Source organism: Uloborus diversus, unplaced genomic scaffold, assembly GCF_026930045.1.
Source record: "Uloborus diversus isolate 005 unplaced genomic scaffold, Udiv.v.3.1 scaffold_845, whole genome shotgun sequence".
Taxonomy (NCBI): domain Eukaryota; kingdom Metazoa; phylum Arthropoda; class Arachnida; order Araneae; family Uloboridae; genus Uloborus; species Uloborus diversus.
The window spans coordinates 23424-88113 of NW_026559061.1; the positions used below are offsets into that span (position 1 = coordinate 23424).

The 64690-nt window shown below is 35.1% G+C and overlaps 1 protein-coding gene across 1 annotated transcript; it reads right to left on the reverse strand.

Annotated features, from left to right (window-relative positions):
- Nucleotides 1–6938: 6938 nt before the first annotated feature.
- Nucleotides 6939–60607, reverse strand: LOC129233968 (ATP-dependent DNA helicase Q4-like). The gene is made up of 13 exons (XM_054867879.1): nucleotides 60597–60607; nucleotides 55825–56050; nucleotides 51245–51427; nucleotides 49009–49177; nucleotides 46800–46889; nucleotides 46527–46702; nucleotides 18768–18899; nucleotides 17811–17913; nucleotides 15868–15998; nucleotides 14728–14884; nucleotides 12309–12489; nucleotides 8549–8702; nucleotides 6939–7276 (listed from the first exon to the last, which is right to left on the reverse strand). The coding sequence occupies exons 1-13, from the start codon at nucleotides 60605–60607 to the stop codon at nucleotides 7052–7054; spliced, it is 1938 nt and encodes a 645-aa protein (XP_054723854.1). The 3' UTR covers nucleotides 6939–7051.
- Between the last annotated feature and the right edge of the window lie 4083 nt (nucleotides 60608–64690).

Below are 64690 nucleotides of genomic sequence, written 5' to 3' on the forward strand. Positions count from 1 at the left end.
AAGTGGAAAAAAATATTACGGCTTTTTCTCTTTTTGTTGACGTACGAACACATTGTTACATCGTCAGTGATACCGAATTAGGAACTTCGTATCTCTCAATATGTAGACAATAATATTTCAATTGGAATATATTACCTGTCTTTTTTTTTTGAGTATACCTACGAATGTCAGATGGCATGACAGTAAAGGTTGAGCAAATGATAGTGAGGATAAAAATTACAGATAATATTTTTCGGTGCATCAGGCCTATGTGTATATGGTATGAATTTCGTCGCGGGTCGTAAGTTTTATTTATTATAGTCGTAGTATTTTATTTATTTATACCATCACTGGTATAAATAAATAAAATACTACGAATTCACAATGAAATACCAAAGTGTGAAATCTAATACATTCAGTATTACGAAAAAACTAGAGAAACACATTTTTTTTCTAACAGACAACTTAGCGTGAAACGTAAGCATAAAACGCTAGAAAACAATAAGCCAATTCGTTTTTTGGTAGAAACAGGACACACAAACTTCCCCAGATGAGGGTGGAAAAAAATGTTTTAATTAAATAGAAGAGGTGTTAGAAAAAAATTATTTTTCTGCTCTAAATCTTCGAAATCGGAAATGGGTAGGTACCCGGTTATTGAAAGGAAGGGAAAAGTTTGGTCATTGACGCTAGGGTTAACGAACTTTTACAGGTTTCCAAAAAAAATTTTCGAAGAAAAGAAAAAATATGCGTCTTCAAAAGTCTTTAAAAAATCCACCTTAAAAATTTGAGCCAAAATCAAAAATGGTGTATATTAGAACACCCATTTCTAACCGTTTCTTATAAAAACTGGCTCTTAAATTGATGACGAAAAGCTGAGCTTGGAATGATTTTGTTCATGAAGTAGATGTAATTTTTAGCATACTTTTCCATAAAAACAAAATTACGTGCAAAAAATAAAACAATAAAATTATATTAACTTATATAATTCATTTATATTTTAATATCATATTTTAGACTTGTATTTTCATTTGGGCAATCCTTGGGTTGCCCAAATGAAAAGTGGACAAGTGCAATAACATCAGAATGAATGATTCAATTAGAGCGTCAGTGCACAAGTTTATAAAGGGTGGTATGAGGTATGCATCTCGAATGCCGTTCAGCAGTTAAACCTGTTTGCAGTAGGGGAAATTGTACAAAAGGAAAGTCGTGCTATCCATGGATGCGGATCAGAAAGCGTGGTAGTACCGTTAAGGGCGGCAAACGACATCAGATCTGCTGAGACCGAGCCAAGCAAACATCGCAATCACCATTGATTCCATCGTCTTCGTTAATGAAATTATCCGAGCTAATCCAGAGATTAAGAGACCCGTGAAATCAATGACAAAGGAATGGTTTACACTATCATCCACAAAGATCATCCCAGGAAACCCATACGTCCCTAAACAAATTTTCTGTTGGGAAGTTTTGGAGCACCCCCGTATAGTCCAGACCAGTGATGTTCCCATCAAATTTTCTGAGGGTATACTCCCAGTAATCCATTACTCACAATATGTGTATACAATCATAAACATAATGTGTCGTAATATGAAAATGTTTAAAGCTTGAGCTCTAAAAAATTTTGAGAGTATATAGAGTATATCTTAATATATAAAAATCTTCTGTGCGGACGTTTGTCACCATAAGGCTTTTAAACGGCTGAACCGATTCTGATCAAATTTTTTGTGTGTAATTAAGTTGTGGTAAGCATGGTTTTGAAGCGCGATGGATCAAATCGGAAACGTTTTTGCTAATTCATTAATTAATTTAAACATTGGATGGTTATATCTCCCAAATGATTAATATTTATTTTAACTTATTGTTGAGCGAGAATTGAAATAAATATTTAACCCGTTGCCAAAGGACAATAAGAAAGCCAGCTCTGCTTTTTGTAATGAAATTTCCTACTGTGATATGTCAATTGAGAACAAATTAAACGTAGAGAGAGAGAAGCCTTTTCATTTCTTGGAAGCAACGATTTTAGGTCCCGAGATATATTTCAAAGTAAAGTACTGCAAGGTTCACGCAAAACGTGTGTTCTGTCGTCGTAGTTGAACCATGTGACCGTTTCTCTCTCTCGGTGCTTTAGATTTTCCTAACTAAATGATCAGAAAGTACAGTAGCAACATTTGTTTCTCGGCTCAAATCCATCTGAGTTTTGGCACCAATGTCAAGAATACTTTAAGCATTATCAAACTAATCAGTACATTATTAAAGGAAAAGATGATGGAATTTAAAGACGAAACAAATTTTATTTTCGTCCAGATAAATTACAACAGGGTAGTTCTGTACGCAAAAGATCCTTTCGATTGTTTTATTCTTTTTCATATGGGGGATGTTGCAGCGGGATTTTCCGTTTGTTCTAGATGGGTAGTTAGTTTTTTAGACTCAATATCTGAGGACGCTTTTTATCCTTTGAGTATGGCTGAAGGAACAAGCCATCAAGTATGGGGGGAAAAAATAGTTAATAAAACAACTGCTCAGTGGGAATTAGATAAATCAAGTTGTAATTAAATATACTCACTCTGACACCAAGCAGCTTGAAACATTTTCTTTTTACTTATTTTTTTCAACAAAACGGTTCAAACACTTGATAGTTTATCGAAATTTTTTAACTTTTCAATTTACAAATTTTGAACAGAACGACGTCTGTCGGGTCCTCTAGTACCCTATATATACATATGGGAACACCACTAGTCCGGACATGTCAATTTGTGACTTCCCCATCTTTGGGCCACTTAATGGGCTGTTCACATATCAGCCGTCCGTCATGTCCACCTCGATATTTTCCACCCAAAACAGATTTTCTTCACTGGTTGCCATGGCAGCAAGCCATCTTGGACTGGACCAGTTTCAATAAGAAGAACCTTGATATCTGATGGCCGTTAAAAGTAGGACAGCATTTCATTGGTTTCCGCCAAGTGCGCTTTTCTCTCTGGTGGGTGAATTCAGTCATGTGATTGATGTACGCCTACCATATGTGCTCTGTTTTCGTCGGCAGTCCGTCAGGTCAAAAACAGGATGGACCAATGACAAGTGAACATCCCTTAAGAGAGCATTACAGGGGAAACGTTTCCATTCGGACAATGAAGTGAAGGAAGCCGTGCAGGACTTCCTCAGGAATCAGCCCCAATTTTTCTGCAGCAAAGGCATCAACCTGTGCTTCAACGCCCATGACAATTTCTTTTAATTTACATTAAAAGTATTATTTTTATTCAACTTGTCCACTTTTCGTTTTAATAAATGGAACAAGCACAAATATTGTTCCAGTTCATTTACCAATCTTGGGGACTTGGAGAACATGCATGAAATCTATTCTTACAAATTAACTCAATAGAAAAATGCAATGTTCCCAAGCAGAAACTGTCACATTAAGTTTTAATTAGTAATTGAAAAAGGAACTATGTTCCATGGTCTGTTAGCACTTACACAAAAAATGTTGCCTCTAGGTGGCGCTATTACACAAAACATTTGTAATCTAAAAATTAAAAAAAAAAACGTTTTTCAACCGTAATTTTACTGTTTTACTTTGTTACTGTTATACAGGGTGTTTCAAAAAAAAAAAAAAAGATCTAATTTCAAAAAATTATAACAATTCAGATTTTAATCCGTTTCATTAAAGAAAGGTATCATTAGAATGGGGAAATTCTTGAGTTTCACAGGGTTGCCAACAGTTAGCGCTAACTCTCTTTCTTCGGCCGCCATTTCGGTGTTAGTGAAAATGGCCACTGCACGACAAAAATCGTATTGTGTTCTACACTTCACAAAGTGCAAGTCCATAACAACTGTTCAGTGCGATTTTTGTCGAGAACATCCTGTTGAACCTCCTGCCTCGAAGAGCATGAGAAGATGGTCTAAACAATTCAAAGACACGGGTTGTTTGTGTAAGCAGTGAAAGCAGTCGATGCAGACATGCTTGCAAAGGTTTGGGACGAATTTGACTACTGTGTAGACAAATGCCATGTATCTAAAGGTGGACAGATTGAGCACTTTTAATTTTTTAGATAAAAAATCTTGATTATTATCCATGTAGTATACAATTTATCGGAAGTGTCTATTTTCAATAGTTCATAATATACGCATTTCAAATCGGGTCATTCTTTTTGAAACATCCTGTATAATCCAGTGGTGAGTAACCTTTTTTCACCTGTGGGCCACAACTCACATTAATAGGAATCTTGCGAGCCAGAATAAATATAACATTTATTTGTATGATTTAAAATTTTCTAGATAGCATGGAAAAACAAGGGAAAGGAAAGACAATTACAAACTAAAATTGCTGTCATCATTACTACATGCTTACTTTATTGCAAATGTAATTCAGAAATCAATTTATGACAACTTGGCTTCAAAAACACTGAAAGAAGAAGATTAGTAGTTTTGGAAAGTTTTAGAATACATTTTTCGTTTTGTAACACTGAATACAACAACGGACCACATGGGTCAGCTTCAAGGGCCACATTTGATTCGCAGGCTGTAGGTTGAGCACCACTAGTTCAATCAATGCTCCCAGTTCACCAGAACATTGAATGAGTTGTAAATGCGAGTAGTATTGAAATACAACGGAGCACTATTCCCATCGCCTCAGATAATGTATAAAAACTAGTCTCTTTGGCATGCCCTGAAAACGTGGTGTTCATCGAAAAGATGTACATGCAAGTCGTGAAATTGTTCATCATGTGCATGATTTTGCTCTAATGACGGAGCTGTGTAAACTCACAGAAAGAAAATAACTCTATACATAAAAACAGGCCAGATGAATTCAGTGATTCTGACGATGATACTTTAGAATGAAGTGTTTGCTTCTTAAAAAAAACTATTTTTTGATGTACATACATAATGTTTTTAACACACATGTATAATATTTTAAATGTACATTAATAATATTTTTTATGTATGTAAAATTTGTGTCTCTTACTTGTAATTTTCACTCCTTTTCATGCATCTCTAATGGTCTAAAAATTTTATGTTACAGTACTTTTTGGGAACATTGTGTTTTATTCATCTGTAGACAGTCAGGACTCAGAAAAATATCACTTTTTGTAGTCCCGAAATTGGCATATAAAAACCTTGTTTCTAAGCATCTTTTATGCTATCGTCCCACAGCCTATTTGGGCAACCCTTATAGCTAAAAAAATTTAAAATATTTTGAGATGGAGAAATGTAAGTATTTGTCTCGCTCCCTCCCTCCCAATAACTTGAGAGGCAATTTACACCAACCTTTGCACTTTACATATATTTTTTTTTGTAACATTCCTTTAAATGTATTTTACAAGCTTTAAAAATGTTGTAAAAATTGCAACGACTAGTTACAATAGCAACAGCAAACCAGGTGAATATGGACATTTAAAAAAAAATCTTACATGATTTATTAATATAAGCACTTCCAAAAGTTAAGCCCAAACCAGTGCATACATCACTCACTTCTGCAGCAAATTTCAGCTTCTCTCAGATGAAGTTAAAACTCTAACTAAAAATAAAGGCGAATCATAGAAGTGGGAACAAAGTGGTGTCGCACATTGGCAAGCTTTTTATGACAATTCAGTGATATATCGCTGAATCAGAAGACAAAAATGAGGAGCCACGCATTACATGAGTAGTGAGTACATGCAGCCGTATTTTTCCTTTCTTTTGAATTTTGTTCATAAAAAAAATAAGTTGTTAACATCAATACAGTTGACCTATTTATAAAGAAGTGAAAGGAACCAAATCAAAATTTCCCAAAAGCAGTAATTACGTTATAAAAAATTAAATGATATACAGTAAAATGGTGAAGGAGAATTGAAACTATGTAACGTTATAGCCAGAAATCTGCTATATACAACCTCTCTATAAACGAGCACGAGTATAGGATAATGAACTTGTAAATTTATTCTTTACAGCAATAAGCACATCTGTTGTTGTCAGTATGTTGATGCACCTGACTTTTATAAGGTTCTTAAAAACCATTACGATAGACCCTCGTTTTACCTAGGGGTTACGTTCGCCGAAAATGCTGCATAAATTGAGACCTAATGCTAATGTTAAAATATGGGTTTGGTTCCGTAGATGACAAAATACTTCATTCTAGTGATGACTAATTGTATAATAAGTTTAATATGTACTTATATGGACTTTTATGCACAACACGCATAAAGAAAACATAAATTAATTTCGTGTCCTGTTTATAAAGAGGAACTGACTACGATAGTCTTTGGGCAGTCATTAAGAATTTTTCTCTGCAATTCTTTGCAGAGCATTAACGTATCCATAATCACTTGCGTCATTTCTATTATAGAATTATCCTTCACCAACAAATCAGAAAGATCATTTCTATTGTCTAGGAATAGCTCAAAATTTTCAATGTGAACATTTTTGGTCGTGCGTCACCAACGTCAGTATTCTTGTTGGTTTTGGCCTCCTTTGTCACTCTTAAAAGCTCTTCTTCCAGTGAGTTCTGAACTGTGTGAGTTTAATAACTTTACTTGTGGAAAGAGCTCTGAAACCAATCGCATAAAATGTCTCCAGTGGCCCAAGCTCGATTATTAACACGTCAAAATGCAGCTGATTACGCGTAATCTGCAATCTTTAGGAGTTTGAATTTTGAAAGAAGGGGGAAAAATTATCTGTTTGCATTGCCCCATCTGAGTAAAACTGAAACTCATCCGCGTAGAATCAAATAAAAGTCAAATCTTAAACCGCGTAAAATGAGGGTTTACTGCATTTAAGAATCTCAGCATGTTTTTTTCCCTTTGATTATTGTTCTATGTTAAAGCATTTTTTAAAAAAAATACTAGCATCTGAACAGTTTTAAATCAGCGAGTTGTAAAATTTTGCTTTTATAAATCAGATCTGTCAATGAACATCCGACTAGTTAAAATAACAGTTAAAATAAAAACATCTACCAAATTTAAAATTTAAGTTATTTATAAAATACACTGGATCATTTACAAAAACATCTATGTATGTTTGTACAATCAATGACAATTACAGTTGAACATTTTGTGAAGAATGGACATTTAAAATGACAGGAAATAAAAACTAAAAACAGTTTCCATTATCTATAGGTTTTAAGTTCTTCATTGGCAATTTTGTGCAAAATATTGAAGTCAATATGAAGAAAGCTCCTCCAGAATTTTCTTACTTTTCCCCAAATTTCAGATGGGTAACAAGGACTTGTAATTCCATGGAATATGCGAGCTATTGCTCGACCGGAGAATTCCTGGTCACGATGGGTGCAGATCAGGTCCCGTATTTGTGATCTAGCATACAACAACATGTCCTGCAGAATATACACAAATATAAGAAATTAAGAAGATGATTTTCTAGTTGAAAAGCAATTGCTACTCAAGCTGTAGTAAACTTAAAAATATTGAATTTGTTCCTTTTTTATAAACATATAGGGTAACGGCACCAGTAACAGACAAGGGTCCAGTAACAGACAGTCGTAAGTTTGGATTTAAATAATAAGAACTTTAGTCTGGTAAAACTGATGTTGCTGTGACCCATGAATATGGTGCAACCATCTAGTGTTAACAGAGTGAATTTTATGAGCTATTTGGTATTTACAAGGCAATGGTGGAAGGTTATGAACAGCCATCACAAGGTCTGCCACTGTTACATGTTCATATGAATTTAACAAGGTTTTAGATAGAAAAATAAAGAACTTTTGTACATTTTGAAGAGAAAAAGGGAATTTTGTTCATTACTCATCCTTTCTTCAACATATCTGTTGCAAAGTATCATCAGAATTTTCGCTGTTTGTTACTGGGGTCGGACCTTTTTTCGAAATTGAGCAAATAAAAATAGAATTAACTAATTCAGAGGGTCCAGAAGCAGCCAAATGTCAGATGAGATGTATGAGAGAAAAATAGTTTTAAAAGTCTAAATACATTAAAAGGTTCAGAGAACTGAGTTGACCTGAGAGTGATGTCTTAAGCATATCTGTTACTGGTCTTGTTACTCAGTGATGTCTTAAGCATATCTGTTACTGGTCTTGTTACTCAAACACAACAGGAAGCATTTGCATCCGAAAGAAAACTTTTTGTATTTTCTTGTTTATTTTTGTAACAGCAGAAATATTGCTGTTAGAAAACTAAAAACTTTTTGAAATTTATGAAAGTGTGCAAAATTTTAGCCATCGCCAGGTGATGAACCTGCCACCTGCGAGCAAAGCACGCAGAGGCAAAGTCCTCTAGTATTATAAGAAATTTTGTTCTGAAGGTTTAATTTAAACCACAAATAATACAGAAATAAAAAAAAAAAAACATTTTAACATATTTTGTTTTTAGTAATTTCATATTTAAAACCTGATAAATGCAATATTACATATAAAATTTTGGCCCTCATCAATCATAGGCCCGTAGACCCATGCCTTAATCAGGGTCTCTATACTAAAAAACCTGAATTTACACAAAGTTAACAAACAAGGCTCAAAGTTATCCCAAATGACTTTTATTTATTATGCATATTTCTTAATGAAAATTTTGACTCAAAAACCCAAAGACTTGAATGTACATAGAAATTTTTGAACAAGAGTGACAATTTTTTATACCTCTGTAGGCTCATTTTCTGTAAAAGTAGAATCTAACACATCATCAAGTGGTACTTCATCTCTTGTAAAATATGTGTTTACAGCTTCTTTAATTTTCTGACTTAGTTCTAAATTTGCTTCGTCGCAGCATGACCAATAATGAGCGCTGGAATACCTGCATGCAAAAATTGTTTGGATGTAAGAATATGACACAATGAATACAATGATAATTTTTAACTTTCTGAGAAGTATATTATGTTCAACTTATTTTTGTATTGCATTTAACTTTTGACTTGGTTTTGACTTTTCAATTTTTTTTTTTTTTTTTTTTTTGGCAATTTAACTAATTTATTACAGAAAGACCAATAGGCTAAGAAAACGTGCATCCCATTTTCCTGCACAGAAAAAAAACACATATTTCTAAAGTTCATGATCAAATAACAGTTTTTTCTCTTCTTGATTAATTTACTGAAACTGTTTATCTTCCCATGATAAGAATTCAACTTAAACTTAACTAAATTAGTAAATTGAAATTTTGCGGTTTTCAGCATTGTGTTTAGTAAAGAAAACACGCAACTCATGCCAGAGACGGCTTAAAAATTTTCCATGTGGTCTAGCAGAATATTTTCCCCATGGAAACCGATTTCAGTACAGATTAGGGATATTAAAATTTGACATTTTTAATAACTTATTCATTAATGGCTGGAAAAGAAATTTTTATACATTTTTGAAAAGAAAAAAGCAATAAAAGCAAGGAAGTTCTCATTTCTAAGGAGGGGCCTGAGCTCCCACTTGCCCCCTATATGGGCGCCCTTGGCGTCGATAAAAAGCACCTAATCGACCAGGAATAAAGCACTTAATAAGCAATTGGGCATAAACATTACTAATTAATTCTAAAACTAAAATGAATCGAGAAGATGACAAAATTTACATTGTATTCATAAAGTGTTTGAAAGCAATGTAGACGGATAATATTGTCACCACTGACTCATGCTTCCAAAAAAAAAAAAAAAAAGTCATGTTTGGGGTTTTACACCTATGCTAAGGATTATATTGACACCTAAAACTTCAAAAACGCAATTTGCAGGCCTGTTGCATTTCTCAGGAACAGCTAACTATTCTTTCATGTGGCAGTACAACTAGCAAATGCCATTACCATTTGAGAATTTTATCCCCAATTTCCCACAACATAGAGGCACCTGAGTTCTTTTAATGTAAATTGCACTAATAATTTAATTTAGCTAAGAGCATTAAAGCCATCTAGATACTCACAAAATATTTGCATGCCAAATAATCACATGACAAGGACAGTAAATCTTTAAGATTTAGACTTTAGCAGAATTTGAACTCGCAAACTTTGGCGTAAGAGGCCAATGCTTAACCACTATGCCACCTTGCTGACAAAAGTAAATAGATTAAAGAACAATGCTTTTCATGGTAGAGCCACACTGGAATATTGGACAATAATAACAGATAAAAGACAATAATACAACATTAATAAGCACAAATTTTATAAAAAACTACAGACACATGTTTCAGGGTAATAAAGAACCAATGCAAAAGAAGTGAGCTTATGGATTAAAAGACATTCGACAAAACTGCAGTTTCCTACAAATCTGTGGTTAACAACATTGTATTATTATCTTTTTTTATGCAGCACAAATGTATCTATAATTTTTTTAATAATGACAGAGTTAAAAGGATATTACATAGCAATTAGATGATAACTGAACAGAGAGACAAGACCCATTTCCTCCGTGTACAAATTTTTGCCAAAGCTACGAAGTCAGAGTCGAAGTTGGAGAGTCAGAGTCCGACTAATTGTCGGGCACGGAAGTCGGAGTCAGAGTCATGTGTCCCAAAACTCTCGGTGTCGGAGACGGGAGTTTGTCGTCAAGAGCTGTTTCCAACAAAATTTCTTTGAAGTAAATCAGCCTTCAAGTACGGAATCTACATTGACTTTCAGTTTCCCCATAGGTGCTTATGTTAAAGGATTTGAACTGTTCAAAATTAAACGGAAAATTGTTCAAATTAAAGAGATATTTTATACACATGTTTTTCATCAAAAACTTTTTCCTACAAAGTTTGTTTGAAGCAAATTCACCTCTAAGTTCAGAATTGCCTCCAATTTCCCCATAGGCGCCAATGTTAAATTTTTTTGAACTGTTCAAAATTGAACGAAAAATAGTTCAAATGAAAAAGTAAAATATAGGAATGAGGTGTCCTTGCTGAGCCCTTTTGAACAAAAAAAAATGTTTGAATCGGACTATTCATTCAAAAGTTATTAGGGGAAGGGAGGGGCAGACCGACAGACGTTTTCCCCATCTCAATACCCAACCTTCCCATTTTTAATTTTTCGATATTTATTTAATTATTTTTTGCATCTTTGACTTTTTTTTTTTGTTTATTTTCAAGATGCATTAAGCCTTCTTTCATGCTCTTTTCTTCTTTCTCTGACTTTTACTGGGAAATTAGGCTAAAAATGATCTCACCCTTTTTTATGGAGATTGAACTGTGTTTGGACAAGCACTATGCAGCAGGCAAATGGAAAAAGAATTTTACTTTTTCAAGCTTCTTATTAAAGAGACTATGAAAATTTTCGTGATTACCCTCTGGTGAAGAGATCCCAAGAATAAACAAAAGAATGGATGTAGAGTCATTTTCCCCTTTGAGAATGAACATATGACAGAACTCTCCCAATTTCAATAATACTGTAGATTAGTTAAATTGTTTTCTTAAATTTTATGAATCAACAGGTTATTTTGACTACACCAATGACATAGTGAAAATTTTCATAGTGGGAAAAGATTCACTTACAACCCGTAGATAGATACAGTAACCCCTTGTTATGTCGCTTATTTGGATATATTGCGCTTTTCCTTTGTCTCTCAAGAAATTATATTAAAAAATTTAGACATTGCAGAAAATCAAACATAATATTTCACACACAAAGTATTTTTTTATTTTCTAAAGCAATGAATAAAACTAGTATGTTTTTCATACATCAAATTTGTTGCAATTCAAGCTGAAACTTTCAATTGGTATCCCACCATAAAACATCAAATATTTTATTTTTTTAAATTTCAAAACAACAATTAAAGTAGTGAGAAGCAAAGGGATGTAAGTGACAAAATTAAAATGTTTCAGAAAACCAATACAAATGATACCAGAACCTCTCCCCTGCTTTGGGGCACGGGATAGAACTGGTAGCTCTGGTAGGTGCTGCTACATAGCATTGAACAGAACTTGAAAACATCCACTTACATCCCTTTGCTTCTCACTGCCTCAATTGATAAGCTATTTTTCTTATGTTCACATAAAGAAAATCGTTCTAATATGACAATTAAATAATCTTTTCATAGGAGTACATCTTATCAACTTGTACAATAGCTGAATCATCAATTTTTTTATGAGTTCGGTTATATCGCGGTTTTGATATATCGCGTTTTTTTGTTGTCTCTCGACAAGCGCGATATAATGAGGGGTTACTGTATATAATTAGTAGTGCTTTAAGGGGTGTTCCTAAGGCGTAAAAGGGTGAGGCGGAGAAAAGTGATTCAAGGGGTATGATTCCTTTTCTTCACCCCTTCACTACATCACTAGGCACCATTAAATTTCTGCTCATATAGCTAAATACTTTTATAATGGCTAGAAGGAAATGAATAAAAATTGTGTCAATTCAATGTAGCATATACATCACATATTAGCTGTTCAAAGTAGTACTACAGTAAAAAAAAAAAACCTTATTGAAACAAATTTAATAATTTCAGTTAAATTTTACTTTTGAAAAACTGAAAACAGAGAATTGAGATTTTCCAGTTCTTGCTTCTCTGATGTCATAACTTTCTTTTGCAGATAATCAAGAATAGAGTCAAGCTCATCTTCTGAGAGATTCCCAGGGGCAAGGACATGAAATGCAAGGTCAGAGAACTCCACCAGGACTCCAGTCTTACGTTTTTGTTCTAGAAAATAGACATTATATAGGTATATTTTAAGTCGTTTTCAGTAACTTTGGATCAATATTTTGCCTACCTAAAAACTGAAAAGGTTTAACGCTTTCAATAAAATGATCTCATAGAAAGAAAAAAAACAAGGTTTTAATTCTTTAAATTATTTTAAACCCAGAAATTTGAAAATAACAGGCAAAGAGAATGAAAATATTTGAAGCAAATTATCACATTCAGTGTTCTTGTCTGTTCCTAAAAACATTAATATAACATTAGTGAACAATAAACGTTACAAATAAGTTAGAAAAAAATAAAAATAATGGCTGCGCATGTATCACATAGACACACACACACATATATACAGTAAAACCTCAATAAGTAGTCAACCGGATAAGTGGTCACTCCGTTTAAGTCGTCCTTTTCCTTTGGTCCCGACAAGTTCTCATTCACAGTAATGTAATTTGATCATCCTTTACTGGTCACCAAATTTAATTTTACCCCGGTTAACTAGTCACTCAAAAACTTTCTTGGATCTTAGAAAATAGAGTTGGACTTAGTTGAAATGCTGTGTGTCAATTTTCCTTGAAATCTTGCTCCTCTCTTGTGGTTATTTGAAGCATACTTCTTCTTCTGACTCTGCCTAGTGTTGAGAATATGAATCAAACTCCACCTAGCAAGACAGACAAAATCTAATACTTGAAGAATGTTTGTCAGTATTTAACATCTGTTCAAGGTACAACAGACACAGAATTTAAAGCTTGAAGTAGGTTAGAAGAGAGTTACTTTCAGTAATTAACAACTTCATCAGTCAACATTGATGGATTGTTTTAATGCAATGTAAGTACATTAAAATAAGCTATTAGTAATATTATGTAATGTATAAGTAAGAGAAAATAAAACGTGGAAACTATAACGAGTTTTTAATTTCCTTTTTTATGCTTTTTTAAGTTTCCACTAATTTATAGACATTGATTTCATTGGCTATTGATTTTCTCACTGAATTCTGTAGCTATTCATGAAAGTATTTCAGTTATTTGTTAGGAGTTCTTTTTCCTCCCTGAATTTCTTACTCTACATAAGTAGTCACTCTGCATAAGTGGAAAAAAAAAAATTTGGTCCCTTGAGGGATGAACTAACAAGATTTTACAGTAGATCCTTGTTTTGCGCACGTTTATTTTACGTGGTTTCGATTACGTGCGGTTTAAGATTTGACACCTTTATTTTATTTTACGCGAATGAGTTTCAGTTTTATGCGAATGCAGCAATGCAAACAGATAAAATTTTTCCCTCTTGCAAAATCTAAACTCCTAATGGTTACAGATTACACGTAATAAACTGCATTTTGGCATGCTAATAATCAAGCTTGGGCCACTGGAGACAATTTATGCGATTGGTTCCAGGGTTCTTTCCAGAAGTTAAGTTATTAAACTCACACAGTTCAGAACTCACTGGAAGAAGAGCTTTTAGGAGTGACAAAGGAGGAGAAAAAGCAACGAGGATACCGACGTCGGTGACGCACAACCAAAAACTTTCACATTGAAAATTTTTAGCCATTCCTTGACAATAGAAATAATTTTTCTGATTTGTTATGGAAGGAAGATTCTATCATGGAATATGATCATGGATGCATTAATGCTCTGCAAACTAGTGAGAAAAATTCTTGACCGCCAAAAGATTATTGTAGCCAGCTCCTTTTCATAAACATTAAATTAGTTTGTGTTTTCTTTATGCAGGTTGTACATAGAAATCAATATAAGTACACATCAAACTTACTATACAATTATTCATCACTAGAATGAAGTGTTTTTTTTTATCTACAGAACCCAGCCCTATTTTAGCACAAATATTGTCTTAATTTACGCGGTTTTGATTTATGCGTCATTTCCGAGGAACAGAAACCCCTGTGTAAAACGAGGGTCTACTGTATATATAATTTAACTATAATAATTGAAGAAAGTAAAATTTTCATTCTTAGTTGCAATAATGTCATGTTTACGCATATTACAATAAAAGCCAGAAATTACAGAGCTTTGGCCTCAATAAACGACAATATGAACATTGTAATATATGGTGCTGAATAATTTTTCAAAAATGATTAAATTAGAATGCAAGGTAACGATTTTACTATGCCAATTAGTATGATCCTAATATCATGTTAACAGATGCAATATGAATTTCGAAACTGTGATTAGATGTGCATAACTATGAGAGACTCCAAAAGTTCTGAATACAGTACGAACAATAAAAACTAACCATTCCATGCTAAGCCCTTTAGTTCCCTTTTGACAGCTGAAGATTTGAGACCCATGAAAGATGCAACCTGGACTACTGGAAACTGGTAATGAGAAGTCTTCTCAAATTTTTTGCCTTGCCTTTCATCCAAAGCAATGGCTGTTGCCACTGAAGGACTCTAAATTGTAAAAAAAAAAGAGCAATTAAAATAGATTGTTATGTATGCAGGGTAGATGAACCATCACATTTAGTCTAAGACTGCATGTTTGGTGTTAGAATATCATAACAGTAGTGATGTTATTGAGAAAAATTCGTAATAAATCCCAGCAATGGACATATTTTATAAATAATACAATACATCAAATCATTGGGCATGTGAGTAAGCAAAAGGTCTCTATTGACTACGGCCTCTATCGCTACAAAAAGTGAGAAAATCGAACTTTCCAATTGGACTTTCTACGAGCCAGCCGAGGTAGCCATATGCCAGAAATGGCAAAGAATCATCTTTCGAATAAAGCAACATTCATGGCAATTAACAACATTTAACTGTGTTTTATTTGAACCTAAAGTTCTCTACCTCTAAAAAAAACTCTTTATAACATATTGCCTCCTGTGATGATGGCATGCAGCGGCACCCTGATGGGAGGTCACTGTGATCTTCCAAAAATTTCCTTATTCGGTAAATTTTGTCTGACGATTCGCAAATTTGGGAACATGATTGTAAAACTGCCATTTTTAAATGCCGAAATGTCACTTTTTATTAGATGTACTTGAGGTACTTATCTATGCATACACATATTTTATCATTTTGCAAATATTGGAGTTCTTCTTCTTCTTCGCTGGTGCTACAGCTTGTTGCAGGCCAAGACTGTCTCTTGAAGTCTTTCCCACCTAACATTATCCCCTACAATGGCCCTCCATTGGTATTGGAGTTACATTTGGCAAATATTGAGGATTTTTACCCTCCCAAAAATTTAAGTTTGGGGTGCACCGGACATGATAACTAATGCATTAATGATTTTTTTCATATTAATGTGCTGAAAAAATAAAATAAAAACCCTCTAGTATTGATTGATTTCTTGTAATTCAGACCTGAGAACAAGTTATTATTGTGTTTAAGTTAGATCAGTATAAATTCACATTGAAACAAAGTAAACATACTTTACATGCTATTGAATGCATCTGCTTTGGTCCGCCATAACATCTGATTGTGCAAGTTGAATAAGTATATGGTTGAATCTCAAGCCACTTGCCAGAATATAACTCCAAATAACAAAGCAGTGTCAATATATCTAGAGAAAAACATTAATAGTTATTTCATATGAAAAAGTATCTTTTTTTTTTCAATTTTAAACATAATTTTACTAATATTTTAAAACACAAAATTTATAGGATCAATCCCTGAAATTTAGACTGATCAGGAATATTTTAAAAGTAATTGCCTACCTGGCTATAACATACTAAAGAGTGCAGAATCATAATTTGAATATAGATGGCCTCTCTAGTATAAAGACAGCAATAATTTTAAAACATACTGATAGGGTGCACATTTTAAGTAGTGTGATGAAAACGTTCCCGTCCCTTGCATTTTAGGGAATAAAGTTCCTGATTCAATTTGTGAGTGTTCAATTAAAATAAACATTCAAGGTTTAACTCGCAATTCTAGGATGTTTAATTAAGGCAAATTTGTATCTATTTATCAACCTAAAAAGATTTTTTTTATTTTAACTTATATATTTATACATCATGTAATTAAATAAGATGCTGATTTTAAGCCTAATTTGTTTTTAACTTCATTATGTATTAAAGAAATGTAGTAAAAAAAAGGATAAAGATGTAGGTTAAGGACATCTCAAGAAGTGTTCAACTAGTTAGAAGTTATAAGTATTACTAGTAATAAGAAAAGTGCTACAAAAAATAAATATCAAATATTTAATATTAAAAGGAAATTTTTTTTTGAAAGACTATTTTAAAAAAATTGTGGTGGACTCAAAATTATAAACTTAAACTTTCTGCAGAAATATGAACTTTAACTTCTACCAAGAATACAAACTTTAATTTCCACTCAGCAATGTGGCACAAGAACAACCGCCATTGAATTGTCAGTCACGGTTCCTCTTGGCAGGTTTTGCTTGTTGGTCGTGCCTTTGGCGCTCATGCAGAACGACATGTTAATTTGTGATGTTCGTGGCTACAATTTAAGTGTTCTCAATGTTTTTAGCATTGTTCTTACTAAATTTAAATATTTTTTAGCGTTTTACATCAAGAATGTTTCGACATCTTTTAAGAAGTGTTCCTTGGCACAAAAGTGGTGTACTTACGCCACCATCAAAGTGGTAACTAAAGTGGCGACCCGGATGTGATATGAACACGCAACCTTTGGATATATATTTTTATAATTTTTATCTTGGCTACACTGCATTTTGTTTAACAGAAAAGGCCGAAATTTTTGTTTGTTCTTGCTTACTGAAAATCTGCAGACAGAGTAGTGTAGTAGTTATGCATTGGTCTCATACGCAAAAAGACACATGTTCAATCCTGGCTCCAGTCGGTGGATACTCAAGATTCAGAAAATCGACAGTGTCCATGTCATATGATTATGTGGCACGTAAAACACACCTTGAGTACTCGTCTGGCTTAGGGTGCTCCTGGCAAAATTATATTCCTAGTCCAGTTTTGCATCCAATAGAGCCCAGGTGCCTCCATCTGGTGGGGTCTCTAACGCAGCCCCATTAGAAAAACTGAAAATATTTGGTATGCCTCTGTACATAAGTAGAGACTGTTTTGTTTCTGCACACATAGCTTCAGTTTGATGCCATCTTTTACATCATTTTCATCTTTTGCAGCATACAGTAGATAAAAGGTATATTTCTAATAAATGCTTCCAAGCACATAATTTTATTTTCATCTGGTTTACTTTAGAATTTTCAGTTTAACTGAGCCAACTTGTTGCTATAGTGAACTATCAAGAATGCCACAGTTCCAAAAAACTGGCGAGTGCAGTGAGCAAGGGATGGAGCCCTCTTGTTATACAATTTAATATTCAACAAAATTATGTACTTTCTTTCTGAGTAGGAAAAATGATAACTAAAGCTATTTCTTACTTTCTTCTTTCATGTCAAGTTCTTGTACAGTATCACTAATTGAAAATGCAACTTCATGCTTTGGACATTCAACAGAACACTTTGCCTGATTTTCTACATTTTCCTAGATGAAAAAAAAAGATAAAATTATAAGTACTTTCAACTTGTTATGAAGTATTATTAAACTGAAATAAACCCAAATATCCGTTTTCAAACCGCATTATGCATTTCATAGCATATTGAAAAGCTGAACTCTAAACTGTAGATAGTCAAGAGTCGGGTAACAGGATTTTTTTTAGCAGTCTGTGATGCAGATCAAAAGTTAAAAAGTCTGCAAAGTAATTGTCATTAGATTAATCGAAAAATTTGAATTGGCATCAAGAAATTCTTTAAAATAGGAAGCTAATGCAAGTACATACTACCAGTGGCTTACATAAAGAAAAATATAGATTTATTTTAGCTGAAATTTAAGATTTTTTTCCTTTAAAACTTTGAAGCTTTTTACTTCTTCCAACTAAAAATAATCTGCAGACTTTGTCAAGAATCTGTGAGGCAGGTCATAGCGTTGCGCTGTTTCTGCTACCAGGTTCAAGAGATAGAAATGTTTTTGATTTCCATTTTCAACATTGATTATAATACTCTATGCAAAATACTATTAACTTCATTTGCTGATAAAAAATTACAGAAAAGAAGCTGAATATAAATACAGTCAAATTTCAATAGACCAGATGTGTAGAAAACAAGCAAAAAACCCCTCCGAGTTTTTCAAAAACTCAAATAAGAAAACATTAAAATTTAAAGCTTATTTAATGACATAAAATACACAATAGTTAGAAGAGAAATATAAATGGATAAAACTTTAAAAGAAAATGTTCAAAATAAACAAAGACAATTTAAGTGTTAAAAAATTATAATCGGAAAAATACATATGCAACATTAAAAACATTTGAATTGTCAAAGTCTTCAAAAGAAACTTACTACTTTTGACGAGTCATCACTCAATTTTGAGCATTTACAAGGCTGAAAAACTCTTTGCAGCAGTTTTCTCAGTGCATGGCGATCAGTTCCATTGGCATAAATGTGCCTCCTTAATTCGTACAGATCTTTACACTAAGAAAGATAAATTAATTTACGTAATGCATTAAAACTTTATTTAATTCATTAATAAGTTGGTTTCTTTCTTACTAAAGCGATTTTTCTATTTTCTACATTTTAAAATTCATCTTAGTTTATCTTCATATTTAATTCAATTTATTAAAATGTTGATAATTGTCGCGATCAAGGTTAGCCTTGAACTTTTATTTTTTGAACTTTTCCTTCCGCCCACCGCTTTTCTGATTTGAAGTGAACTGATTGAGATAAAAAATAAATAGAATCGTTTAGAACAACGAAAATGATTTTTTTTAATACAGTCCGATTTGCAAAGCTTGTTCTTTGAATTTGTAAATATTGTTAATATATTGAATTTTTTTCATTTGATAGTACTGTGATTTTTTTTTAGTCAATTTTAGTAACTCTCCATGAAGTCAAAAGATGCAAACGCTCGAAAGAATCGGAAAATGGTAAGATTTTTACCTGAAATTTAAACTTAAGATACCGATTATTACATTTTTTGGCACCCCCGGGTGGGCGTTTGCAACTATATTGAATTAAGTTAAAAACTAATAGTATTTGATCAAGATAGTTTTTTCTTAATATAAATGATGGAGAGTTTGAAGAAATTACGCACTCCATTACGAAGTGGTTTTTCGAGAATCGCCAACCAACTGGAAGAGTACTTAAAAGCTACAGATTGTAGTCATGATGAAATAGAAGTCTTAATTAACCAGTTGAGTGAGAAATGGTGTGCACTTGATATGAAAGAAAAAGAAATTCATGAAATATTAGCTAATGATTCTGATTGTACTCAAGAGGATTGTGATGTTGAATACAATGTGTATGAGTCGTACAAAGAAAAATTCATACAACTTAGAACGAAAGCTGATAAAATGCTGCGCAGTACTAATAATGAAATTTCAACTGTTGTGACTGAAACGGAGTTAAATAAACGCCGATTTAAGTTACCGCGAGTCGAGTTGAAAAAATTTAATGGGGATATTAAGGAGTGGCTCGGTTTTTGGGGTCAGTTCAGAAAAATTCATGAAGACGTAAATATAGCACCTGAAGATAAATTTATTTATTTAACTCAAGCTACTGTAGAAGGCTCCCGTGCCAGGGAACTCGTTGATTCGTTTCCCCCATCTGTGGAAAATTACGAACAAGGAATTGAATGCTTAACTGCCAGATTTGGTAGGGAAGACTTGCTCATTGAAGTTTATACAAGAGAATTATTGAGTCTAGTGCTGACGAATTCAATGGGTCAAAAGAAGATGCACCTGGCCAAGTTATATGATAAAATAGAATCACATATCCGAGCATTAAATTCCCTGGGTGTTACTTCCGACAAATATGCTTCGATTTTGTATCCATTAGTTGAAAGTTGTTTACCAGAAGATATTATTAGAATATGGGAAAGAAGCATGACTTTAAAAAATGAAAATACTAAGGAATTATATAAATTGACCTCTCTAATGAATTTTTTGAAAACAGAGGTTGAAGGGGAAGAAAGAATTTCCTTAGCAAAAGAAAGTTTCAGCTTCGATTCGAAGCAAATGAAGAAACATTTCTCACCACCTCGCCCGAGTAGAGGGGAAGAAGAGAAGATTCCAACTGCAGTCGGACTTTTTGGTTCCACAAATTCGAACACGTGTGTATTTTGTGAGAAGAAAAATCATGAATCATCTGCTTGCCGATATGTGCTGAAAATGAATTTAGATGATAGAAAGAAGATATTAATGAAAAAGGGCTGTTGTTTTTACTGCCTTAAAGTGGGTCATAGAACTTGAACGTGTAAAGTAAGAATTAATTGTGAGCGATGTAATGGAAAACATGCAACTATAATGTGCAACGAAAATAAACACCAAGAGCGCGATAAATTGAAAACAGACGTGCTGAAAGAGAATGACAGTCAAAATGCTATGAATGACACAGTGCTAAGCAACCGCACTTGTAGTCCGAACATTCTGTTACAAACTTTGTACGTCAGATTACGAGGCAACAAGGGAGGGAAAATCGTGAGATGTCTTATTGATTCTGGCTCCCAACGGTCATATCCGAGTAAACGAGTCGCTGAAGAAATGCAATATGATCATCTTAAAGAAGAGAAAGTTATACATAATTTGTTTGGTGGTAAAGAACACATAGAAAAACATTACCGACACAGAGTATTAGTCAGCAGTATTAACAAAGAATATCACTGCAATTTTGAGGTACTTGACCAAGAAAAAATATGTTCTAAAATACCAACTTTGAAGTTAGATCCATGTGTGCGTAAGAATTGAATAAAAGAAATATAATTTTTACAGATCAATTGATTCCAAAAGAAACAGAATCCGAAGACATAGACCTGTTAATTGGAGCCAATGTATCCGGTAAACTTCTCAATGGAAGAGTCATAGTTCTGCCGTGTGGACTCGTAGCTCTCGGAACTCATCTTGGATGGACCTTGATGGGGAAGATGCCAATTGATGATCCTGATAACAATTCTACGATGGTAGTAACAAATTTATTTATGAAAGATTTTACCAGTCCAGAAATGTGAAACTTAGATGCAATAGGTATTACTGGTCCGATCGCTAAAAAAGACATGGAAGAAAAGGAAATAAAAAATGGCTCTGAATCTAAAAAAGGTGAAAAGACCACTAATGAAGATCCGGTGGAAGTAGATGCAGTGCAATCAAATGAAGTGAATGCTTTAGAAGAAAGTGCAAAACCTGTTACTCCTGCTGAAGAATTGATGGATACTAAAACAGAAACAGATGTGAAAGAAGAAAATATAGATGAGAAAGAAGGAAGTATAGATGAGGAAGAAGATAAAGAAAATGATACGCTTTCTAAAGAGGAAATAGTTTAATCTGTTGAGCAACAAAAGGATGCCAGTGTTGAGCATTTAGATGAAAATTTACCCATCTCTGATCCCGAGCATTTAGATGAAAATTTATCCATCTCTGATCCGAAGCATTTAGATGAAAATTTACCCATCTCTGATCCTGAGCAAGAAGGCCGAGCTAACTAGTTGCTTTCTTCTGATCTAGAAGACTTTCAAGAAGCAAAAAGGGTTGAGAATCCAGACGACCTTCTTTCCAGGAGCCACCCAGCTAAACAGCTGCTGAAAGTGAAATGGTGGGAGAACCCGATTCGGTTAAAAAAGAATGAAGACGAATGGCCACAATTTGATTTAGTTTTCAATGATGAAGAAATTCCTCGAGAAAAGCGAAGGAGTGCTGTGATAAATACCCAAGTCAATGTGGAAAGCGAAGATATGTTTCACAGATACTCAAATTATCCGAGACTCATTAGAATCATTGGATGGATTTATAGGTTCGACTTGAATTCAAAGTCTAAAAATTCTAAACAAAAAGGAAATCTAAGTGTACAGGAGATGAAAAATGCGGAAAAAAGTTTACTAAAGATGGTACAACAAGAATCATTTCCAGAAGGAATCTATGAACAACGAATGAGACAACTTAATCCCGTGATTGATAAAAATGGTCTCCTGAGAGTAGAAACAAGAATTTTTAGAAGGAAAGATAACAAGAATTTTCGATTGCCAATAATTTTGCCATCGCAACACAGAATCGTAAACATGCTCATAGAAAGTAAACATCAAGAACTTAGACATGCTGGAGTTCAGGCGCTGATGAATCATCTCAGAGAAAACTATTGGATTCTCCAGAACCGGAAAACGGTTAGAAAAGCTATCTCGACATGTGTACGATGCAAACGATTCACTGTGACCCATTCAGAACCAGTGGCGGATCACCGCATAGGCCCATGAGGCGATAGCTGGGGCCTCAAGCAAAGCAGGGGGCCTCGGAGCCGCCAAGTGTCACATCCTCAAAATTATGGTTTTCCATGATAAATCCTCAAAACTCATGGAAATTGATAGATAATCATGGATTTTAGGCGCGGGATAATTGCTCATTGCTCCCAATAGAGATAGGGCCCCCTGAGTCTTAAGGGGCCCCAGGCTTCAGGTGCCTTTGTTTAGATTTCCCCAGGAGTTTGGATTTTCCTCATTCTTCCCAGAATTTTAGTACAAAATAGTATGTTTTTAAATACTCCACAAAACTATTTAGTACTTTCCGATAAAATGCAGTTAGTCTTGCTAGAATAATTTTTACCGTTCCAAGCAGTTTTTTTGGCTGAGTACTCCGTACACTCAGTCACTTACTACTCGGCTGAATAAAGAATATTCATCTTGTTTTTTAAAAAAAAAATATTGATCACGAAGATATTTACTTTAATTGGAATAGCCAAGGACAGGCCCCCGCAGTGCGGGGGGGGGGGGGGGGGGCACCTCCGTAAAGGGCCCAAAGGCCCATGAAATTGAAGGAAAAATTAAAAAAAAAAAACTAGCACTAAGGCTTATTAACATTACAAATATACACTGCTGACCTCTAGAGAAGGGCCTTACAGATTTTGATGCAGGGGTGGGGGCTAAAATTTATGGATCAGGGCCTGGCCAAGGACGTGTCTAGAGGGGGTTAGACCCCCCTCCCCCAAACAAACGATAACCAGTCGTCATTTGTCGCAGCATTATATCAGTCCTCAAAATATTCCAGTCGTCATTTGTGAGATTATGCCCGAGTCGGTGTTTTTAAGGCAAGTAAGATGTAACTCGACCTCTTCGAATGGTCACTTTTCTTGACGGACAATTATATTGCCCTTCCATATCGAGAAGGGAGCCTAAGGGAGCAGACAGATCTGTGGGGGGTCCAGATCGAAGCCATCGGCACAATGGCACACAGATGTGTTTTCTTTCTTTACTTTTTGCAAAGTTTCCCGCTTTCCCACCAGTAACCAACCCGTAACAAGATAGCTTTATGGCGTATTTAGTTAAATAAGTAATTTGGAAACGGCGGGAATTTTTTCTTTTTCTTTTTTTGGAGGAAGAACGAAGAACGTTCGTCATTCGCTGTTTTGATTCACTCGTGGTCATGAACGTGCTTTTGCTCTGTCTTCAATCAACGACAAGACCATTCTTTTTGAAATAAGTTTAATAATATGTTTTAACAACTTTAATTTTTAGAATTATGCTGCTATCATGGTGTTAAATGATGATATGGTGTTTTGAATATAATAGGTTTAATGGTACAAAGGTATAGCTTTTGGGGAAAAAAATATACTGTTCATTCTTCTTTAAATTATATTTCCATTACAGAGAAAAGGAACATCTGTTAATTCATTGCAAAAACGCTTTATAAAATTACTATAAAAATTTTAAATGCCTCTGCTGCGAAAGTAGTTGATTTTGAGTGTTCTCCTTCTTTCACTGGTGCCATTTGTTTGTAATATATTTTACAATTTCTACTTCATAAAGATTGTTTTTTTCATTAAAGACAAAAGTTTTATATATAAACTGTAGTTGGGGCAAACCTAGCCTGACAGCGTCGTAATGCAATAATTAAGAATTACTGCGTAACTTTCACAATGCTGCCAGGTTAGGTTTTCCCCAACTATAGAAGTGTTTCCGTTTTATTTTCAGGAGTGTACATATGCCATATTCTACGCAGGTAAAGAGCGTGTTTTAATGCTTCGAAAAAAAATAATGGTAATGATTTTAAGAAAAATTAAAAAAAAAAGCATAGGCTTTAAGGTTTACTTGAAAACTTCTGCAGAATAAGGATTTTCGAATTTTGAATTTCAGAAGAAAATAAATAATTCCAAGAAAATCTTCTTCATCAGCACAACAGCCTGGTGCAGGCCAAGGCTTTCTCCGTCTGCTTCCTCCAGGCTCCAAAAATTGACCGAAGGATCTTTCTTTCAAAAAAGAGAAGTCTGTTTTCCTCTGTTTTATTAATTGCCCATGTCTCACTACCTTATAAAATGATCGGTCTTATGAGGGTTTTCTATAGGTTTATTTTTGTATTAATGGAAAGGAGCTTAGAATTTAATTGGCTCTTTAAGCCATAGTAGCATCTATTTGCCATCAAAATTCGATTTCCAATTTCAACTTTAAACTCATTATTACTGGTAATAAGCGTACCCAAGTATTTAAACTGGGTGACTCCTTCAAAAGTATAGTTTCCAATATTAAATTCCAGGAAAATACTGTCAAAAAATCTGGATACTCAGAAATTCTGATGTTTCTTTTATATTTTTTTCATTCTGTAAACGTACTACGAAAGAAATTCATCATCCAACTGAAGTCAAAAAATAAATAAATAAATAAATAAATAAATAAATAAATAAATAAATGAATAAAATAAATAAATTAAAGGAACGAAAATAAAAGGGCTTCATTGATGACTTATTAAATGACTCTCGAAAAATTACTGGCCCTAATGTTACAAAATATGGACTTAAAAATCACCTTTTTAAGACTTAAATTTCAGGAAACATTCGAACAAAGTTCCCCGAACTGCCTTCCTTTAATATTATAAGAAAATCAAGTTTTTTAAACTACACTGGTGCCATTTGTTTGTAATATATTTTACAATTTCTACTTCATAAAGATTGATTTACTCATTAAAGGCAAAAGTTTTATAAACTGTAGTTGGGGCAAACCTAGCCTGACAGCGTCGCAATGCTATAATTAAGAATTAGACCTGCGTAACTTTCACAATACTGCCAGGTTAGGTTTTCCCCAACTATAGAAGTGTTTCAGTTTAATTTTCAGGAGTGTACATATGCCATATTCTACACAGGCAAAGAGCGTGTTTTAATGCTTTGAAAAAAAAAAATGATGGTAATGATTAAAAAATTTTCTTTAAAAACATAGGCTTTTAGATTTACTTGAAAACTTCTGAAGAATAAGGATTTTCGAATTTTGAATTTCAGAAGAAAATAAACAATTCCAGGAAAATACTGTTAAAAAATCTGGATACTCAGGAATTCTGATTTCTTCATTCTGTAAACGTACTACAAAAGAAATTCATCATCCAAATGAAGTCGAAAAATAAATAAATAAATAAAGGAACGAAAATAAAAGAGTTTCAGTGATGACTTATTAAATGACCCTCGAAAAATGTACTGATTACAAAATATGGTCTTAAGAATCGCCTTTTTAATACTTAAAATTTCAGGAAATATTCGAGCAAGGGTCCCCGAACTGACTTCCTTTAATATTATAAAAAAATCAAGTTTTTTAAACTACACTTAGAAAAAACTTAAGTGGAATAACCCCTGAGTAAAAGAAAAAAAATTGCTGAAGCTTAGGACCATAATTTTTGAACAAATTTTCACGGAAGAGATTCGGCACCTCTTTCTTGAAAAATTGTTTATCATGTAAAGTTTGTCTACAATTGCGTTTTTGAAATTTCAATTTCGAAAATTGGGAAGGGGGGGGAGAGAGAAATTGATTTCGATGTATTTTTAAAAAAGATTGATCGGGGCTCCATCCCTTACCCTAACGTTGATAAATATGGCCTATAATTGCGTTTGTAAGGCTTCAATTTCTACTACTTTCTGCTGAGACACCTGCACCGTTTTGTCCCCAAACATCAGCAAAGAAAGTTTAAAATTACGTTTTTAAAACTTCAATTTCAAAATTTTTCCGGGGCAGAACCCCCGGACCCCCCTTCACTTCTCAGATCACAGGTTTCCTCTTTTTTTTTTGTTAAGTGCCCCGCCCTTCTAAGACTTTTTTCTGGTTGCGCCACTAAATTACACTTGCATTGGAAAACTGAGTAAAGCTGGGATTTTGCTAAATGACAGAAATGGGGGCTCGGTGGAAATCTCCTCTTGCACTAAGTTACGAAAAAATATAGTTATTTTTTTGTCAGAAATTTCGTTTTTCCCTTTTAAAGAAGAATGTAACTGCGCCCCCACCTCTTCCAAAACTTGTTTTTTTTATCCAATATATATATATATATATATATATATTGTGTCAATAGAGGGCCTCTGGATCAGGCTGCGCCTGGGGCCTCACAATCCCATGATCCGCCACTGTTCAGAACCGAAATGCCCGCCTTTACCTGAGGATCGAGTTAGAGATGCAACAATATTCGAAATCACAGGAACAGATCTTGCTGGACCGTTATACTTGAGAGACGGAACGAAAGCCAGGATAGTTCTCTACACTTGTGCTGTGTATCGTGCGGTGCATATAGAACTGATAACCTCTTTAACAGCAGAAGCCTTTTTCCAAGCGTTAAGAAGATTTATTGCTAGACGAGGAAGGCCAGAAATGTTATATTCCGATAATGGAGGCAACTTCGTTAAAGCTCACAATGAATTAAGCAAACTAGATTGGGGAAAGATCAAATCACAGTCTTCGCTGAAGAAAATAACCTGGAGGTTCATACCACCTTCAGCCCCTTGGTGGGGCGGATGGTGGGAGCGTTTAATAGGTACGATAAAGCAAATTCTGCGTCGAGTTTTTGATCAAGCTTCACTGACTTACGAAGAGCTGAACACAGTAATGTGTGATATCGAAAGCCTGATAAACTCAAGACCTTTAACGTACTTGTCAGAAGATGTAAATGATTTGGTTGCACTGTCTCCTTCCATGTTCCTTCAAGAAGCCAGAGAATGCGGCGTACCTGATATCGATATAGTAGATGTCACCTACTTGCGAAAAAGATATTCATATCTACAACGAGTACGTGAAGACCTACGAAAGAGATTTCGGCAAGAATACCTTGGACAACTGAAACATGCAAGAAAATGTCCAAAGGAAGCTAAGCTTCCTTCTGTAGGCGAAATTGTTCTCATAGGATCAGACAACCTAAAACGGTTGCAATGGCCACCTGGACGAATTTTTGAAGTCCTACCAGGCAAGGATGGCATTGCCAGAGTTGTCCACATAAAAACTAAGTCCGGAATCGTCACACGTCCTGTGCAACGTGTTAACAGTTTAGAAATAACAGAAAACGATGAAGGTACACTTTTGAGAGATAAAGCCACTACTCGAAAGAACCAGGAACCAGTGGTAACGCGAAGTGGACGAATAGTAAAAGAACCCAAGAGACTAGGCTCCACAGCAGATTGAGTTCTTCATAGGTGGAGAGCTCAAGGTAGGAGGATGTCGCGATCAAGGTTAGCCTTGAACTTTTATTTTTTTAACTTTTCCTTCCGCCCACCGCTTTTCTGATTTGAAGTGAACTGACTGAGATAAAAAATAAATAGAATCGTTAGAACAACGAAAATGATTTTTTTTAAATACAGTCCGATTTTCAAAGCTTGTTCTTTGAATTTGTAAATATTGTTAATATATTGAATTTTTTTCGTTTGATAGTACTGTGATTTTTTTAATCAATTTTAGTAACTCTCCATGAAGTCAAAAGATGCAAACGCCCGAAAGAATCGGAAAATGGTAAGATTTTTACCTGAAATTTAAACTTAAGATACCGATTATTACAGATAATAACAGTAAGAGTATTGATTTTTACAAAGACAAATGTGACGACCAGCAACAGGCTCTGGGCCCAGCTAGGCTGGTCCTAGTCAGTTTATTAGCCCCCAATGAAGATCAATGGCCCTCTTAAAGCTATCCACCCCCTTGCTCGTGACTGCCTCTTCCGATAAGCTGTTCCAAGTGCCCACAACACTACTACTGTGTGACCACGGATTGTATGGAAAGACAAATATCAGTTTTACAGCCGAAAATGGACAAATCTATTATTTTTAGCGATGTCAGCTTTTGCAGAAGCAAAGTCTCATTCAAATAAGCGGAATATACGCATCAAATTTTTACTTTTCTCCCTCATTCAGATTGATTCGTCTCATCTGAATGTTTGAAAATTCCATACAATCTGTGGTTGGACAGTAATGTAGTAGTTTTTCCTAATTTCCTGATTAGCCTGAGATTTGAATAGCTTAAAACAATGACTCCTCATTCTGCTTTCTGTGCAAATATTTAACCCATTAACATCTTTTATTTTGATAAATTTAAACAACTGAATAATGCCCCGTCAGATTTTCCTTTGATCCAGGTTATACACATTTATTGATGTATGTGTTTGATCAAGTCAAATCAATATCACTAGGCCTGTCTTTTCAAAATTATCAAGGGGAGCAAAATGTACAACTCTATACATATAAAAGGAAAAAAAAATGCATACTCAAATGTTTATTAACTTCATGTTTCTAAAATTCAGGTAGGCGCATTGATCCCGATCACCCAAATGACGTAAGCCTGCTTGTACACGAAGCAAAAGCTAATAGCAAGTGTAGCTATTACTAATTACATCTTGATCAAGAAAGGGAAAGTAATTTAGTGAATAGAATTTACCAAGTTCACTATGATATTTGATTTGCACAGTTGAACAAAGTGGAATTTGCACATGAGGGGAAGTTGCATTACTTAATGTGTTTATATAATAAAATATGACCTAGTTTCCACTAGTTATGAAAATATTGTTTCATACCTTAAAAAATTTTCGTATGAATTAACATTTGATTTTAACACAGGAACAATTTGGTAAAAGCCACATGACTCAAAAACAAAACAAAGATTGTCTCGACATCAGTGTTCACCAGGGGCGTGCACAAGAAGGAGGGGGGGGGCACCTGTTGGCCTGGGCCCAAGATTTTTAAAATGAGGAGTGAAATATATGTGGGACGCTGGGGTAAACGATATGGAGGGGGGGGGGACATAAAAGTCATTTGTGGCAGGCCCCAAAACTTCTGTGCAAGCTACTGGTGTTCACCATTACTTTTCATGCCTTGCAGTAAGAATGGATTACTTTCGCTTTGGTTGTCTTCTTAAAGCTTCATGGTATTGATGCATATAGTGTTTATTGGCAATTAGTAATTAGCTGTGGTAAGAAATGCCTTTCCTGTCCAAGTTTATCAAATAACCTAAATGTTTACCCAGCATGAGGTAAGAAACCTTCTTGGAAAAATTCCCAAGAAGCAGAAAGTTATGGTACATAAAAGTAAACATGAAAATCTAATAATTTTGGGTTGCAAGAGCAATTTGAAGATTATTTTCTTGAAACAATTCTGAGGCTCTGTGGGAGGACCCATGGAGACACTCTCAAGGCTTGTTGCATTTTGAGAGATTTACAAAAACACAAAAGTATAATTTTTCAGTAATTCATGTAGAACAAGAATCTTTCAGAAGCCATGTTACACTGAATTTTCCTATGAATTATGAGTAATTTGTCCAACACCTAAAAATGTTCCCTTTCTCCTAACATTGGACAACTTTTGAGGTCTTTGCTCATAATAAAAATAAAATAATAATAATAAACCTTAAATGAACAACAATTGTTTTCAGTCAAACCTTGATAACTACAACCTCCTTTATCTCAAAGCCCTTGCATCTCTCTCCCCTGAATTGTACATAAAAATTCTTACGTATTTTGTATAATTATCTTGAAATTCATGTTTTAAATCCTTGAGATGTCAAAATTTTCCACAGTAGCAACAGTGGTGTGTCTGATGGTAAGCTGACTTAGTGGCCATGTGGGGCCCCGCGATGGGCCCTGAATATCTAAAACAAGAGTACATTATGGTTGTAGATATTACTACTGTTTGACCATCGATTACATGGAAAGGCTAATATCCGGATTCATAGGCAGAAATGGAGGTATCTATTAGTTTATAGGGGTGTTGGTTGGTTTGTTACAGAAGTGCACTTTTGCCTCTTATATCTTATTTAGCCTTAGTTTTGCAAAAATGAAAATTTGCTTTCAGCAACATTTTTTTAATCCAAACTATATTCGATCTATATTCTCACGGCAAAAATTAATTGATTTATTTATTCACAACAAAGTTTTGAACTTACCATTTTGCTTTTACACTCCTGAACGAAATGAAAATATTTTCTTTTCTTTTTGTTGTTTCCATGGTAACTATTTTATTTTAGAGAATGCAATAAATGAATAAGGCACTAGTGACATTATAAAACGCGTGCATCAAAAAATCCCATCGTTATTTTCCCTTCTCCCCTGCCAGATTCATTCAGATGGAATAGTCTTTACTTGGCAGATTGTCAAACTACATACAATCCGCGGTCAAACAGTAACTGTAACTAAACAAACGAGTTTATTTTGCAGCCGGGGACTGATATACCAGTTGGCTCACGAGGCTTGGTTAAGGGCTCAAATTTGTTTCACCAATATTTTGAAACATCGACAATAAAAAATTAATTGATGATTTTGCTACAAGTGAAACATGATGAAAATTTACATAAGGTACTTAAATAAAAATTATTATGTACCAACATGGCTTTTAATTTTTGTTTATACTTTATTTTTTATTATATTAGAACTTCTATTTTTTATATAAGTTTGGAGGGGGGGGGGTAAAATTTTTACCGCTTACGGTCCCCATTTCACTTTATCCGCTTCTGAGTACCAAGTTTTAACTGTTGTTGTTCCATGGTAATTTTTGTAGTAGAGCCAGTTCCAGAGACGTCTGCTCATAATTTTTCACCCCCTCTTTCCTGGAAAGTCATTGCCTCAGAGCAACACTAAGACATTTAATCTCAGGAACAACACTAAGATATCCTACTGTTTATTTGAGGCGACCAAATATAGGAGACTAAAGGAAGATAACAGGGAAATGTAGGTATCAGAGGGGTGTTTTAGCATTTTTTAGCTCAATGTTTTCCCAAGAGGTTAGCTTTGGGTTTTTCTTTAGAACAGGACCCACTTAGAGGACAGGGAGTCGAGTTTTCGTAGCTGAGCAGTTTTTAAACGAGAGCAGAGAAACATGTTCCTTATTATTTTTAACCCCTGACACACAAAGGAAGGGAGTTATAAGTTTGACGTGTCTGTGTGTGTGTGTCTGTGTATCTGTCTCTGGCACTCTAGTGCCTAAATGGATGGACTGATTTTGAAAAAAAAAATTTTGTTTGAAAGGAGAGTTGATTGAGAAAGTTCTTAGCTTGGTTGCGTCTTCGGATGATATTAATTAACAAAGATATTAATTAAAAACCTCTAAAAGGTTTTTCCCATGAAAAGATAGTTAAAAATTTTAAAATTTAGTAAGGTCAGTTGGGGTAAGTGCGGTCTTGGGGCAAGTGCGGCTTAGGTTAATAATAAGAAACCGGGAATATCTGTAAGGCTGCTTGCCATCTGGGTAGCTTGGTAAACAATATTACTTTGCACTGAGTGCACTAGGTCGCACTACTTGAATGATAACTCTACTCCCTACCTCGTTTCCTAAATTTTCTCATTCCCACTACAGTGCCATGTTGTTATGGTTCGAGAAATCATCGTTTCTTCTGTTGTTGTTCTCACTTTTTCGTGCTTCCAAAACGTAAGTACAACTATTTCATGTCTACTTTTCGTATTTTTAAAGCTGAGATTTATTATTTTTTACTTTAAAATCAATTTTAGGGCTGCACTTGTCCCGGAAAATTATACGACTGGGAAAGTGCGGCCCGAAAAAAAAGGGGCAAGTGCAGCCTCGCATTTCTTGGGACTGCACTTTTCCATTAATCTGGCAATGTTCTTTTATGACAGATATAGTTTGCTTGCAACGATTTAATGAAGCAATGTAATTTATTTTTAATCCCTGCATCAATGTCTAACTAACAATAAGTGTCACTAGTCTATATTGCTCCAATATAACTGCTTATATATACTGCTTCATAATATAAATTAAATTGTTAATTACTATATTAAGTGTACTTATACAAAAAAATATGTTCAAGTTCCTCAAAGACATGTTACCTTTTGTCAGTTGTATAGTTACCTTTTGTATTATTAAGTTAATATTTTATAAGTTCGTTGATATTCAAGTTTTAAAGATTATTCCTTGATATGCAAGTTTTGTTTTTGTTTTTTTTAAGCTTATTAGCATAATAAAAGTAATCTTTCATGTTCTTTATTTAATTTAAAGTAAAAACTTCATAATTTTGTTTAATAATCCATTGTTCCTTGAAGGTTCTTCATTTTACATTGACAGGTTTCGTTATTAAAAATGTAATAACTTCCCAATGAATAGGTGAAAATGAAAATAAAAAAAATCGTTTTTAATCAGGAAAAAATACTCTACTGATTGCATTTGCCCCTTATTTTCTCAAATGGTTTTTTAAAAAAATTCAGATAGGTGATGCTCTTGCCCCACTTTTATTGAGAAAGTGCGGCCCTAGAGCACAATAGTTTAAAACAATTTTTTTCAACTTTTTTACCTGCAATGATTTTAACAGGCTCATGTCTTGGAAAACACACTAAAACAGGTAACATACGAAATAAAAATTAAAATTTTTTTATCAAGTCTTGTAATGTCTAGGCCAGTGGTTCCCAACCTTTTTTGGCCCATCGCCCCTTTCGGAAGTTAAACTACAACTATCGCCCCCCACGTTCTTCCCTTAAAAACACAAATTAGATGGCGCTGATTTTAGTGAAGATTAATGTTACTGAATGCCTAATTTTAGTTAAAGCTTCAAAAAGTGCATGATAAAGCAATAATTAGCTTTAAAACTGAATTTTTGTATTCTTAACTCCTTTCCCCCCCCCCAAAAAAAAGAAAAAAGGTAATTTGAAGTGCTTTAATTAACCAGTGTCATTTACATATACATAGCAAAAATAAGAATACTGCATTTTTCAGTAACATGCTTTTTTTAAAATTGAAATCCGGAAAAAATTGGAAATTTTTTTTTTACCTTTTTAATCGCTGCCTTGTGCTTGATGGAACTCCGTTAAAGCTTTGATGTATGGCTTTATATTAGTGAGATTTAATCTGAGGTCCCCTTTGAGGCAGATGTCCAATCTATTTCTTTGCTTCATGAGAAGCTGCACTACAGAGCTAAATCCTCTTTCAACTAAATATATTGAGAGGAATGAGATGTGGAGCTGTTCAACTTTTTTCCAAAGTTGTGGGTAAGTTCCCATAAGCTTCACCCAGGCAAGTTCGTAACCGTATTGCTTGAAAGTAATTTTTGATTCACAATCAATTTTCAAATCCATAAACTCAGTCTGAAAAGAGTTTTACAGTTCATCCACATTTTCAAAACTAAATGGGTCAAAAATCCAGTCAGGAATTTGTAAGTTGATCAAATCTGCAAACTTTGATTTCATGTTCTTTTTTAACTGATCAAGGTGATCCTTAAAAATTAAAATTTTTTCTTCAGGAAGTTCATCATCCACGATTAAACTTTTTTTAGAGTCGGAAACAGGATAAATTCTTTACGGTCAATATTTGCCTTGTGGATTTCGAATTTGACAATGAATGCTGAAATTATGCTTTTGCCCTTGATGAGGTTCATCTTGTTTCCTTGAAGCTTAATGTTGACTTCGTTCATTTTTTCAAAAATATCTGTGAGATACACAAGTTCCAATTTGCGATGTTTCAAATTCTTACTTAAAGCAGGATCGTGCAAGTCGAGAAACTCAGCTACAGAGTCGAATAATTCAAAGAAACAGCGCAAACAGTTTCCTTTGGAAAGCCATCTCACAGACGTATGTAAAAGCAAGTGTTCGAATTTTTCATCATTTTCATGGCAATGCTCTCGAAACAGGTGATGATTGAGAGAATTAGCTTTGATCTTGTTAATACCAGTAATGACTAGTTGTAAGGTTTCATGTAAAACACCACTCAATTTTTTTGCAGCCAAGTGTTGACGATGAATGACACAATGGATGGTAATCACTTCTGGCACTTCTTTTTAAAGGTGTGCAAGAAACCCAATATGACGACCCACCATGGCAGGGGCACCATCTGCTGTGCAAGCACTTACATTTGACAATGGAATTTCTTTTTCTTCAAAATAATCCTTCACCACTTTAAAAATAGACGATCCCTTTGTAATCAAAGTTCTGGCAAACAACATTTCCTCAGTTATTTCTTTCAGCTCATTAATAAACCTCACGTAAGCTAATAAAATAGCTCTGTTATCTCTCACAGTTGATTCATCAATCTATAGTGCAAATTTACTTTGCTTCAAAACATTTATAAGTTTGCACTCAACGTCAGGAGCCATTTCATCTATTCTCCTGGAAACTGTGTTGTTACTCAGGAGGAGAGATTGACTTATCTTTTTACTGGAGCCCTCACCAAGCAAAATTTCAACTATTTTTTTGACAGCCGGTAGAATAAAAGATTCGCCTATCGTATGAGGCTTACCACATTTTGCCATCAAAAGAGACACAAGCAAGAAGCCCTTGGTCAAGATCTTTTGCTTGTCTTCTAAGTAATTCACCCACCTTTGGCCGTTTATCCGCTTTTGTTTTGAGGTCTTGAAATTAACTAAGAGGTTTATTTATTTTGTCACCATGTACTCTTGACAAATGCTCTTTCATTCGCGAGGGCTTCATCGCTTCATTGCTAAAAAATGTTTTATCGCACAAAAGGCAATGCGGAAACTGCACATTTTGCGGTGACGTGACAAAACCAAATTTTAAATACTCTGCTGAATACTGCCGGCACTTCTTTTTCGAATTCATGTCTAACTTCCACACTACGAAACATGCACAATTAAACAGAAATTCACTAAATTAAATCAAACAATAGAAACTACTTAAGGAGGTTTATGCACTGATTGCAAGATCCTGAATCACAACTGATAAGTAAATGCAAAAATCCATTCCTACACATATCCATCCAACTTTTCAGGCATTAAATATATGCTGGCGCCAACGGTCAGACAGTGCTTACAAGATTTCTTTTCTTCCTCGTGAAAACGGCAATAAAATAAAAGATATTATTTTTCGCTTTTGGGATTTTTTTTTATCCGAACAGATATTATTGAGCTGTAAATCATACATGCCTTATTTTCTGGGAACGACTTTCTTTGATTTGACGTGCCATATGCTTGGTTGGGTATTATACAACATAGTTATTCTGTAACATATTTCTGAATTGTGTACCGATTTGTTTTATTAAATATACAGGGTGATTGAAATTAAAGTTCCACTTTCAAAACGCTATAAAAATAAAACCACTGGTCAGAATGACATCAAACTTCAACGGAATATTATCGAAGAAGGGGAGAACTTGATGGCAGAAGAAAAATAAATAGTTGGAATTTTTAGCAATAGATGGCGCTGTAAGTATCATATTTAATAGTGGTCGACTACAAATGACAAATAAACCAAAAAATATTACCTGAGGTGAAACTATACGTTAAAACACTGTACTATTCAGCGTGCACGAGGGTATTGTTGTGATACTGTTAGTTAAGTAAGCCCATCCAACACGGAAAGGTCATATCACATCGGATGGGAAAAATTGGTTTTTAATTGTCCTGAGGCCGAAAACCACATAAAAAGCATCAATAAAAATCAAATCGGTCTTTAATTTTTGTGAGATTGGCGCAAAAGATGTTCAATATAATGTACCCCGTTTTCTGTAACAAGTTGAAATCGAGAAACAGCATGTTCTACGACTGATTGAAGTGTTTCCTGGGTCAGTGTTTCCTTCAGCTCAGCAAAGTTTGCAAACGGAGCACTGAACACAACAGCTTTCAGATAGCCCCATATCCAGAAGTCACACGGGTTGAGATCAGGTGATCGGGACGGCGAGGTCTTTCATTGAGACAGTCATAGTGAACTTATCAGATCCGAAATGAGGAAAAAAACGCGTATTTGGCTTTTTATAACAACTTCAATGAGTCGGGCGCATGACAGGTGTTTTGATTTACATTTTCTGACACTTACAGCGCCATCTATTGCAAAAAATTCCAACTATTTATTTTTCTTTTGTCATACGTTTCCCCCCTTCTTCGATAATATTCCGTTGAAATTTGAGGTCAATCTGACCAGTGGTTTTATTTTTACAGCGTTTTGAAAGTGGAACTTTAATTATAATCACCCTGTAGTCTTTGAAAGGTTGAGAATTTCCCATTACCAGGTATCCAAATACCGGTCGCCCCCCAGAAATTTATCGCTCCCTAGAAGAGTTCGATCGCCCCATTGGGGGCGATCACCTACAGGTTGGGAATCACTGGTCTAGGCCTTAATAAAGTCGAACTATACAATTTAAGGGCTGCACTTCCCCCAACTCACCTTACCAAAATAAAGAGTTTTTTTCTACTTCTGATAGTATGTGTTTGGAACTTCCATGTTATATAGAATTCAAATTATAACGCTTTTTAAAGCAGATGTTAAATACGGCTAACCTTTATTCAGCAATTAGTAACTGAATTCGTTGTTGGCCCATTAGGAAATTAAAAGCAATGATTTAAAAAATATTTATGTTGCTAGTTTCTATTTGTTAAAAAAAAAAAAAAAAAAAAAAAAAAAAAAAACTTGTAATTGAGTTTTAATAGTAGAAGGCTTTTAAAAGGATTTTAAATTTTCCCTCTAAATTTCCTCCCTCCCTCTACATTTGCAACTTATTGGGGGGTTTTAAATTTTTTAATTTTACTTACTTGTTAACTCTTGCAAAAGGCTAGTGAAAAGCTTAAATTGAATGTGCTTGAACATAAAATAAGAATATTAACGTCTGTAAATGTCAAAAAAAAAAAAAACTTGCTACTCATTTCAAAATAACTTGTCAATCAGTATGTAAAGCACATGCATAAATATATATAGCATATGAGCAATTGTGAGCGTTACTGTAGCTGGGGCAAACCTAACCAGGCAGCTTCGTGAAGGCTACGCAGATTCTAATCACACTGGAAGGACACTGCCAGGTTAGGTTTGCCACAACTATGGCGTCAATTTTTCGAAAATATTGTTACGAATTCTGTAAATAGTAATTATTGTAGTAACGTAACCTGTAAATAGTTTCTTGTAATGAATATACAACCCCTTTACATTTGGCTAAAGTATACGATCCCCCTATTTCTTTTTTTGTTCATTGATAAAATTTGATAACGGTCTACTATTTTCCAGAAGCGTTTGGAATGTTGTGGAAACTTTTCGATGTTTATAAAAGCGTCCCGCGTGATAAAAAATTTAGTTTGGATTGAGAATTCGAACTGAGAGTGTATTAGCTCTGTTTATTGCGAGGCATTTCGCTGTATGTTTTTCGTATTTGGAAGTAAATACGTGTGTAACCGTTGAGTTTACGGTGTGGAGTGATACTTGTTTAATTGCTGATGAAATTTAGCAGTTGTTAACAATTTCTCCTGTACATAGTGTAAATAAAGATCCTGTGTTTTTATCAAGAACTGTGTCGTTCTTTCAAGAAAGTTGGAAGTCTCGCCGGATTCGTTACAATTGGCACCCAACGTGGGGTTTCTTCTGGACTTTATTGGAGTAAGTGTGACTTTGGACATTTTTTCATAAAGACTTTGAATTGGACTTTATTTTTATGGTGATTACTCGCGCAATGGATGACCAATTAAAACAACTTCTGGAAGCAATTAATGCTGTGAAAAGTGACTTGACTGAAAATTTGGCGGCTAATCAAGAACAATTAAAAAATCATATGGCCGCTAATCAAGAACAATTAAAAAGTGATCTGACAGCAAGTATGTTGGCAAATCAAGACCAGTTAAAAAGCGATTTAACGGAGCTGAAAAAGGACTTAACGTCTAACCAAGAAGAAATTAAAAACGACCTTATTTCGGTAAAGACTGTGATGGAAAATAAATTTAATGACATGGAGCATCGAGTTGATGCTATTGAAGAAAAATTTGATACCGTTGAGAGCCGATTTAATGCTGTAGAAAATAAATTTGAAGAAGAAGATAGAAAATTTCATCTACTTAAAGAAGAGATCGTTAAAGATATGGAAAGGAGATTGGCGACCGCGGAAAGCAGCTCTGTACAGTTTGGCGCTCCCACATCGGTTGCTCGACCGTCCATTAAACTTGCCACATTTGTTGGGCTAAATGCCTTTATTTTTGTTTCTTGAAGGATTTCACCAATATTGTTAAAAAAAAAAAAAAAAAATTGTAACTTACCTTTTGCCATTCCGGGAAAAACCTTGCACGGGAAATCCCATCCACCTGCCACTGACACTCAAATGTTTGAGTTTGAATCGGAAGTATTCGGAAAAATTGTGGCACGCTATGATTGGTTGCCGCCATTCGGCAGAAGTCGGTAAACTTCCGACAAAGCACATGTCAATCACATAAGATAATCTGTTGAGGTGTTGGGTGCTGAATGTCGAATTAGATAAGAATTGTGCAACCTGCAATCTGTGTTTTTCTGGAGTTGAGCTGTTCTTGCAAGATGCAAATGAGGTAATGTCACATTGTTACGAGCACAGTCGGATCTGGCAATAAATACTCGGACCGACCGTAGCTCGATCTCTCTCTCACTGGTCTTTTCGTTTTGTGTTGTTTGTGTATGTGTTCGTCCATGTCCTCATAAAGTTTTTGCTACTGGCCTCTCATGGGAGGTCGGATTTTTTCCGAATGATTCGTCATTGATGCCCCCAGTTTTGGAAGCGCGTGCTGTTATGATGTTCATAAAAATGAAAAGTTACAGTCCGACTTAAGTGGGTTGTTTGGTCTTCAATGCTAAAGAAAAGGAGCGAGTCCATCTTCAATATTTTCCTGGATATGGTGAATTTAACGCCTGAGGTATGAACTGACCTGCGTGCAATTATGGAGAAATTGCGATGCCGTCCTTCTGCCTGTGTGGAATTCACTGTGGAAAGCCGACAGAACTTTTGACATCTGCATGGACTTACTGTAAGATACTTTGACCTAGCATAATTTAATATTTTTGGAGGACTAAACTATTGTAATGTAACTATTTTATAATACATGTTAAATAAATGTTTTCAATGTTAAAAAGTGATTCATGTTTTATTTTCTTCGGGCAGACCACTCCCTCAAAATTCAGTTGGAAATGAGTTGCCTAATTTTCAGCTTAGCTGTAGGCTATTAACTCTATAACATCTAAATATATCCAACAACATTTGATGGGAAAACTTCGTGGCAGGTTTACAAAACGCAATTCATGATAGTGGCGGAAGCGAACGGATGGGACTCTGCTACCAAGGCCTGCCATCTTGCAGCATCCCTGAGAGGTGACACAGAGGACATTCTCCAGACCCTTCCGTACAGCCAGAGCCTGGATTTCGCCGCCCTCACATCTGCGTTGGAGCTTCGCTTCGGTGAGAAGTGCCAGAAAGATTTCAGCCGACTCCAGTTGAAGACCCGTTTCCAGAAAACCGGGGAAACCCTGCAAGAGCTAGCGGCGGACGTTGAGAGATTGTCTCATCTTGCTTTTTGCGACTATTCTGCGGATGTTCGAGACAACCTGGCACTCAACTACTAAATCGACGGGGTTCGAGATCCGGAAATCCAGAAAGCTCTACAGATGGCGGATGTCAAAGACCTGAATTCTGCTGTTGTGTATGTGATGAAGTTGGAGGCCACCCAGCAAGCAACCCGCAAGGATTGCCATTCAATCCGCAGCGTGAAAACTGATCAGTCTGATCCGGTTTTGTCACGCTTTGCTGAACTGGAAAAGCAAATAAAAGAAATTGCAGGAACCCTCAAAAGGATTTCGGCTCCCAAGGACCAAAATCAACAACCACTTAAGTGCTGGAAATGTGGCGGCGAGGGTCACTTACGAAGAAACTGTGAAGCTCGCCAAGAAACCAGAGGGAAGAGCGCCTCTCCCTCTCAGGTCCAGGAAAACTAAGCCATGGCAATCTCGCGGGGAGGAGGTCCCCAAATTGCAATGAGCCCCATCTTAAAGTTTTCCAGATTTCATCGACGAGTGGCGGCAGTAACGGACTGTTTGTTTACGCATATGTAAACGGGTTTCCCTGCGAACTGATTATTGACACTGGAGCCAATGTTACAATCATTAGAACAGATGTGGCTCGTCAATTTGGACTCAACATCCTATGGACGCCGCCCTGCGTTACCCTCCAAACTGTGACAGGTGACAAGATCGAGATTGAAGGTAAAGTAAACTTAGAAATTGTGTTTGGAAATGCCACCTACCATCATACCGCATTCGTCACTGATATCACCAACCCCTTCATTCTTGGATTGAACTTTTTAAAGAAATATGACTTCCATCTCGACTTCAAGACTAATGAGTTGCACTCGACGAGAGAAGACATAGCCGTCTTTCCCACAGAAAGTGATGTAAAATCCGTTCATCAAATAATAGCCCAAACAGATTTATCGATTCCCTCAAGGTCAGAATCATTAATACCAGGCTCCATTGAAGAAAGCAATAGTTTTCGATTTGGACTCATTGAATCCCCCAACTTAAGCAATAGCCCAAAAGGAGTGCTGGTAGCATCTACGCTTGTGGACCTTTCTAAGGATGTAATTCCTGTGAGAGTTGCCAACGTGAGTGAAAGGCCAAGGAATATCCGGAAAGGTGAAGTGATAGCAACTTGTACTCCAGTAAACTGCATCATTAGAAGAATCAATTCCCCCGAGAATGTGTCTTCTGAGTCCTTGACATCGAAGTTAATTGGGAGTGCGCTATTATCGAAAGATCAAAGAACTGCTGCGGAAGAATTGGTGGACGACTTCAAGCATCTGTTTTCATCTACATCGGAGGATGTTGGCCGTACGAATTTAACGCAGCACAGGATTTACACTGGAGAACACCCCCCTATTAAACAGCATCCAAGACGACTACCGTTCGCCCAGAAGGAAGAGGTTGAGACCCTACAGAAAGAAATGAAGGAGAATGATGTAATCGAACTTTCATACAGTCCTTGGGCCTCTCCCATCGTCTTAGTCTGAAAGAAAGATGGCTCCACCAGATTTTGTGTCGATTACCGACGGCTGAATGAAATCACCAAGAAAGAGTTACCCTCTTCCACGGATAGACGACACCTTGGACACTTTTTCCGGACACAAGTGGTTTTCGACCCTGGACTTGAAGAGCGGCTACTGGCAGGTTGAGATAAACCCTGATGACCGAGAGAAGACAGCGTTTACAACTGGACAAGGCTTATGGCAGTTTAAAGTAATGCCCTTCGGCCTCTGCAATGCACCAGCTACGTTCGAGCATCTTATGGAGACAGTGTTAAGAGGACTTTCCTACGAATCCTGTCTGGTCTACTTAGACGATATCATCATCGTGGGACGCGGTTTCGAAGAACATCTGGCAAACCTTAGGAAGGTGCTGCAAAAGCTTAAGGAAGCCAATCTGAAGTTAAGCCCGCCCAAATGTAATTTGTTCCGCCAGGAAGTGAACTACCTTGGTCACATCATCTCTTCTGAAGGTGTACAAACCGATCCAGAAAAGGTATCTGCGGTCAAGAGTTGGAGTCGTCCCGAAAACATCCATCAGCTGCGAAGTTTCCTGGGGCTCTGCACGTACTACAGGAAGTTTGTAAAGGGTTTTTCCAACATTGCACGACCTTTGCATAAGCTGACGGAGAGCAAGCAAAAGTTTGAATGGTCTAAAGAATGCGAAGATGCATTTCTACGACTGAAGGAGGCTTTAACATCAACACCTATCCTCAGCCTGAAAAATCCTTCATCCTGGACACTGATGCGAGCAACGAGGGCATCGGAGCTGTTTTATCCCAAGAAATTGACGGCAATGAACATGTCATCGCTTACTGGAGCAAATGCTTATCAAAGTCAGAGCGAAATTACTGCGTCACCAGAAAGGAGTTACTCGCCATAGTGAAAGCTGTAGAACACTTCCATCATTACCTCTACGGCCGAAAATTTCTGCTTCGGACAGATTATGCCTCGTTAACTTTGCTTTTGAACTTCAAGAATCCAGAAGGCCAGATAGCCAGGTGGATACAGCGGCTCCAGGAATATGACATGGAGATCAAGCACCGAAAAGGGTTGTCTCACGGTAATGCAGACGCTTTATCAAGGAGACCCTGTCCTGAGAACTGCAATTATTGTTCCCGAATCGAGAAACAGTAGGGAATGACTAGCCCTACTGCCTATCAGGTGACAGTGACTTCAACGTCATCAGACCCTGATCCATGGAGTGACGACCAAGTTCGAAAAGATCAACTTGAAGATCCCGACATAAAACCAATTTTGGAGTTCATGGAAAGTGACAGTTGGCGCCCTAAGCTGGCAGGACGTTTCCAACTTCAGCCCTGCAACAAAAAGATACTGGGCTTTATGGAACTCACTCCATTTACGGAACGGCGTACTGTACCGAAAATGGGAATCTGATGACGGCAAAACATCTAGGTGGCAGTTACTACTTCCCCGATCAAGGATTTCAGATGTTCTGAAAGAAATACATAGTAGTGCGACTGGAGGACATTTTGGTGTCTTGAAAACCATCAATAAAGTTCGGGAGCGCTTCTTCTGGAGCAAGGCGAAGGATGACGTGGAGAAGTGGTGCCATTCTTGTGACGCCTGTGCTGCTCGTAAAGGACCGAAGAAAAGAAGCAGAGGGAAGCTGCATCTGTACAACGTTAGAGCTCCTTTCGAACGAATTGGGATCGACATCCTGGGTCCTCTACCAAGAACTGCTGATGGGAACAAATACATTCTTGTTTCCATCGACTATTTCACCAAATGGTCTGAAGCATATCCCATTCCAGATCAAGAAGCTACCACCGTAGCAGATACTCTAGTCCAACATTGGATCTCGAGATATAGAACACCTTTGCAGATTCATTCCGATCAAGGGAGGAATTTCATCTCTGCTGTGTTTAAGGGCCTATGTCAAATTTTCGGAATTGAGAAAACTAGGACAACACCACTACAAACACAATCGGACGGTATGGTGGAGAGATTTAACCGCACAATCCTGAATAATCTCTCGCTTATGGTATCCAGAAATCAACAGGATTGGGACAAGAAGCTACCTTTGTTCCTGCTGGCCTACCGCAGTGCTGTCCACGAGACTACCGGATACGCCCCATCTCAGATGCTCTTCGGACGAGAGCTTCGGCTACCTTGTGATCTCGTCTTCGGTTGTCCTCCGGATGCGCCTGCATCGCCTGAGGAGTACATCCAGGATCTCCAGGCCCGGTTGGAAGACGTTCATAACTTCGCACGAGAGCGAATCAACATCGCGGCGGAGAAGATGAAGACCCGATACGACACAAGGTCTACTGGACATGAATTCAACGAAGGAGACAAGGTTTGGTTATGGAATCCCATCCTACGGAAAGGTCTTTCACCTAAATTGCAGTCGCATTGGGATGGACCCTACAAAGTGCTTAACCGACTGAATGACGTCGTAGTGAGGATCCAAAAATCACCTAATGCAAAACCTAGGGTTGTACATTATGATTGGTTAGCCCCATACCATGGCCATGGCTCATGAGTATTTACCATGGTTGATAACGTATAAGTTGTAGATAATTTTTGTTTGCTTTTAATGTTTTAATATTTCTTGTTATTATTGTGTTGCCTATGCATTATTGGTTATTATCTAATATGTGTATTTGTGAACTTGTGATAGAAGTTTGGCACCCTTTCTGGGGATTGTACTGCCCGGGACGTGCAGTCCTTAGGAAAGGGGCAATGTTACGAATTCTGTAAATAGTAATTATTGTAGTAACATAACCTGTAAATAGTTTCTTGTAATGAATATACAACCCCTTTACATTCGGCTAAAGTATACGACCCCCCTATTTCTTTTTTTGTTCATTGATAAAATTTGATAACAGTCTACTATTTTCCAGAAGCGTTTGGAATGTTGTGGAAACTTTTCGATGTTTATAAAAGCGTCCCGCGTGATAAAAAGTTTAGTTTCGATTGAGAATTCGAACTGAGAGTGTATTAGCTCTGTTTATTGCGAGGCATTCGCTGTGTTGTTTTTCGTATTTGGAAGTAAATACGTGTGTAACCGTTGAGTTTACGGTGTGGAGTGATACTTGTTTAATTGCTGATGAAATTTAGCAGTTGTTAACGATTTCTCCTGTACATAGTGTAAATAAAGCTCCTGTGTTTTTATTAAGAACTGTGTCGTCCTTTCAAGAAAGTTGGAAGTCTCGCCGGATCCGTTACAATATAATTGAATTTTTTTTGTCCTGAGAAATTCGAGATATCAATGTTTATAAAGAAACGGAAGTAACATTTTCTACTGCAGGACAGAGTCAGCATAATCTCTCTGTTGTATACAATCACATCACAGCAGATGCCATATTGAATCTCACACTTATGGGCCACTCTTAGAATTCACTTTTAAAAATTTAAATTTGTTTACAGAGCTCATACATTTAAAAGCTTTTCATGTTTATTTAAGCTCAGTATTAGGGAACTTGAAACATGAAATACGAGGGCTGCTTTTTTATCAACTTCCGATGTGGTATAAAAATAAAACTAGTGAGAATAATCAAATAAATTTATTAACAAAAGTTAGGTACATTATTAGTTACTTTTCAACATAATCGCCATTTAAATTGAGGCATTTTTCATATCTGGGTACAAACTTCTTAATACCTTCTTCATCGAAGTTTGCCGCCAGTGATTTGAGATGGGTTTTCACGGCATTTTTTGTTGCCTAACTTGTCAGTTACGATAGTGTGTAGGGCTGTCATTGAAATCTCAGGAAACTGATTGGGTAGGTCCGTAATCGTAAACCTCCGATTGCTTCTTACAGTTTGGTCAACTCAATCAACGAGGTCTTTCGTTCATCATGAATGTCACCTTGTCCATCTTTAAATATCCTACACCAGTCAGGCACTGCACTGTCAGTCATAAAGCTTTCACCGTATACTCGTTTCATTCTACCGTGAATTTCTGCTGTGGATAACCCTTCAGCTTGCAAGAAGCGAATGACACTTCGCAACTCACACTTAGCGGGAGATTCTATCATGGTAGCTATGTTTATGTGTTGCTAGAAAAACTGGTAATGGCATTGGACGCCCAAAAACAAGTGAGGTTGTAGTAGGAGAGGTGCACAATCGACTGCCGCACATTGCTGGCCGATGCCGCTCGCCATGCCGTTTAGCGGCATAATCGGAAGTTGAAAAAAAAAAACAGCCCTCGTACCTCAACAATATCAATAAATTAATGCAAACGTACTTCAACTTTTGGACATTCTTTACACTAGAAAGATGGAAGGGGCCTGTGTCGCCCCTCCCATAGTTTGTTGTCCCATAAATCGAAATATAACTAACTGAATGTAATGAAACTTTCTGACTTTTCATAGTATGACCCACCTTTTTTAATCATTTAACTGTTAGCCTCCTGGAAATGTAAATATTGAACCTTATACCTAGAAAGACAGGAGTGGCCACAGAGGTCATTGAGACGAGATAAAATGGAGGGAGTGAAGACTTAGATTCATGAAACTAAGACCCCCAAATCACGTGATAGATTTTAAAGCAAAGCAATGGAAGAATTCAGGTTACTTTCTCTTATTTCATGTAAAACGTGCCAACCATTCGTCGTTGTTGAGTCCCGTGACTTGGGATCTTTAGTTCAGCTTTTGCTAAGCCAATGATTGGACTTGCTCCCTCCATTTTAATTCCTGCTCTAAGATAGTGGCCTCTGAGGTATCTTACACCAAAAATAGAGAAAATTTTTATTTCTCATACTCACAGTAGCATGAAAAAGTGCTATTCACTTCAGTTTTATCCTTCCCCCTCTATTTTTGCAGTCAGAAGGAGTTTTAAATGCCAAATACTCACCCCTAACTGTAGATATCGCTTTTCGAAAGAGAAAGTAACACTTTACAATTTGGCATGTAGAGATAAAATCACAGAAATTATTATGAATCCAGTCCTTATTTAGCCATTAGAGGAGATGTGTGTGGCATGCGGATACACCCAGAAACAGATTTAACAAGAATTCACTCAAAAATTAGGCAGGTGCCCTTTAGTCTTCTAGGTATACAGCAAATGTCAGTCGTTCTAGTGTTAAAGTTATTACTATTTTTTTGAGTGAGTTTGAAATAACAGTGATTTGTAATTTTTGCAGTCTGAGGCAATTCCATGAACTTAAGTATGAAATTTCATCATAATAATAAATTTACAAACCTCATTATCAAGAAAGAGATGACACTGTGCATCCAAGCCATCCCTGCCAGCTCGTCCTATTTCCTGAACATAGCTTTCAAAGGTTTTCGGCATATTGTAGTGAATGATTGCACGTACATCCGACTTGTCAACACCCATGCCAAATGCCACTGTTGCAACTATTACACGTAGTTTCCCTGTAAATAATGTTGTCTGATTGTTTGAATTTTCATATTACTTCAAAAATAAAATGTTGTTCTTGTCTTTGAAAAAATTCTGAAGGTCATAAAGTACCTGACATGAACTGCTTCTGAATAGATCTTCTTCTAGGTGCAGTTAATCCTGCATGATAAGCTTCAACTGTCCATGCAAAGCATCTTTTTTCTAATATTTAGAGAGAAAAAAGAAAAACATTATTAATATTTTAGCTAGAATTTAACCATTTAGACACAATCCATGAAATACAAACATATCTTTACTAATAATAAAGCTGAAAGTCTCTCTGTTTGGATGTCTGGATCTCTCTCTGTCTGAATGTCTGTGACGCACATAGCGCCTAGACTGTTCGGCTGATTTTCATGAAATTTGGCACAAAGTTAGTTTGTAGCATGGGGGGTGTGCGCCTCGAAGGGATTTTTCAAAAATTCGATGCGGTTCTTTTTCTAATCTAATTTTAAGAACAAAATTATCGTAAGATGGACGAGTAAATTACAAAATTATCATAACGTGAAAACGTAACATGGGCACAAGCCAATTGGCGAGAAAATTCACCATACATTATTTGTAAATAGACAGGCGAACCAAAAGACCTTTTAATTTTCTATTACGGGCAAAGCCGTGAGGGTACCACTAGTAAATATAATAAAGTACAATCAAACTTCGATATAATGCACTATTGAACCGCATTTTATAGGGGTGTTTTTGTTAAATCAGATGGCATATTAAATTTTAAAGTATAAGATTACAAAATAAACAGATATATGATCAAATAAATTTTAATATAAAAACATTTCATAGATTTAAAAGCTATGCTATATATTTTCTTTTAGTTGTTTGTTCTGAAGCAAAAAGAAAAAATAATAACATTTTAAAATGTTATTGTGATTTTTTTTTTTTTTTTGATACTGAATGTGATCCTAATCTAATCCTAAAAGCACAAGCAGTAATATATTTGGAAGGACATGAAAATCGATCCCTAATCCCTTTGAAACCTTTTAGGCAGCAAATAAAGCTTTTCTACCACACAAGTCCAAGGAAGATCAATAAGTTTTTACAACCATGGGAAGTAAAACAGAATAATCAAGTTGATTGGCAAGTATCAATTTAACAAGCATCCATTACCATCAAAACCAATAGTGGAACGCATTTAACTGAAGGCACTGAAGAGGGTGTATCAAATATGTAATTACAGTTTAACAAAGCAATATTAATGCCGTATAGTTCAGTTGCTGATTGTATTTCAAAGTAAGTTACATGTTCATTGCTCATTATATATTTCAGGGTTGCCACTGAGTTGTTACTAAAAATAGTAGCTTTAGAAGCCTGAAAGATAAAAAATCACTTTAGATTCAGAAAGTAGCTTCTGAAATAGTCTCCCAAATTTTAAAACATTACATAGCATTCGTCACATTATTTGCAGTAGTGCCCAATCTCTTTTTACCTGATCACACCTAGCATTAAAATGATTTTTGTATGTCAGAACACATACAAAATTTCCAAATATTTAAAAATTTTCAAAGCAGTATGGGAAAACATGGAAAAGGAAAGAAAATTGCAAACCAAGAATTGCTGTTATCATTACTTGATGCCAACTTGATTAATTGCATCTGATTTCCAGAAACAAATTTTTCAATATTCTGCTGAAAATTCGTGACACTGGTGGTTTTTGAATTGAAACTTATGACTCTTGGTTTTTGATTTGTAACACTGAAGAAAATAATGGGCCATATGGGTCAGCTTCATGCGGCCCACTGGTCATAGGTTGGCCACTGTATTAAAGAAACAATTACCCACTTTTTGGCATAATTTCTCATTGTCTGATGGCAAATAAAAAACAATAAAAGACTGACTGCGTAAAAAGAAATAAAAACTCTGCATTTGCAATATCTCAGTGTGTAGAAATTAGCGTTTTCTCCCCCTTCAAAAACTGAATGTAATATGGCTACACAAAATCAAAAAGCAAAATTTTATCAACATTCATTTAAAATGTAAACAGTTAATAAAAATAGAGAACAAAAGTGGCAAACAGTCAAAAGTAGCATAAAGACAGAAAGTAAGAGGCACATGGGAAGCACTTGGAATTTACTATGAAAATTAAAAGCAGGAAAAACATCAAGAAAAGATATATAGAACTTTTGCAATCTGCAATTAACAGTGCTACAAATTAAAATGGGAAAAATCTTAAAGATCTGTAAAAATGAAAAAAAAAAAAATGATTGAAAAAAAACTAAATGCTGATAATTTACATATCTATCTGGGACCATGGAAGGAAACAATTTCTTACTTGATTTTTTGGCTTTTTTGGCTGGTTGTTCTTCACTAGGAATCACTTCATCTTGCATGGTTGTTCGAATCAATGCAGCAAGTCTTTCTGTCTCCACCCGACGAATACAGTAAATTATGATTGAAGTGCACGTTCGAAAACGATCTCCACTCAACAACTGAATTAAGGCCTGAAAAATGCAAATTTCCATAAATATGGCAGAGAGATATTTTGCTTGCTTTTATAAATGTTTGAAAATACATTCATGTTTAATCCAGTGTCATAAAGAACATTGAATTGTGAGCATAGAAAAGTAATGTACTTTTACATGCATTATTTGCAATATAACGCCAAAGAAAAGAACAATTTCAATAACTGTGAACTGCAGAGAAAACAGGAACAGAAATACAGTATAGGACCTCAAATCCGTAATGCTCGGGACCACAATCCTTCTGGATTTTGGCTCAAACAAGCTGATGTGTGCATCACATGACTTCGTTTTACTCCAATTTAATGTCATTTTTTTTATTATTGGCAGTTTTAATATGATTCAATAGTTTACTGTCTAAATATCACCAACAGTGGCCGAATTGAAGCTAGATTAAAAAAAAAGCATTAAATTTGTCGCCAAGTTGGCAACAAAACTTGGCGACCAAAAAGACTGGCGATATATCGCCAAGTGTCCGCCAAATTATAACACCACTTGAGTTTACATCGAAATTAACAATGATTTCCCCCCAAAAAGGGGCAAATGACTTCCTTTGAAGCATCCAAATGCAACTAAAAAGGAAGGTGCACAACTAGACCCCACTAGGAGTCTACATAAAAAAATGTCAACTTTCTAGGACTTTCCGTTCTTGAGTTATGCGACATACATACACACATACGTACATACAGACGTCACGAGAAAACTCGTTGTAATTAACTCGGAGATCATCAAAATGGATATTTCGGGTGTCTGTACGTTCCTAGGCATATATCCACGTGCGGTTGGGTTGAAAAAATAAATCAACATTCATTTGGGGGTGAGCAAAATGGGAATTAAGGCTGATTTTTGGGCGAAATTTTTTCCGCGAATACAATACTTCCTTTTTCGTAAAAGGAAGTAAAAATAGCGAAAACTCTCTTGTCGTGCAATGTTTGTCATGTTTTTCCTGGTTTAGATAATGTTTGTGCTAAATTTCCTTTATTTTTTTTATCAATCTGAATGAAAGTATACTTTATTATGCTAAAACAAAAGTCGGAAATAATTTGCAGCAGGGTGTAGTCCCCAGATGTTGCTTTTTATTATAATAATACATGCCAATCGATAATTGATAATATATGATATTGAATGAATGATGTTCTTATTAAAAATAATTTTGTACTTTTATTCAATAGCCTTTGTATTGCATACTTGTGAGAAGGAAAAAAGAAGTTAACCGAAGGTGGATGTTAAAAGATTGCTGCACAATTACAGCAAAATGCTTATTTACACATAATACATGGCATTTGATAAAAGAAAAAAACTGAACTGAAAGTATTGTGTTTTCAACAAGTAATTGCCGAATGTTAACTATTTAAAACTTTTAAAACTGAAAAAAAATGGGGGAACCTTTGGTTTCAAATGAGAACTAGAACAAGACTTTGGGAAATAATTACAATTTTGAAAATAAATAAATAAATTGGAAAATAACATATTGGACGAGTAAAAAATTTTGTCAGAAGATTAGAAATTTTAATTTCTTTAAGCCAGAACTGTACAGAGTGATCAATAAAATATACATATAACAAACATAAACAACAGACATAATGTTGAAAATAATTTTCAACTTTATGTCTCTAATGGTTGAGAGTTTGTTGTACACAGTTGCCTAGAAGCCTTAAGAGTCATAAACATTGGTAAACACCATCCATGTCACTACACAATTGAATTCTGCTCCATGTTCCCGCAGATATTTTACGAAGTTTCGAGGATTCGGAGAAGTTTTGCTGAAAAATATCTGTAAGAACTGCATGTACGACAACATTCACCTATAACTAATATAACGTTGAAAAAAAGGGGGCGCTCCCACTTTTGATCGATTTGCTTTAATAATTTGTCAAAAAGAAAAACCTACGAAAGCTTGGTAGTCAAATTTTTACCTACAGTTAAACTATGAAAGAAACTCTTATCAAATAAAATTAAGTGGAAAAAAATCATAACAAAAGCCTAATAGCGCATTTTTGAATAAAAATGCACAATTAAGCTTTTTATGCAAAAAGCATCAAATATTACCTTGTCCTTATCTTTATCCCTAGATACAGAAAGATGTAAGTTTTGAGGAATGTTTGTGTGACCAACAATGGATTCTTCAGTCAGCTCCAAACCTAAGTGAGAGATTATATCTTTAGCTGTTATGTTTGTTGCAGTTGCAGTCAGACCAAAAATGCATTTCACTCCAAGTTTTTGGGTCAAGGCCTGAAAAGAATGATGCACAATAATTATTACAGTATTGTTTGGACAGCAACTAAACAGTACATAGTTTTTTCCTTAAAATATCAGCAAACAAACAGTAGAGTGGCAAAAAGATGGATATTTATGACAAATGAATTCCAACAGAAAAAAAGTTAAGTATTGGTATCCTAAATATGGGGATGATAATTATATATCTTTAGAAGGTGCATAAGTTTCAAAGTTTGTAATAAAAGTGGAAAAAAAAAGATAAGTTTCAAAAGTTTTTAATAAAATTGTAAAAAAGTAAAGCTAGGCAATAAAAGATAAAATACAGCAATGTGCAAAAAAAGTTCAAAATGTCAAATTCTGGTCAAGTTAACAAATTACACTGTTTGGCGAAACAAACCCCTTCAAAATGCTTCTGACATTTCATGGCTGATTCTTATGTAAAATGACTCCTTGAATCCGAATATGACCTTCGTTTCCCCCCTAAATGTACCAATTTTTTTTAAAGGCCCTCCAAGTTTTTTTCAATTTTCGTTAGTTTCAGGGCAATTCTTCTTTTTTAGAGGTGAAAGGAGCTTTATATTAACTGCTAACATAGTTTTGGAAAGGAAGAGAGTTTCAAAGTTCAAGATCATGGACACTGATAGCACAATTGGGGACTTGGGGGAAAAAATATTAGAAAAATCGCAAGAAACAATCTTTTTATTTTGCTTTTTTAAAAAAGATGTTTAAAAAAAAAAATTTGGCGCAGAATGAGAGTATGAGACTCGCTTCTATGACTCCCATGTTCAAAAACATTTTCGCAATGTAAAAAAAAATTAAAAAAAAAAAAAAAACTGCCTTGTGAATGTCGCACGTTGCATATGAGTTGAATCGCAGGTCTTCATTCAAAAAGACATTCTTCTGGCTGATTCATATGTAAAACGACCCCTTGTTTCCAAATACGACCATCTTTCCCCCCTATCACACCCCCCTTTTTAGAACCTCTCCCCCTCCCCTCCTCTGATTCAGAGCCATCTTTTTTTTTTTAATTTGGAGAGGGAAAAGAGCATTACAATAACCGTAAACATTATTCCGAATGACTAGAGATGTGCAAAGCTCAACATCTTGTGCAACATGTAGCAAAAAGTAAAACTTGCCTCCCCCCCTCAATTAAACATTCAGCCTCAGAAGCATATGAGTTTTTTTGCAAGACAATGTGTTGGGGGGGGGGGGCGCCCCCCCCATGTTTTTCTTCTTGCAACATATGCACAATATTTTGAGCTTTGCACATTTTCAGTCATTCAGAATAATGTTTACGGTTATTGTAATGCTCTTTTCCACCTCCAAATAAAAAAAAGGCTCTGAATCAGGGGGGGGGAGGAGGTTCTAAAAAGGGGGCGTAATGGGGGCATAGTTGGTCGTATTTGGGAACAAGGAGTCATTTTACATAAGAATCGGCCAGAAGAATGGTTTTTTGAATGAAGACCTGTGATTCAACTCGTTTGCAACGTGGAACATTCACATGATAGTTTTTTTTTTTAATTTTTTTTACATAGCAAAAATTTTTTGGACATAGGAGTCATAGAAGCAAGCCTCATACTCTCATTCTGCACCAAAATTTTTTTTACGAACATCTTTTTAAAAAAAGGAGAATAAAAAGATCGTTTTTCGTGATTTTTCTAATATTTTGGGGGGTATACCCCTGCCCCCAAGTCCCCCCACTTTGCTATCGGTGTCCATGATCTTGAACTTTGAACCTCTCTTGCCCGCCAAAATTATGCTAGCAGTTAATATAGAGCTCCTTTAATCTCCAAAAAAAAAAAAAAAAAAAAATACTTTGAAACTGAGGAAAATTGGGAAAAAAAAAAAAAAAAAATGGGGGAGGGGCCTTTAAAAAAAATTGGTACGTATAGGGGGAAACGGAGGTCATATTCGGATTCAGGGGGTCATTTTACAGAAGAATCAGCCGACAAAACATCAGAAGTATTTTGAAGGTTTTTTTTGCCGCACAGTGTTATTAGGACTTATGCACGAACAAAAACTAAAGGGATGTAAAACATTTTAACGATGCATGAAAAGAAAGCATTTGCATGGTATTATAACAAAACTCAAAGCAATTCTAATTTAATGCAAAAAAAATGATGTTTCACTTTTCTCAAAACGTTTATTTCGAACTTTTAATTTCATGCACAATCTAATGATATAAATATAAATTTTAAAAATTATTTTCCCCACACTTAGGATGCCAATATACAACTGTGTTTTGCTATTAGCAGTGAAACCTTACTGAAAATATCCATTTTTTGGCCCACCCTACTAAGCAGTATCAAACTCAGTGCATTATTTCCAGTATTCATTTTTATTGCAGTTATTGTGAAAATCATTTCTTACAAAACAATACAATGTTTTTCTTCAGATTTTGAACAATTGGGGCTATGAAAAACATCAAAACTCTTTAAATTTAAAAGTATAAAACCACATATTTAAACACTTTGTCAGTGTCAAAATATATGAATTTAAAAAAGTATTACTTTGCATGTGAGTATATGCATTCATTTATTTGTTTGAGTCATTTAAAAGACCTTGAATATTTAATAAGGGTGAAATTATAAAATGTACACCTCAGTTTTTTTTTCATTAAAAAGGCACATCACCTTTTACGTTTGCGCAAGTTAACACTAGAAAGACGGAAGCGGTCATTTTGACCGCAAACGATTTTCAAATGCTCATATTTGCTGCGTTTAATTTTCAAACTCTTTTTCCTTCATTGACTTTTCCTAACTATTTATTAAGATCTTACAGCAGTATTTTTTTTTCTTTACGATTATTATTATAGTTGCTATAAATGTTTATACCTAGAAAGACTGACTACGGTCATTTTGACCGCCAAGTGAACCTTTCTTAATGCATCCGTTTTCTTCTTTTTTTCTCTTATCAGTTGTGTGTACTATGGACTATTTTTAGTTGTCAGGGTGAGTAATGTTCTTTTGAGCTTGAGTAGTACCTGCTGGGGTCAGGTTTGATTCTTCGAACTGTTACGAAAATGCGAAACATCTGCTGGTTGCATGGTTTCAGTTTTTTGCTATCTGCACATTAGGCAAAGTTGAGAAAGGTAAATTTGAAAAGCATGTGACTGGACACGTGAAATTACTTTGAGTCTAAAAAGAAGTAAATATAAACAGGTAAATTCCAAAAATGTTTGCTGGAATTCTTTTGTGCACCAAAGCATGTGCTTTGCTTGAAGCACTGACGTTTATTTTCTTCAATGATAATGAAGTGCTCAGTCACATAATTATCTTCATGATGTCGAGAAGAACCATTGACAAGCAAAACTTTTAGGAGCATTAATTTCTGAAACTGTTGCAGATTTATCTAAAACAGATTACGGTTCGAATGAACAGTCTGACTTATCTGAAGAGAAATATATTCCTAGCGATGATAATAGTTTGCTTTCATGAGATTATTACAAATATTTTTCGGGGCCTAGATTTGCAGAAAAGGATTGTTCTTCTGAGTTAGAACTAATAAAAACTGATGATCAATATATAAAAAGCAGTGAAAGAAAAGGGGAAAAGGGCCCGACGCCGAAAAAAAGGGGAAAATTTCAAAAACATAAAAATTAAATATTTCTCTAATTTCCTCCAAGTCACCTCCACTGATCAATTTTGCTGCATGTAAATAAGTATCTACCTCAGGAAAAAGATTAAAATTGTGTGAAATTAAACTATGCGGAAATAAATCTACGAGCATTTGTTCTGATTGCCAAAAAAAAAAAAAAAAAAAAAAAAAATTTTATATCTAATATACAGCTGACCTGATAACATAAGTATTTCGAAATACTGTAAAAGATAGTAATGTACGGTATCGGTATCTTGCGTTATTTAGATATTTTTTACATCAAATACATGCATGGTTGATTATAGTACTTGTTAGTTATTACATGCTAAGAAAATTTCCTCTTTTTTGTACAAAATTGCTCTTTCTCAATACCAATTGTGTAAAGCATGTATTTGACTTGATCGAACATAAAATTAAAAAAAAAAAGCTATCTGAGACTTATTTGCAGACTATATTACAATTAAATTGTTAAATCAAATTCTGACATATTAAAACAAATCTTTTCTATGGTTAAAAATCCCGAAAGGAGGAAATTTCTAATCTTTTCAGTATGGCGGTCAAAGTGACCGCTGCTAGTCTTTCTAGGTATACTCAAAACGCCGTCTTTCTAGTGTTAATGCCCATAAAGTGGTCTCGACTATTTAAAGAACCGAACTTTTCTTTCTTTTCTGTGCTTTCCTATGTTACCCAGGAAATTTTTTTAATTTTGGAGCGAGAGTCATTTTAATATGAGATGTGCCAATCGGGTAAAAAAAGGTTGGGCACCGCTGTTTTAAAGCAAAAATACCAAAAAATAATAATAAAACTAGAAATACTTTGTAAAGTTGTAAATAAGAAGGTCTAAAATTATGTGACCACTGTGACAGACAATGAGCTTCATCAATACAAGCAAATGATATTGGAGGTAGATCAGCTGGCAACATCCCACTTCCAAATGCATTGCTACCAATAACAGCTTCTGGGGACACAAGCAAGATTTGAGCTGTACCATCAGAAATTTCTGTCAATGATTTCTTCTTTTGTACATCTGTCAGTCCACTTCTGTATAAGGGGGAAAATGATAGACTTAAAGCTGATTCAGGGGGAAGTTTCAAATGAGGAGTTAGATTGGGAAACTAAGAGGGGCTCGGGTAAAAGACGTTAATATGGTTGCTGAAAAGAAGGGAGTATTGAATACTAGGGAATGGGAATCCCTGTTTCACAAATGTCCAATATGGAGTGCGGTAGCTAAAGATTAATTTTAACATCATAGTTATGGATGAGAAGTTGGATGTTATCGGAATTACAGAGACATGGGCTACCGAATCTGATGCAGAGTTATTACATAGTATAATTTATTCAGACAGGATAGAGTAGGTAAAAGAGGTGGTGGGGTTTTATTTTATGTTAGAGACAATTTTATTTGCAATGAATTGGTCATAAATGATAAGCCTACTGATATTGATATGGTTTGGCTGGAGTTGATGAGCAGTAAGGGCATAAACTAATTGATGAACAGATGTACCGTATTATTAGTGACATGTCCAGTAAATCCGTTATTAATGGGGGATTTCAATTTTCCGGGTATTGATTGGAATAATTTTTATTCATTAGGTTGTTAAATTTGAAGTGTGCAAAGATGATAATTTTAGGTTTGTGCCCAATTTCAGAAACACCGATTTTGTTGCACTTGCTTGAAAGAGGTTTTTTCGTCAGGGTTGGACTACTTGCTAAAACCGTTGGGGACTATGTTCCATTTAGGAGAAAAGGTGTTAGTACCAAAATTTGGCCCATGTGGTTCTCCAGGGAGCAGAACTACAAGCACATAAAGAAACCAACAGCAACCGCCAGATTACAACATTCAGGGTTTGCAAGCAAACAGCATGCAGACTGGATGATAAATGACCTGTTGATGGAAATAAATTTAAAGAAACAAATAAAAAAAATCAAGTAACCATAACAACAAAGGGGAAAACATGTTTCAACAAATTTTAAGGCATGTGCAAGTTTTCTTAGAACGAAAAAATAAATTAATTTTCAATGAAATTGCATATAAGTTGCACAGTGAGCTGTAATTATTGCCCTGAGCTGGGACTAAGGCAGAACTACAAGCACATACCAACAGCAACCGCCAGATTACAACATTCAGGGTTTCACCATGCTGTTATTAGGGTTCATCAGTCTGGAATAGCCACAGCTGAGCTGTATTCAGACATTCTCTGATAGAAGCTGAGATTACTTTCACATCGGTAGCTAAAGACATCACTTCACACTGGTAGAACATTTTATCTAACAGCGTGAGGATACTCTCAGCATTTACGAGAGGATATCGGCCTCCGGCTCGGTTAAGCCGCCAACCCTTTAGATCTTTCATGTCATTTATTTTAACTTGTCTTAAACACTGGAAAAATGACAATGGTGTTAAGCAGATGCATCATTTCAAAATTTTCTAGGGGTGGGGACAAAGGCTATACAAAGGTACTCATTTCATAATACATTAAAAAATAACAACAACCATTTATATGTATGTAAATATGTAAACTTCTCAAAGCCAATCATTAGTCAGTCATTGGCTATCGTTAAGAGGGCCAGGAGATGGCAACGGTCCCCTGTGGTGGTTCAAAAATACATGTAAAAAAAAAGTTTCTTCTACATAACAGGACACCCCTCAATATTTTTAGACTTGTGGGTAGTAATATACTGGAAGAGTTTAAGCTTCCTATTTTAATTGAAAGAGGATGCTCAACCCCATCCCAGAAACTTCAACGGTATGGGAGAGGGGGGGGGGTTAAAAAATACATTGAAGTGAAAAAACAATGCTACATATTATATTATACATGAGTAATATGCATATACATTGCAAAAAAATAAATATTTACAAAAAAAAAAAAAAAAAGCTGGGGAAATTAAATGTTTCTAAATTTGTGACATTTTCTATGCTACGGCTAATGTTAAATTGAGGGGTCATTGAGCACCCTCTTAAAATTTGAGTAAGAAGCTAAAACTTTTACAGCATGATACTATTAGTAAGTCTAACAAAAAAAAAAAAAATAATTTGAATTTTGTCATTTTGAATTCAAATTATGTTTTTCACAATCACGAGTGTGTGTGTGTGTGTGTGTGTGTGTGCGGACGGTGGAAAACGAGGACCTCAACATGCTAACACACCTTCAAACCGAGGACGCACCTGCAACCGAGGACGTCCTCGGTTTGAACTAACGCTGTTTTCGCTATCAGGGGATCTGTCTTATGGTAAAAAATTGTTTTTTATTGAAATTTAAAATTGTCCTCGGTGGCCGGTGTTTACGCACTGGTGTGTGAAGTGTCGAAAAGTTCGTGTGTGAACTCACGTCCCCGTTTTCACGTTATTAATCAACACGAGTGTAAGTCCTCGGTAATGCGAAGTTAATGTATGTCCAATACACACCTTTTTCGGAATTGATTTTTCTTCTCATTCTGGTTCTTTCATTGATGTTCATTAATGGATAAGTTGAAAGTTTTTGCGTTTCAAAGCACGAATTTCCTTTTGAAATGTCCCGTTAAAAAGAAAATCGATATAAGGAAGGGTTTTTTTCTTTCTTTTTTCAAACAGTTTTGATATTTTTTATTCTGCTTCTTTTTGACTCAAAATTTGATAAACTAAAACAACATGGACAAAGCATAATAATTAGTTATGTAAAACCTTGTTATAACGAATTCCTATACGACGTAATTTCCACGACGGCGAAACACATTTAAAATTTTCTTTCCACATATTCGAGCATACTTCGACCATCGGTCATTTCTCTTTGCGAAAATTGATGTTTACAACATATTGAACATTTTTTATGTTTTCAGTTGCAACAAAGCAAAATCTAAAAATAAAATTAAACAAAAAAAAAAAAAAAAAAAAGAAAGAAAGAAAAAAAAAATGTTCTCAAAATATTTTTTTGTGTTATAAATACAGTCATAGTGCTTCAGAAAGTTTATTTACATCTTTTTTTTTTATTTGTTAAGTAAATATGATTTGGCATTTCGTTTAGCGGAAAATGTTTTACTGAAATATGCTAAGTTTGATTTTGTATTGTACATAAAAAAGGAAAACACGTTTGCGCAACTTCTACTGAAAATTTAAATCAAATTTTATTCAATTTGCACATTTGTTTTATATTAAATTTATAGTTTTCAAGGTCCTGTTAAAAGTAAAAGTGATATAACGATGTTTTTTTTTTCTTTTTTGAGACGATTTTGATATTTTTTTGTACAGTTTCTTTTTGGCTTTTAACTAGATAACCTCAAACTTCGCTCACAAAACAAAAACTTATCATTGTTAAATCTCTTTATAGTGAACTCTGAAAGAACGATTTTAAAATTGCAAAGAAGCACATTCTAAAGTCTTCTTTCCACATATTCGTTTATCAATCATCTCTTATAGCAAAAATTGATGTTTAAAGCGTATTGATCATTTTTTACACTTTTAGTTTCGACATTAAGTAAAATCTAAAAGTAAATTTGAAAAAAAAAGAAAGAAAGGAAAAAAAAAAAAAAAACTCACACTTTTGTATTACAGATACAGTCATAGTGCCTCAAAAAAAATTATTTTTCTCTTCTTTTCTTTCCCTTAAAATAAAAATCTGTAAAGTTTATGTAATTTTTTATTTTGTTCAGAGTGAAATGTTTTTCTGAAATAAACCTATTTTAACATTAAACTTGATTTTTGTCTTACACTAAAAATGGGAAACTCCCAATACATTTGTGCAACTTCTGCTGCAAATTTGAAGCAAATAACGTTTGTTTCATATTCAATTTAAATTTTATTAGTTTTTGTTTACTTGATACTAATTTCAATAGATTCTGAGTTCAATCTGTCACTGAGATCATAAATTTCATGCACTGATTGAAATTTAAACATCTTAGTGGGGAAAACACTATCGCGCTTAACATAAAGAGATCGGACATGAAAAGTATTGAAAAATTGATTTCAATCTGCTGAATTTTATGAAAATGATTAATGATCTTTAAAAACTGATAATATACTACTTTATACGTGCAATGTATGACGTATCGCTAGAGTTGTACACCTCTACATAAAGTATTCATTCTCCCCGTCGCCTAAAATTTGCGGAGACCCACCACAACCGATGACCCTAATGCGTGAAAACTCTCATACAAACTCTAAAAATTTCATATGTGCAGTGTCCGCCATGACCCCCTCCCCGCCACTTCTTTTAGTTTTATTGAAGGTTATGCATATAATCGCATTTGCTAAGCGGCTACATAGTCAGATACACTCCGGCATTCGAGGACCTGGAGCATACACTCCGGCCTCCGAGGACCTGGAGCATACACTCCGACCTCCGAGGACCTGGAGCATACACTCCGGCCTCCGAGGACCTGGAGCATACACTCCGACCTCCGAGGACCTGGAGCATACACTCCGGCCTCCGAGGACCTGGAGCATACACTCCGGCTTCCGAGGACTTGGTATTCACACACCGGCATTCGAGGACCTTGTACTCACACACCGGCATTCGAGGACCTTGTACTCACACACCGGCAATCGAGAACCTGGTACTTAGCTGCCGGTAAATTCACATCGACAATTCAGTACCCTTGGCCTGGTACTTACCTTGGCGCCATGAAGAGTGAAATATGAAAAATTTTATAGTTAATATTTTTAACAACAAAATTATTTTTAATCCTTATAAATTATGAAATTTTTTTAAAAAAAAATTATAATTGTAATACGGATGAAAATTATTGGAAGTTGCCAGTTTCTACATTTCTTCTTTTTATACATTTTTTAAACAATTGTAATACGTATGAAAGTTATTAAAAGTTGCCAGTTTCTTCTTTTTATTACTTGCTACTCTCGCAGAATAATCAGTGAAATTTTTTAAGTGCTTTTTTTATCAGTATTCTGCGGAACTGAATACCGAATAGTCAGTAGCCTATTTTAGAGGAGGGAGCAGGGACCCTGGGCTCTCCCAAAGGATAAATTAATTTAACTATTTCATTTATTATTTGCATTGACTTCTCTATTATATTAAGATTTTTTATTTTTTTTAGTTATTTAAAATGAACACAAAGCATACTTGAGTAAAAGCATTTTTGTCTGTTAAAGAAATAATACTGGAGTCAGAGGCCAGAGCGACAGAATAAATTAACTCACTGGTTTCAAATTCAAGGGAACGTAATATCGCGATTCCTCCAGTATTTATTCTTTAATAGAATCTATAATTACCATTTTAAAAATAATGTGTAGGCTTACTTAGAAAAGTCATTTAGATCCAGGAATGATCGAGATAATAGATTTTTTTCCTTCAGCTTATAAAAAATGAAAAATGAAAGAAATCACATGGTAGTTTCTTAGCATAACCATAATATCAATAGAAACGGCATGCAGTATCAAAATGTTATATCAACTGCATCGCGGTTTTAAGAAAAAATCAGCAACTGCTTTGAAATTCGCAAAGAAATAGTTTCTGAATTCTTCAATGAAACTTATATGTCATGAAGCTATGATTTTCTTAAATTTATGATAGTTATAGTTAAAATATAAATTAGTTTATAAAAACTGTAATATAAAGGGTTTTATATATTCAACTGCTTGAAATTTTAAAGATATTTTACGTCCGCATTCAAAGTGTATTAGTTCATAATACTTATGTACAAGAGTAAATTAATTGCCTTGCGAGATCCAAAAAAATACATTAAAAAAAAATATCTGAAAACATTTTTAAGAAACATTGAATCGGTGTGGGGGGGGGGGGGAGGAGGTTCAACTTCGGTCGCCCCTCCAAAAATTATTTCTGTATCTGCCCCTCCGACATGTTGTCGGAGGGGCAGATACAGAATACAGTGCAGATAGGCAGATACATGTTGTGGGGTTTATGATTTTCCGGGAAGACATCATTGGTCTCACAAAGGAGATTAGTCTTTGTGTCCATAGCTTTGAGGCAAACCACAAAATTGACTCCAGATGGGCTATTTTCTTTTAACCTCTATATGAGGGCTACTTCATTCCTTTGAAAAAAGCTGGGAGGAAAAACTAGTTCGTGACGTCAGAGTTGTTAGGGGTTTGAGATGGTGTCTTAAGTTTCCTACGTTTATTTCTCGAGTTGTTATTTTTTATGTTTGATTGTTATTTTTTAAGTTTGTTTGTTTGTTTCTGTTTCAAGTAATTTTGTCATTTCATATGCAAATTTGTTATATTTAAATTTATCTGTTGAGGAGATAATAATGTCAATTGTGCTGTTGCAACATGCAACAATTACTATCGAAAAACCAAGGGTTGTAGAAGAATTTGAAGAAGTTTTCAAAAATATTCACAGAAAAAATAATATTTACAAAGGCAAAGGTGTCACTAAGGATTTGTTTCATATACTAGAAAACAAGTATCCAAATTTATGTAAAGATGCATTGAAAAAAAAAATCGAATTCGAACGATTCGAATACGACATTTAACCCGATCTTTCAAAAAAAAAAAAAAAGAAAGAAATGAAGATAAAAAAACAAAAGAAATGGCTCCAGTCTAGCTTAAACACTTCTGCTAAATAAATGCATTTTATTAACATATTTAAATCAATAGAATGAAACTTCAGTTCCAATTAAAAAATAGTAATTTTCAAAATATCAACTTTTACAATTTTTAAACATGCCAGCCGTTAAAGCTACCAGTCCTAAGCCTGGATAATGTGTGAAGGAAAGTTGTGGTTTTATTCATCAAAATGTAAGGCCACGGCCACTCAAACTTGTATATGCAACGACATCATGCTAAAATTCAGTAAAGAAAGTGGCATTAAAAATACTATCTTAGGTGTTAATGCTCGAGCGTTTGAAGAGAACAGAATGCATGAGCTTAGAAAGAAAATTAAATAATATATATTGAAACAAATTTTCTGCTTAAAGAAACTTGAAAAATACTTCTGAAAAAAGATTTAATGCACACAATTGTCAATTAGAATAAACGAATGCAATAGTAGACAAGACTATTTCTCTTATTGAAAAATAGCAGTAAATACTGGGAAAAAATTATTTTGATACGTATTTAGACGCATTCTTTTTTGAAACAGTGATTTTCCCCGTAGAAACCGATTTCAGTACAGATTAGACATATTAAAATTTTACATTTTTAATAACTTCTTCATTAATGGCTGAAAAAAGAAATTTTTCTGCATTTTTGCAAAGAAAAAAGCATTAAAAGCAAGAAAGGTTTTTCAAAGGGGGGGGGGGCTGGAACCCCCTCTTCCCCCTATAAGTGTACCCTTGAGATTAGCTATAATATAATGGCGCTTTTAAACATTGCAGTGTCCTCGTGCCACGGGCCGACCCAAGAGAGGGGGGGGGGAGGCAATCACATCACACGCCGAAGTCTGTGAGAGGGCGCCCTAAACTAAACTTTTTCTGCATAACAATTATTATATTTTTTATTTTATTCTTTAAAAAAGTGTATTTTTGAATGCAAACATATTGGATAAATTCCTGATTTAATTGTGCATGGATTGCATTTTTAATTATGTAATAATTAATATAATACTGTTGGGCATTTTTTTATCATTCAGTGTGAAAAAGCACTGGAGGGGGGGGGCACTAGAAAATATTCGTCCCGGGCGCCGTCTTTCGGGGCTATCCGAAGAGGGGCAATCGCCCTGGTGGGTGCCAAAATATGTGAGTAAGAGGGCGCAATGAACTAAGCTTTCGCTGCATTACAATTTTTTTTTTACATTTTATTCTTACAAAAGAAAAGAAAAGGCTTCTAAAAAGCAAATATATTTCAGTTTTCATTTCATTTATGGCACACATGGACTTCAGAAAACATTTCCAATTACCTACTAATTAATATGAAAATATTCGGTGCTTTTTTCACCTCCCTGTGTGAGGGAAGGGACGGGGGCGCCAGAAAATGGTCACCCCCAGAAGTCGTCATTTTTTTAACGGTCCTGAGCAGGGCCAGTCGGGGAGGGGGGATCGCTCCGGGTGCCGAGATTAGAGGGTGCCATAAACTAAGCTTTTGTTACATTACAATCTTTTTTTTTCTTTTTGTTATTTTACAAAAATGGTTTTTAGAAAGCAAATTGATTAGATTTAATTCCTGTCCTTTTGGTACACACAGATTTCGGATTGCATGTTCATATTGTATTGTATGTATGAATTTCTTGCCAATTGGCTCGATTCCACGTTTTGATAACTTAGTAATTTACTCGTCCATCTTATGATCATTTTGCTCGGGATTTTGTTCTTAAAATTGGAATAGAAAAAGAACAAAATCGAATTTTCAAAAAATCGTTTCAAGGTGCACACCCCCATGCTACAAACTAACTTTGTGAAAAATTTCATGAAAATCGGTCTAGGTGCTATGCGCGTCACAGAGATCCGGACATCCTCCAGACATGCAGACAGAGAGAATTTTAGCTTTATTTTTAGTAAAGATGGAGTGGCTAAATCATTAATTGTACAAATGGGCAGTATGTTACTATATGGTTACCTATTTTATAAATCTGTGCACCATTGACTTTAAAGCATTTTTTACTATTGATCATTTTATATTAAATTCATTGTTGTAATTGTCGGTTGGTTGAAGGGGTAATCAAAAACTAGTTGTACCGAAAGCCGATGCAAGCAAGTAACAATGCATTATCTTTTCTCCTCCCTCGCTCTTTCTCTCTTTCGACTGCTGACATTGATTTGTCGAACCAAAACAATTTTCAATTTGTGTTATAG

What these genes read in the sequence shown, in the direction of transcription:
- LOC129233968 (XM_054867879.1), bottom strand. An exon ending in CAAAAAAGCCAAAAAATCAA is followed by an intron (nt 46,890 to 49,008) that starts GTAAGAAATTGT and finishes TCTAAATATTAG; the next exon opens with AAAAAAGATGCTTTGCATGG. An exon ending in AAAGGGCTTAGCATGGAATG is followed by an intron (nt 12,490 to 14,727) that starts GTTAGTTTTTAT and finishes TCTATTTTCTAG; the next exon opens with AACAAAAACGTAAGACTGGA.